This window comes from Sorghum bicolor, chromosome 4, assembly GCF_000003195.3.
Source record: "Sorghum bicolor cultivar BTx623 chromosome 4, Sorghum_bicolor_NCBIv3, whole genome shotgun sequence".
Lineage (NCBI taxonomy): Eukaryota > Viridiplantae > Streptophyta > Magnoliopsida > Poales > Poaceae > Sorghum > Sorghum bicolor.
In genome coordinates this window covers 54,909,920-54,975,888 of record NC_012873.2, presented here as the reverse complement: position 1 = coordinate 54,975,888, position 65,969 = coordinate 54,909,920, and the positions used below count along the sequence as shown (strand labels likewise).

At 41.6% G+C, this 65,969-nt stretch overlaps 5 protein-coding genes across 8 annotated transcripts; 3 read left to right on the top strand and 2 right to left on the bottom strand.

Annotated features, from left to right (window-relative positions):
• Nucleotides 18,928-22,338, top strand: LOC8055434 (ribosome biogenesis protein BRX1 homolog 1). The gene is made up of 8 exons (XM_002454050.2): nucleotides 18,928-19,268; nucleotides 19,364-19,505; nucleotides 19,881-19,959; nucleotides 20,074-20,198; nucleotides 20,673-20,774; nucleotides 20,904-20,972; nucleotides 21,062-21,160; nucleotides 21,917-22,338. The coding sequence occupies exons 1-8, from the start codon at nucleotides 19,048-19,050 to the stop codon at nucleotides 22,049-22,051; spliced, it is 972 nt and encodes a 323-aa protein (XP_002454095.1). The 5' UTR covers nucleotides 18,928-19,047; the 3' UTR covers nucleotides 22,052-22,338.
• On the top strand, nucleotides 22,719-24,628 carry LOC8055433 (60S ribosomal protein L6-3). The gene is made up of 4 exons (XM_002454049.2): nucleotides 22,719-23,119; nucleotides 23,212-23,318; nucleotides 24,036-24,217; nucleotides 24,303-24,628. Exons 1-4 carry the CDS (start codon nucleotides 22,905-22,907, stop codon nucleotides 24,456-24,458), a joined length of 660 nt encoding a protein of 219 aa, XP_002454094.1. The 5' UTR covers nucleotides 22,719-22,904; the 3' UTR covers nucleotides 24,459-24,628.
• On the top strand, nucleotides 41,087-51,459 carry LOC8070584. The gene is made up of 18 exons (XM_021458244.1): nucleotides 41,087-41,526; nucleotides 41,619-41,718; nucleotides 42,270-42,326; nucleotides 42,419-42,465; nucleotides 42,574-42,607; nucleotides 42,749-42,839; nucleotides 43,190-43,281; nucleotides 43,497-43,571; nucleotides 44,004-44,098; nucleotides 45,289-45,418; nucleotides 46,492-46,581; nucleotides 48,097-48,156; nucleotides 49,756-49,847; nucleotides 50,004-50,069; nucleotides 50,171-50,234; nucleotides 50,353-50,441; nucleotides 50,583-50,703; nucleotides 50,914-51,459. The coding sequence occupies exons 1-18, from the start codon at nucleotides 41,465-41,467 to the stop codon at nucleotides 50,971-50,973; spliced, it is 1,425 nt and encodes a 474-aa protein (XP_021313919.1). The 5' UTR covers nucleotides 41,087-41,464; the 3' UTR covers nucleotides 50,974-51,459.
• Nucleotides 52,454-55,099, bottom strand: LOC8070583 (protein POLYCHOME). Of its 2 annotated transcripts, XM_021458693.1 has the most exons (5): nucleotides 54,925-55,099; nucleotides 54,772-54,829; nucleotides 54,458-54,526; nucleotides 54,012-54,269; nucleotides 52,454-53,273 (listed from the first exon to the last, which is right to left on the bottom strand). In XM_021458693.1, exons 4-5 carry the CDS (start codon nucleotides 54,258-54,260, stop codon nucleotides 52,845-52,847), a joined length of 678 nt encoding a protein of 225 aa, XP_021314368.1. In that variant the 5' UTR covers nucleotides 54,261-54,269; nucleotides 54,458-54,526; nucleotides 54,772-54,829; nucleotides 54,925-55,099; the 3' UTR covers nucleotides 52,454-52,844. The 2 variants fall into 2 exon arrangements, with proteins under 2 accessions (XP_021314368.1, XP_002452369.2); XM_002452324.2 differs by lacking the exons at nucleotides 54,458-54,526; nucleotides 54,772-54,829 and having other exon boundaries at nucleotides 54,925-55,089.
• On the bottom strand, nucleotides 61,540-64,762 carry LOC8055432 (protein GIGAS CELL1). Of its 3 annotated transcripts, none has more exons than XM_021458729.1 (6): nucleotides 64,613-64,762; nucleotides 64,453-64,509; nucleotides 64,135-64,200; nucleotides 63,955-64,042; nucleotides 63,588-63,857; nucleotides 61,540-62,452 (listed from the first exon to the last, which is right to left on the bottom strand). In XM_021458729.1, the coding sequence occupies exons 5-6, from the start codon at nucleotides 63,846-63,848 to the stop codon at nucleotides 62,063-62,065; spliced, it is 651 nt and encodes a 216-aa protein (XP_021314404.1). In that variant the 5' UTR covers nucleotides 63,849-63,857; nucleotides 63,955-64,042; nucleotides 64,135-64,200; nucleotides 64,453-64,509; nucleotides 64,613-64,762; the 3' UTR covers nucleotides 61,540-62,062. The 3 variants fall into 3 exon arrangements, with proteins under 3 accessions (XP_021314404.1, XP_021314405.1, XP_002452368.1); XM_021458730.1 differs by having other exon boundaries at nucleotides 63,959-64,042; XM_002452323.2 differs by lacking the exons at nucleotides 64,453-64,509; nucleotides 64,613-64,762 and adding an exon at nucleotides 64,321-64,422.

Genomic DNA, 65,969 nt, shown 5'->3' with positions numbered 1-65,969 from the left:
GGAGTTCTAATCGCCACACCGAAGTGGAACAGGGCTACCGAGCCACCATCTCGCGCTGCTCGTCTTCCCTGAGATCTCTCGAGTCTCAAAAATCCCCTAGGTGAGATCACGAGGACACCCAAAATTCGATTTTCAATAAATAGGATTAAATTGGATTTATTAAGTAATTTTTTGTGAGCATTTAATTTAGCACCTAAATAATTTTTGTTGAAATTTAAAATTCATCATAAGTTTAGGAACCATGTTTTTGCATTCATGTTGGGGCATATTTGATTTTTATACAGTGTGATTGTTTTGATTTTAGTTGCCCTTAAAATTTTATTTGGAAAAGGCTTTGGAAAAGAAATAAAAGAAAAAGAAAGGAGAAAGAGAACTTACCTGTTTCAACCGAAACCCAGCCGAGCAGCACGACTCCACCGCACAGCGAAACCCAGCTCCCCTGGTTTCTCTACGCGCAGCCTAGCGACTCCCTCAGCTCCCTGGCCCAGCAACTGGCCCAAGCGCGTGCACCTTCTTCCCCTCTCTATTTCTTTTGCTGACAATAGGGCCCCGCATGGCAGTGTCTACTTCCTTCTTCCCCCTTGAACCCGACCAGGACACGAACAGGGCGAGTTCTCAATCCTAGAAATCTCGGGATTTCCCGTTAACCGCGCCCAATTGAGCCCCTTAAAAGCCCTAAGCCTTTCTCTGCTCCCTCCTTTTCCATCTATCGCACCGAGGAAGCTCCTCTAGCCTTTGTTTGGTGAGGTTTAGATCTCGCCGAGCTAGTGCCCAAGCCGCCACCGTGTTTGTCATCAACCGAAGCTTCTCAGCGGCATGTGATTCGTTGCCGAGGTCCGCGTGGAGGTTCCGAAGTCACAGAGCCTCTCCCTTCATTCTCTCGTGTGATCTAAGCCACGCTAACCGCTGCCGAACCCTACAGGAATGCATCCGGCCACCATACCAAGCACTGCGCTGTTTTCGTGCTTTCCTCGTCCTCGTTTTTGTGCTAGGTGAGTTCGCTTCAAGCTCATCTTCGTATCCATGTCCTCGGTTTGTTAAATGGTGCACCAAAACATGGATTAGACGAACTCCGGCGAGGTTTTCATGCCTTCCGGCAATGGCGCCGCTGCAGGCTCCTGTGCAACGTCGGCCGGCATCCTTCCTTCTCCCTCATCTAGATCGAATCAAAGCCGCTAGACTCTAATCCAACGACCGAAATGAGCTGATACCCATTCACTTGAAATTTTGCTAAAGAAACCCTAGGAAACTCATGATTTGAACCGTAGTCCAAGGCGCTGTCGCAGTTTATGTTTTCTAGGTTTTGAAAGCACATTTTCTCTTGGTTTAGTTCAAAATACGTTTTCACTAATTACAGAAATGCCACTGAATTTAATTTGCTTATAAAATGCTTATTTTAACTCCGATTTGACACATTCAAATTGCGTTAGATTCGTTTTCTCGAGATCTACATGTTAGTATCACTGTAGTTTCAGTTTATAACTATTTAATTTTATGGTACTATTTAATTAATTTTTCTTCTATAAGAAATCTTAGAAAAATCATAACTTCTCCGTTCTAGCTCCTATTTTTGTGATCTTTATGTCTGTGTGATCGTAGCACTGCGTAGAATGTTTTAATAAACTTTTATAGTTGTTTTACCACTATTGGTGTATTGTTCTAATTATAGTTTGTTTGCTTTGTGTATGATTGTCTATTGGAATGTGTGTTGTTGATTGATGATCGAGTATAGATGGTGAGCAATACGTTGGTGATCAAGGCCAATCTTTCGACGATCAGCAAGAACATCAGGAAAGCTTTGATCAAGGCAAGTATAATTTGAGACTATCCTTGTTACCTATACACTTATAATTATATATATATATATATCATATGCATGTGTCCACCTTGACAACCTTAGCAAAATCATAGATGCTTGTTATCTCAAATTCCTTGATACCTATTTGGATATGCATTTGGGTAGTTCTTGCTAGTGCTTAGTTATTGATCCATGATCTTGTAACATGAATATTTGAATATGCAATAAATAATAAAATAAGCTTTCTAGCAACATGAACATAAAGGGTGGAAAGAACTCTGGCTTTTGCTAGATTGATCTTGACCCTGCATAAGGACTTATCCCTTGGCAAAAGCTGGGAGAACTCGTACAACCATGAGGGTTATATGGCTCTGGTTTTAGCTCAGTATGAGGACCTTTTCTAGCTTGTTAGTGGTTACCTTAAATGGCGTAAAAATGGCTAGACACGTTGGGTATAGTGCGGCCTCTGTCCGTGTGTATAGGCTGTGTGTTATGTGCCATGGAAGAGGGGCTCTAAATCTGGCTGCTGAGTGAATCGAATGGCTCTAACTTGTTAGACGAACCTTTGAAAGGCTTCATAGTGAACCCTGTCGGCTTTCCTTGGAAGTGAGCTAAGAGGTCGACGGGCCTCGGGCGAAAGGGTAAATCACGACTCATGGGTAAAGATGTACAACCTATGCAGAGTGTTAAATCTGGTATACTAGCCGTGCCCATGGATACGGGCGGCCTAGAAAACTGACGGAATAGATGGACACTGATGAACATGAATAACGATGATAAATGATGGTTTATTATGTTGTTTATATGTGTTATTCTTAATTCTTGTATACATTGATCATGTGGTTATGGGATTTAATATGCTACCTTGATATTTTCTATCTAAATATGAACCTTGCTATCTACATATAAAAGCTAAATATAGTCAAACCAGTGTCAGCTAATTGAGCCTCATGAACCCCTGGTTATACTTGTTGAGTACGATATGTGCTCACTCTTGCTATTTCACAACACCTCAAGATATATTAATGAAGATGACCGGAATGAGGACTACTGTTATGTTATGAGTACTTGACTTAGAGTAAGCCAGTTGACAGTGTCCCTGTGTGGTGCTTTCGTCGAGAGTGTCTTTATTTGTTTAAGACTATGTAATGATTATTATTCTGCTATGTAATAAATATTGTGATGGTACTATTTGAGATTTGTCAACTTATGTGTGCGATTGTTTCTAGGGCACATATAAGCCTTTTATGCACTCTATTTCGTTATTGAAATTAGGGTGTGACAAATTGGTATCAGAGCTTTGTTGACTGTCAGACGCAAGCCTAGTTAGAAATTGGGCATTTTAGGATTTCGAAATTGCCATAAAATTATTATTCTATACACCTTGATATTTTCCTCTATACTATATCCTTTCCATTGCTATTCATCTTCACCTTGTTGCTTATTTTAAAGTCTTGTTCGCACCCTCACTCCTTGCTTTGATACTCTCTTAGAATCTTCTCTAACCACCTTCTTGCAACATTGAAATAAGAGTTTTAAGATCTTTACCCTTAATAGAAAGAGAATGATAGTACTGCAAGTTGAGTCAATGATTGAAGTGTGAACCTTTTATGCTTGGTGTTGACTCTTCTTAGCGTCACTACCTAGGATTGCCAGTCCTTGGCACAACACTAGAAATGCTTGTGTGACACCAGAAGTGGCAAACAGTTTTACCACAAGCGGACGGTGGTCAATGTAGCACTTCACCAGGAGTATTCCAGGTATCGTATTTTCCACGGAGAACGAGAAGTGGACTAACTAGACCAATTGAGTCGTCGGATGATGATCAAAGGGCTTAGGATTGGGTGGAGAGGTATTTCTAGTATTTGGCTTCTGGCTAAGCTATCCTAAATATACTTGAGAGTTAACTCCCTTCCTACTGTGGCTGATTGGTGAAAAGGATGTGGCGAAATACTTCCCTAGGCAGCTACCATGCAAGCCAACTATTATTTGCAACTTGCCTAACAACACACTGAAGAGAACTCCTAATGTCCAGCAGAGGCCTATCACGCTTCGCTGCTGGTGTTCTTCAGGTGCGACAAGAAGTCCACAAGGGCACATTTAGTCTAGACACCACGTCTACACTAATTCTACTACTCTAGACCCAGCTAAGGTTATGAGCACTTCACACAAGACAAAGCATTGTGCTAGATAGGCTGGTTGTATATTAAAATAAACTAAGACAGAAAGTAGTACTCAGATGAAAGGCAACTAGAAAGAAGACTTACTAGAAGACAAGCATCCGCTGAGGTGCTCCTGGAAGAAGACTCCCAACAAGCCAGGACTCCTCCTCGGGGAACTCCTCACTCTCTTCCCTCTATTCTCACACTTAGCTAAGAGTAGCTCTTCCTAAGATACATCATGATTAACTAGGCTCTCTAAGGGGGTATTTATAGGGGGAGATGGAGTAGGGGCTACTCCAGCGCCACGTCAGCGATCCGCGTGCTCCCTCTTCTCCACTGTTGGATCAAACCAACCTTGGAACCGCTATATGATCAACGGTTGGGGATTTCCATCACATGTTCATCATGGGGATGTGTTGGCATTTCTTAGCGTCACTACTAAAAATAGACCATAGATCCATCCTTAGCAATGGCACTAGAAATGTTGGGTGTTGGCATACCATAACTATCGCTACATCAGAGAGATAACTCAAGGCAACTCGAGGGCGCCGGCCTTAGCAATGCAGTCTGGTAACAATAATTAGGAATGCCGGATTGACCTTCCTAACCATCCTTACTTGCGATATGCAAAGTTGTGGCACTACGCTTGAAAGTGCACAAGGATTACAATCTTAGTACTTAGGTACGCCAATCGATAGTTCATGAATGAAGAAGTAATATAACTGTAAGCGGACAGAACTATCATTGTAGCATTTCAACCCATGAGTATTCAAGGGTGTCGATTTTATAATTCCCGTAGGAAGGCAAAGGGATCAAACATGGTGTAAACATGATTACTTATTGAATGCTTGGTAGACATAGATTAAACAGTAATAAACATGATATTCAAGATAGTGGACACACATTGGATCAACCTCAAGGATAAAATAGAAGAGAAATAATAAATAAAGAATAAAGAAATAAATCTACTTGAGCAGGCATGGGTCACATATAACTATGCATAGAACTGTAAGCGAATCATCTAATTAGCAATAAATAGAGTTAGAACTAAGCCTGAGATGAGGGGAGATCCCCGCAGCTGGATACCCAGCCGATAGAGACTTTACAGAACTCCTATCGGAATACCTGATCGTGGGGGAATGCAAAGGATGATAGAGTTGTCACTACCCTGCCACCTACCCCTCTACCCGAAAGATACTCGCACATCCACTGATTCCTGCATACCTGAACACCATGTTTACGTAATTAGAAACAACTCCTAAACCCCGCGGGCCCCACCCCTTCGGAGTGACAGACTAGGCTAAGAGCAACCATCACAGCACAGTGAACCATCATCCCATTCCTAATTATAATCCTAATCATACTAATCTGATGAACAATGATGAACAATGATGAACATATCAAGAACATAGCACAAGAACTAAGAACTAGTTCATATACTATGAACATGATAAGAACACAACCATACTCTAGTTCATATGCATAATCATATAAAGATAAATAGAACTCACTCATGGAAGAAGATTGAATATTATTTATACCAAGAAGATCCTTTCTTCCAAGGAGACAAGCTCTCCTTGCTAGCTCTTGCCTTGCTCTACTACTAATCTAGACTAAAGATACAAGTGAGAGGTGTGAGGTAAATTGACTCCAAATGATGTGTGTGTTGAAAAGGGGGGAGTGCCTCTCTTTTTATAGTGGAACTAGGTCGGTTCGTCGCATCTAAATTTGGTAGTGGGTGAAACCGTCCTATGCATGGCGGCATGCAACCGCCTGAGAAAGATGGGCCCGGTTTGCCGCCTCCAGGGGTTCAGCCGCAACCTGGGTGGGTCTCCCTGGCCACTGTCTTCGCGTGGTTGGTTTGGCTCTAGGCCTGGATCTCTCCCGTTGTTACGATCAGGCCCAGTTCTGTGTTGTTCGGGCCTTTCTCTATTTTCTTGGTTTGCGCATTTCTGAATACGTCTTTTGGTACTTTGCGCTTTCTTCGTGGTATGGCACATTTTCACTTGTTGCACTATAATTCCTACAAAATATAATCACTATGGTACAAGTGGAACTTGTTAGTAACAAAATGCATGTGTGTATATAATATGATTGCTTCTTCTCCTTTTGGATCAAGTTGGCAGTTTATGATTGGTCTATAATGACTGTCAACAAGTCCCCCAAGCTTAATCTTTGCTCGTCTCGAGCAAATAATTAAGTATGGTTGTTGATCAGGAGTTGCTACTATGCCGATATAATTCAAGAGTTTCATACCTATAACAAAGCATTCATTCGTTATTTAAATAAGTTGGCATGCTATCCACTCTTTACCTTGACTTCTCATGGGGCTTATAGCTTTTCCAAGTTCTTGGGTGGTTGCAAGATTGAGGAACTCTTTGTAGGAACTCATATGGCCTTGGTAGGTATTTCATAATCATTGAGGAACTCTTTGTTTTGAATTTTTGTAAAGAAAACTCCAGATGTCAAGTTTCTCTTAGAACAAAGTCATAGCAAAATCTATTTATACCATATCATGTCTCGCAACAACTTAGAAAAGGATCATGCATTTGCAACCCATAAGATTTCAAGTTCTCAGAATGAGACATTTTTAGTCAACAAACTTAAATCTTGATGAACACTAAATTATAACATAGATACTAGAGAATTATAGAGAGAGCAACTATTCATCATTTCAACAGAAGAGAAACCAACATATCATAGTGCACATGAGAGTGGAATTTTTTTTGAAAGATGATGAAAAATTGCTGAAATTTAAATACTGAAATTAAGAACTAAAATTAAGTGCAAGAATGTAAGATACAGGTTACCTCTTGTGGGGGTCCTCCCCCAAGCTAGCTCACTGCTGCGGCCTAGGGAAATGTCCCATGGATCACAGGTAGGCCATCTGTGCCTTGTGCCGGCGACGACTTGCATCCTCAAGGTCGATGAAGCTCTGCTGGGTCTGCTGATGCCATTGGGTAGCAGTCTGGATGTGGGCATTCAGCGTACCTTAGATCTGCCTATTCTGGAGCTCCAGTCCTCCCATGCGAGTGTTCAGGACGTCCAGTGTGACCTGAGGGCGAACAAGGGGTGGCATTCCCTCGGAATCTAAGGAGTGTCCTGGCTCGTGATGCCTGGATCCCCCTGCCCCATATGCCTCTGGCTCGCTTGAGCCTGTGCCTACGTGTGCCTGCCAACTCGACCCTCTTGCCTGCCAGCTCGAACCTCCAGCCTCGTAGGGGTGAGGAACGTATCCCATACCATAACCATACCTAGGGGTAAATCCGGGTGCAGCTAGTTTGGTACCTGCTCGCAACACTTAGATCATATGAGACATCTAGGCGAGTACATATCAAGGCATACATAATGGAACCAATTTCAAAAGCCTATGGAACCTTACTCATGTGTTTGCGCTCTTCATCTGATGAAGGACACTGCTTATCGCTAAAACGCAGACCATGTGACATAGGCAAGAACCCTCTTTTAGATTGTTCCATGTTGAACTGTTTCAACACCTTGTCTATGTACGTCTCTTGGCTTAGTCCTATTCACCTTTTGGACCTATCTCTATAGATATTAATGCCCAAAATATATGTTGCTTCTCCTAAATCCTTCATAGAAAAAGTACTATTCAGTGAAGTCTTTACTGACTGCAACATTGGAATGTTATTCCCAATCAATAATATATCATCCACATATAAGATTAGAAATACAACAGCGCTCCCACTTTCCTTCTTGTAAACTCAAGGTTCTTCTTTATCACACCCAATTTTAAGGAAGAAATTGAATGCATAAACTTATGTATGCCCAGAGATCAGTCACACACATAAATCACAAATTAAATACTGTCATCGCAGTGTTTGCATCAAACGTAGTTATTACAACACAAAGTCCGGTACAACAGCGGAAAATAAATATGATAATCTAAGATAACTCTCTCTTGGCCCTCACACAGGGAAGGTCGACTGGTGAAGCACAAGCCTAATAGTCCTCCGGGTAGTCCTCATAGCTACCACTCTCTGTTACCCATCCAGGATTTTTATCCAAAGAAAAGAAATATAACAAGCGTGAGTACATCTTGTACTCCACAAGCATAGCATGAGGATTTACGAGGCTCAACCAGGCTAGACTAGGTTTACTGCATCAGCATTTTAGTAGGTCAGCATTTTATCATTAATTATTATTAGGTTATGCTTAAGCTCCCAAATATCCCGTATGATCAGTTATTAGAATCATAATAAGTTATTAAGTCACATTAAAGCATAATTATACATCATCATGTACCATAAAACCATCAGTAGCCAGTTATTCTGTAAGTTTTTCGAGCCACTCGTAACCGTGAGCACGACTGTTATAATAGTTATACACTCTACAGAGGTTGTGCACTTTCACCGTGAGCTAAAGTCAGAGCCATGTGAGTCTCCCGGTTGCACTGTAAGTCCCAGCTTTTGCCCACAGACTAGTCCTTACGGAGGGTCTAGGACAACATGACCAACAGTCATTTGTACCATAGACCTATGTTCCATTTATCATAATCATGTTTAATTAATTAACCATGGTTCCATTCCTGATTTCAGATCATATATAATTGGAGTTAGAGCACTAGCACTTCTACCCATATGCATTAAAAACCCTCGGGAACAAGGTAATTGTCATCAACAACTAGGATGTCCTTATAGTTTGCAATATTATACACATGCAGGGTGAAATGCTTAAAATGAGTAGGACAACAAGGTAGGCCCATGCTATACTTGCCTTGGTTCACGTACTCCTGCTAGTCCTGCTGGTCCCCAAAGAGCTCCGGACTCCAAAAATACTCCTCACCGTCTGGGCTCGATCAACACATCACATTCATCACGCATACCAAGACAGACATGTAAGAGAACAATTCCTAAAGTTAGAACAGTACACCAGCAGTAAATAAATTTAAATAAAAGTTTTCCAAAATCATCTACGTGCTGCTACGATCACGCCAACGCAAAAGTCACAAAAAACGGACTTACGACGCGAAAGTTACGCTTTAAACGAGATTTCAACAGCAATGTACGGACTTGTAATTATCTAGGAAATCTAACACTGGTAAACCTAAACAAGAGTGGTACCAACGCGAAGCCTATGAAATTACGAAACTAACGCAACTTAAGCGGATCGATTCGGAATTCAAACGACGATTTTATAGCTAAAACAATGCAGTGGCAATTCTGTAAATAGAGCAAAGTTTTAACGAATTTAAATAATAAAGAAAATTCTGAAATTCAGTCCCGACCAAGGACTGCGTGCGTGAATACAAAGGAGTTGGGGGTCTCTTTAACAAAACGACCCCAAAGGGGTATCGGCCACTCATGGCCGTTGGATCGAGATTGGATGGTACGGATTAGAATCAAGAGAAGAGAGAGGGAGGGGGGTGGCGTGGCTGGCCGGTGGGGAAGAAGGACACGGCGGCACCACCATGGCTGGCCGGCCGAAGCTCGCTGGAGTCGAGCGTTAAGCCACTGCGGGGCACTGTTTTCAAAACCGACAACACCGGGAGAAAGAGGAGATCAAGGCGAGCGCAATCCAGCCATTGCGCGGTCGGGGAAACGGCCGGCTTGGCAGAACGCGGCGGCGCCATGGCCGGCTTCGCCGAAGCGGGCGGAGCTAGGTCTCCGGGCCACGATTAACCAAACTGATCTAGGATTACTCTTGTCAAAGTTTGTATATAGCCCACTCAATGCTGCAAACTGGTCCAGGATTTTCTTTAGTTTCACGACCGCTTCAATGTCAGCTCTAAAAAACCACCAACGTGTCATCAATGTACTGCAATACCGCGCACGACAACTCATCATCAGTCGGGTGCCTTATCTGAGCAGCCGCTCTGATCATGCGATGAATTGTTTCTGCAACTAGAATGAATAGACAGTGGGCCAGAGGTCAAGGAAAGGATCCGAGAGCGAAATTCATTTGGAAAACTTTTGCTCCACCGAGGGTTCAGCTGTTTATGTGGCTACTAACACAGAGGAGGATCAAGTGTCGGTCGGTGCTGGTCAAGAAGCACATTGTGGATTCAGCAACTTGCGAAATCTGCAATGCCAGTGAGGAGTCTCCAGAGCATATCATCCACGACTGCGCCATCGGCAGGGAGGTATGGCAATGCTTAGGCCTTCAGTCCATAATCTCCATGGACATGAGACAGCTTCACACTGTCTCCAACTGTCCGGCGGCCCCCATTCATGAGTTCCCTTTCTCATTGCACTAATCTGTTGGCAAATCTGGAAAGCCAGAAACGCAAGGATCTTCAGCAATGAAGCACATTCAGTTGATTGTGTCCTCTGTGATTACAAGTCTGCAGCTGAACTCTGGCAATTCAGACTACCAAGGGAAAAAAGAGCAACAATTACCCAGTGGTGTTCCATTCTTGAAATGGCTAGGCATTCAACAGGCTGAACAGTTTAATCCTATGCTTTGTAAAACCTCTTGCAACAACTTTTTAGTTGCAATTCATGTAATATGCTGACACATTATGCGAGCCGTTTGGGCTAAAATAAAATTTTAATCAGGTGGGGAACGCCTCCCTCCGTTGACCCTAAAAAAATAGATCACCTGAATAGCAAGAATGGCTGCAAATATCTATACTGAAAATTTTGTAAATGAAGTTTTAGAAATGATTCATTTCTGATTCTTCTAAATAAAAGCTACTAAGTATTTTGTGATAATTCAGGTGGACAATGAAGTGGGTCTTGGGCACTTGCGCGAGTGGCTGGTCTCCTATCACAGTGGAGCACGGGTCTAGAGATGCTGGCGTGACGTTCGTGGGTGCGCCCAGGCAACCCCCGCCTGTACTCCAATGTCCAGAGCAACCATCGAGGTAGACAATGCCCAATAGCTGCTCGACGAAATGCCTTGAAGGCAAGCAGGTCACTGCAACCATGAGAGTCTTAGCTCAAATCATAATAATGACAAAGATAACTTTCTCCAGTTAGCTGTAAAGGGACACATAAAAATGATTTCTCACATCCTATGATGTTAACTGAAGATAACCTTGTATTCAGTTATCTGACAACATGAATACCATAGGAGTGCACACCATTTTGGCAATGGTCTTTGGGACTTGATAACATTTGAGAGGAGTTTAAGACTATTTATATCTTTCTAATCTTAACTGTGCTTTGAGGATGACTTATCATAGTTACAGAACTTTGAGAATGTGGTAAATTCAGGATTTTTACCTTAACTTAGTGCCTTGAGCATGACTTATTGCAGTTATAAAATTAATAATTGAAACAGTGCAAGACTGCTGGGCCAACTCTGCATTCTTGATGGACAGTGCTAGAAACATATCATCAAAGTTTAAAAGCCTAAGAGCAAGGTTGAAACAGTGGAGTAAGAAAATTTGCAATCTCCAACTTTTGATATCCAATTGTAATGCAGTCATCAGCACCTTAGATTCAGTGGAGGACCGGAGAGGCCTGTACCATCTTCAAATAAACCTGAGAATTGCAGTCAAAGCTCAGTTAAAGACATGGCTCAAATGTAAGAACATATACTGGCGCAATAGATATACAGTTAATAGAATGAAGTTTGGGGATGAATGCACCAAGTTTTTTCATGGCATGGCAACTATATCTTACAGAAGAAATTCAATAGCGCAGCTAAAAAATGATCAGGGAGCATGGATACAAGACCATGAAGGCAAAGCTAGTCTTCTATGGGTCTCTTTTAGGCAAAGAATGGGTACGACAACATCACCTACAATGACTTTTGACCTCCCACAAATGATTCAGCCAGTTGTGGACCTTGACAGCTTAGTTACACATTTCACGATTGATGAAATTGACCAAATTGTGGAAAGTATGCCTCTAGACAAAGCTCCAGGGCCAGATGGATTCAATGGGTTATTTTTAAAAAAATGTTGGCAATTGATCAAAGAGGATTTCTATAGATTGTGTTGGTCTCTCTATCAAAATAACATCAGCCTAGAGAGCATCAATACATCATACATCACCTTGGTACCCAAGAAAGATAGCCTAGAGACTGTGAATGATTTCAGGCCTATTTCTTTGATGAATATCTCTCTTAAGCTCATAACCAAGATATTAGCCAACAGATTCCAGTCAGTTATTCTGAGATTGGTTCACCAGAACCAGTATGGGTTCATCAGATCAAGAACCATACAGGATTGTCTTGCATGGAGTTATGAATATATTCACCAGTGCCACCAGTCAAAAAGAGAGATAATAATATTGAAGTTAGATTTTGAGAAGGCATTTGATACAATTGAACACTCCACTATCATTCATATGATGACTCACCTAGGATTGCCTAATAAATGGATTCAGTGGGTGGACAATATACTATCATCTGGCTCTTCAGCTGTGCTACTAAATGGCTTCCCTGGTAAATTCCTTAAATGTAAGAGAGGGGTTCGACAGGGTGACCCATTGTCACCATTGTTATTTGTGTTGGCTGCCGAACTTCTTCAGATCATTGTCAACCATGCCTACAACCTGAATCTGATATGTAAGCCCTTACCACAACCAGAAGAAGACTTTCCTATAGTGCAATATGCTAATGACACTTTGCTGCTGCTACAAGCTGATGCTAGGAAACTATTTTTACTCAAAGCCATACTCCATAGCTTTGCTGAATCGATAGGGTTAAAGGTGAACTATAGAAAATCCCAAATGTACCCTATCAATGTCACTCCAGAGAAGATGGTCCTCCTTGAAAACACTTTTGGGTGTGATATTGGATCAATGCCCTTCACATATCTTGGTTTGCCCATGGGGACTACCAAGCCAAAAATTGAGGACCTAGCTCCTCTGATGGATAGGGTGGAAAGAAGATTATCAGCCTGCTCTACTTGGTTGTCACATAGTGGGAGACTTGAAATGGTGAATTCAGCCATTACGCCTATCACCACCTATGCAATGAGCACCATCAAAATACCACAAGGGGTGATTGAGAATATTGATAGGGCAAGGAAACAGTGTCTTTGGAGAGGGAATTCTGAAAAGAAGAAAGGTGGGAACTTAGTTGCATGGGAAACTGTAATGTTGCTAAAGGAAAAAGGAGGACTAGGCATTATAAAATCTTAGGCTGCAGAATGATGCATTGCTTATGAAACATCTAAGCAAGTTCTATAATAAGGCTGACCTTTCATGGGTAAGAATGGTATGGACAAGGTATTATACAAATCGAGTTCCTCATGCAGCCAGGGAGGTTGGATCTTTTTGGTGGAAGGATATATTGAGGTTGAACCTGTTGTTCAGAGGCATTGCTAAATGCACAATTGGCAATGGTCAATCGGTTTGTTTTTGGGGAGATATTTGGATGAATGATCAGATCATAGCAACAAAATACCCAAGACTTGCATCCTTTGCAAAATCAGAGGAAATCTCAGTCTATGTGGTCATGCAAGTAGAGGACTTAGACTCACTCTTCGTGCTACCTTTCTCCAATAAAGCCTATGCTGAAGTTGTGAGCTTGCAAGAGGAATTGCAGATTATGGAATATGATGAGGAGGGCGTCGACAATTGGTCACCCATCTGGGGTGACAGATACAACTCCAAAAGATTCTATTCATATGCCTTCAAGGAACTAGGTGCTCACCCTATTTTCAAAATAATATGGAAATGCAAATGCAGCCCACGAGTTAATTTCTTTGCATGGTTGATTTTGGTTGATCGTCTTAACACCAAAGATATGCTCCAGAGGAGGCATCTAAACATTCAGGGGACCCCCGACATGTGTCATGTGTGCAGCAGGGAGTCTGGAGACCATAGAGCACCTATTTTTTGAATGTTCTTTTGCACAAGACTGCTGGTCCAAGCTTGAAATCAATTGGGACCTCTCTCTGAATCCCCTGGATAGATTCATTGAAGCAAGATCTACCCACCAGTTACCATTCTTCACTGAAGCCTCGCTCATAGCAGCATGGGAGCTCTGGAAAGTCCGAAATGATAAAGTGTTTGCAAGACGTGATCCAACATTAGCACTTTGGTGGTCGAACTTCAAGAGTCAATGTTTACTACAATTTGTAAGATTCAAAGATGAACTTAGGTCATCCTTTTGTGTTTGGCTAGATGCCTTTAGTTAAGCTTTGTAAGTATGTACCTGTACCTGTACCTGTACTCCATCTTTTATAAATGATGAAATAAAAAAAGGCACTGTGGGGATTTCCCCCACGGTTTTTGTGTCAAAAAAAATAATCATGTGAAGTTGGACCTCAAGCAAGAGATGAGTCCAGCAAATTACTTCCATCTGTCAAGCAAAATAAGACCAAAAAAACTCACTGATCAAGATCCTATTGACAATTATTACTCTAAGAATCCGCTATCAAGACCAAAAAAATCTTGAATATAAGCTCCCCAAATTTCTACAATAAATTGACCAAGGATTAGCATGTTACAGCTTTCAGTTGATAAGCAAATGAAGTCAACACAATGAAAACAAAAGTTAGCCAGGACATAAAATAAGCTTGGTATAGATGATTGAGGACGTGCTTATATCTCTGTTAGTCTATTTTCTTTGTGTTAGAACATAATAGAAGAGACGAATCGAATCAGGAAATGCTATAGTTGGAAACAGTTTTGTCAAGGTGCAGGTGTCGATAGAATTGGTTTTTGCTGCTGTGCAGGGTCCAAGCTATCGCTTCGCAAATTGATTGTAGCCATCCACAAAGATTGACAAATAATGTCTTATAAATGGTTGACTCAAGCTTCAGCTTGCATCATTGAGGACAAGCACTACATGACCAAGAGAAGGAAAACACAAGGTGAGGACGAGCCCTTACCAAATTGAAGAAGACACCATGAGGGGCTGCTGCGTGTGGGGAGATGTTCTGCTCGTCGGCTTGGATTGAACCTCACTATCATCCTTCAAGGTACGATTGGACGAAGGGGACTGGGAGACTGAGGTTGGGGAGACTGATGAATGACGGCTCGAGTGGAGCCTAGCGACGTTGGACGTTCGCGCTGTTGTGGATGTAGCCGACGTGCCTGCGCTCGCCGCCCGCTCCGGGGTAGCCGGAGCCACCACGGCCGCACCCCGGACGCACCGATGTCGCAGGAGCCACTCGAGCCCCCGCCTGTGCCGGGATGTCCGAGACCAGAGTGTCTGGGGTCGCTGCGCCCACGTCCCTCTTACGCCGGGGTCACCGGGAACAACAAGCCCGCGACGCCCGCACCCTGACCGCGCTGGGGTTGCTAGCCCATGCCGCGCCGGGACGAGGAGCGATGTGCGGGGGCGGCGGAGGACGGCCAGGGCGAGCGCGGCCCTTGGGACGGTTCACGACTTTACGGGTCGACGCTCGAACAGACCTGCAATCGAACGGACCACATCGCATGAACGCTCGATCCAAGGGATTGAGGTTAAGCGGGTGACGTGGCATTATCGGGTGTCCGCTTTTGGTGCAGGATTCGTTTATAGAGATAGGATCATTTCCGTGTGTTACAATGTCCATGCTTTCTTTTAAGGCACTATAAGATATTTGAACTTTCTTATCTGCACGAGTTAAAATTTGCTTCCGTAAATGACACTGTTGTCTATTTATGCTAACGATGTCAAGTGGCAATAGATATATAAACTTTGTTCGCTTGTCTTATAAGTCGTTTTTTTTTGTTATTCAGCGATGTTTTTCTCTCATAATAAATCAGTGAACAATATTTTTAGCAATGACTTTTTAGATCAGCGAAGGCTTAGATGAAGTGAATTTATTTTCTCCATAACTCAGGCATTTTGCGATCATTCATGTGTGCTTCTCGTACACTGAAATTTAGAAGGTACCACAATCTTAAACCTCATGTTTAGAGGGAGCCACATGCTACATGTGAGCGAGGGGAAGTTGCTTTTGGTTCACGGGAGTACTTATTTTCTTTGTTACTGCTTGCTATTGCAATGTAAGACGTTGTTTAGTTACACTCAAAATCCAAAAACCTTTTAAAATTTCTCATCACATCAAATTTTGCGACACATACATGAAGTATTAAATATAGATAAAAATAACTAATTATATAGTTTATCTATAATTTGCAAGATAAATCTTTTAAGTCTAGTTAATCCATATTGAATAATCATTATCAAATACAAACGAAAATACTACAGTACCTAAATCTAAAAGGTTTTTGGATTAAAAAAGGCCTAAGTTGACATCAGAGGACGCAACCAAACCATGGGGGTGGCCTATATTATCTGGGTTGGTAGCTTGTTTTCCCCACAATGAGATTGATAAAGTTGATAAAGGTGGTCTGGATAAAATGACACTTATTGAGGTATAATTGCACTGAGCTTCTGTATGGAGTTCACGTGCTTCCTAGTTTGGTCTAAATAATAATTTGTGCTTGGATTGCTCTATGTAGGTCGGCCCCAGGTTCTGTTTGAATCCAATCAAAATATTTGGTAGTAGTTTTGGTGGTCCTACATGGTATGAGAACCCATACTACATTTCCCCCAATCGGGTATGTTAATTCATTGTTCTGATGTCGAGTACTTCTCATAAGTTTGAATATATTTGTAGGTGCTACTACTACTATAAAGGCAACCTAGGTTAATAACTTTTCATCAAGGGCTAGCTGATACTGTGTGGCCAGTTTGCTTTGCACCCAGGCAAACCTGCCTGGACCAGAGGACGCAACCCAGGCAAACTTTTCATCAACGATAATTGTATAGTTGAACGATAATTATGAAATACAAACGAAAGCGCTACAGTACCCAAATTCAAAAAGTTTTTGGATCTAAAAAAAGGCCTAAGTTGACACCAGAGGACGCAACCAAACCATGGTGGTGGCCTATATTATATGTTGTTTTCGTTAGAGTCCATGGCAAAAAAGATAGATTCTCAACTTGCGTACAATGACCCTCCATAGCTCATGGAGACACAAACATTTGTAAGCTCTAGGAGAGTACTCCTTTCGTCCTAAAATAACTATTATTTTTATTTTTTAAAAAATAACTATGACTAAATATATATTAAAAATATTATTATCTATGATATATAATTAGTATTATTGTAAAAATCCTTAAATATAATTTTTTAATAAATTTATTTAAAGATATAAATATTGTACGTATTTTTTATAAAACTTGTAGCACGAAAACCAATAACAACGGTTAATTTGAGACGAAGGAAGTGGAAAGGTCATTGCTAGCGGGCAGCAAGCCACATACGTACACTTTTTTACAACTACTAATATGTTATAAACAGAACCTAACATCTAAGCGCTGCTAAATGCAATTTTACTTTTGTACATCTATTTATTGATGTGAGCGCTGCTAACTACAATTCTAAGTTTTGAATGTACTTCTACCAATTGGTGTGACTTTATAAACAAACGGTTTGACTTCTAACAGTTTCGTCTCCTAAATTTTCACATCAAATAAGAAAAAAAATCTTTGAAATCACACTAGTATAGAACGCAATGAAATTGAAGTGCTATTTGTTGAAAAAACATGATGGTTTTTACTAATTCTGTTCTAAATAAAAAAACGCTTGTATGTGCATTCTTGGTTAAGGTGTCTTAAGTTTGATCAAACATATATAGATAAAAATATTAATTTCATTGCACATAAATTCGAACTTGACTCACTATTTAGAATCGATCCAATACATGGTGAAAGTATCCAAAAAGACTAACAAAACATCTTGTATTTGAAAAGGAGGGATTTTTATATAAAATAAATTTGGTCAAACTCAATCGTAACCCAGAATTGGATCTTACTTCATCACTAATCTAGAATTGGATCCTTTTGCAAGAGGGAGTCCTAAATTGTCCCCTTTAAGACCAATGAGTTTTAGAGGGTGTTTGGTTAGGATGCTAAAATTTAACAAGTTTTGTAGTATTTTTGTTTTATTTGACATTTCGTGTCTAATAAGGCCAGTCTCAATGGACAATGTCACTGCACGGTTTCACGTATCAACACGTTATCAAGATTGAAATGAAACCATGTATGAAATAACCCCAACAATGGAAGCATTTCACTTTGTTGTTTCCAAGGCTAAGCAAAGCATTTAATTGCTACAAAATGATTGGATTACATGCAAGATGGTGAAACGATCTGGCCCTCAGTGGAGATTTCATCTTGTTTCACCGCGTGGGAAACAACGTCCGCGGAGTTTCACCATGGTGAAACTACTTCCTTCTCTCTCCTCTTCGTTTCATACAAAAAGTGCAGTTTTGCTGACATGGCGCTCTAATAAATGTGTATGACATCGTGGTGAAATTCTTACTAAGACTGGCCTAATAGACTAAATAGATTCAAAAGATTTGTCTCGCAAATTATCCTCTAGCTAAATAATCTATATTTATTACTTGTGTCCACATGTAGAAGTCCTATAAATGCAAGAGACACGTATGAACGGAACAAGAATAAGCGATGGATGATTGAAAAAATCACCCCAGGGCCTCACAAATTGTTCTACTTCTACGGGCTAGTGAATCATCCATTATTTACCTTTTAATTTCATCTATAAGTTTTTATTAGTAGCATTTGTACAATTTATTTTATAATATTAAATTTTATAAAGATAACCATAATTGCATATAATATAAATTAATTTTTAGATTTTGCTTTGGCGGGTGGGGAGGCCCGCACAGGCAAGTCCTGCAAAGTAGGGCAGTGTCAATACCCGCGCCAGCCTCTTCCCCTTCAAAAATTGCGGTGCAGGTTTTGACCCCGCACTGCGTGCGGCTCTCACCGCATCGCTTTGTTTTCCTTACTCATTAGTTTAAGGCAAGGTCCAACGCTTGCACCCCGCCCCCTATATATGCCATCCACACATCTGCGCGCATCCTCTGCTCGCCGGTATGGGATTATTGGATCGTTCTCTTCCTCGAAACGCTTTGCTTCTCTCGTGTGCGCTGCCTCTCCGGGGCTCTGGTAGTCTGGTTCCAAACAGCTTATGAATAATGGGCCGGCCTACTTACAGGACCGTTTCGGCCTGCTAGACAAATCTGGCCCATCAGGCCTACTTGACGCATGCCTCTGTCTGTCTCAATTCAAGTCTAAACAACCAGGCCCGAGTGGCTTAAACCCTAGCTCACCGTCGTGCTCGCGTCCCCGCGCCTGCTGCTCCCTTCAGGCCTTAACCGTTCGCCGCCGCCGCCGCGCTTTCGAGCCCACGCGGAAGCCATGGCGAAGAAGCGGAAGCGCACCGACGCCCCGGCAGAGGCGGCCGGCGCAGAGAAGCCCGACGACTCCGCGTCGGCGCGCCCGGAGCGCACGCTCTTCGGCTTCAAGGACCCGGCCTCCGACGCCGAGCCCGCCGCCTCCGCGGGCGACGGGGCCGCGGTGGCGCCGTTCCGCAACAGGGAGAAGGTGCTCATCACCTGCTCCCGCCGCATCACGTACAGGTGAGTGCTCCCTGTTATTTTTTCCCCCTTGCAGTGCCTTGATGAGTCGTTTCATGTGGTGGGTGATTTCATTCACTCGTGTGTGCTCCGCGTAGGTATCGGCATCTGATGCAGGACGTGCTGTCGCTGCTCCCGCACGCGAAGAAGGACAGCAAGGTCGAGTCGAAGCAGAGCAAGGGCAGCGCGCTGAACGAGCTGCTCGAGCTCAGGAGCTGCTCCAGCTGCCTCTTCTTCGAGGTATAGCTCTTCTACTATGCTTCCACCCCGCACGGTGGGAATTTTGTTACCATTGACATGTTGCTTACTTGGTGCCTGAACAAGCTGTGTAAATTCGCACTATCTTACACTGTGTAAGTCAGTGGCGCAATGCAAATCTCTAGCTTTGGCTTTGGTCCATGTTTTCATTCTATGAATGTTCTCTGGGCTAGTAAGCAACCCCCATTTTGCACTGGTGCCAAATTCTCTACTGGGCAAGGGCCGTTATTTTTTACTGCATCTGCGACATACGCCATCCCACAATTATAATTGTTCAATATATGTATGCATTACACTTTTCAGTTCTGTTAGCTTAATGAATTATGTGGCTGAAGTTTTTTCCTTCATGTATTACAGTGCAGAAAACAGAAGGATCTTTACCTTTGGATGGTCAAGTCTCCTGGAGGACCATCAGTGAAATTTCTAGTTAATGCTGGTATGCTATGACCCAAATAATACTTACACTTTTGCTGTCTTATGCACTCAACTCAATAATCTGTATGCTTTTGTCATGAGTTAACGATTAATCATGATGTAATGTTTACTGTAGTTCACACCATGGAGGAGTTGAAGCTTACTGGTAACCATCTGAAAGGGTCAAGGCCACTTCTTACATTTTCTACAAATTTTGATGAGCAACCTCATTGGAAGCTTGTGAAGGAAATGATAACTCAGGTATGTAACACTGATCTGTCCAATTATCCAGATTTGCCCGTGCTGCTTTGGTATGAAAACAGCTTGGTTTCTAATGATTAAAATCTAAGAGGATTTTGCAAACATACAACAGGGTCAAACTCCACTTTGTAATTGCGACACCCTGTAGTAAAAGAGCAGACTGGTTTAATGCAGGGGTAAATGTGCAAGTTTTCTAAAATCCAATTGTATCACCTTTTTGCTGGATTTTAATCCACAAGCACTGAAGATTACCATATGTTGGCTCTAGTTGTTTTTTTAAAAACGATGGCAACATAAGAACATCTTGCGCGCTCTATCTAATCTTGCATTTCCATTGCTCACTGTAAACCAAAAAGATGGTGTATGAAGTTAATACTGCTAATTATACTATCAAACCAACTTTTTCTTACAAAGTATGAAAGTAGAAGATTCTTGTAAAACATGATTGTGAAATCATTACCTATACTTGTGCAGATATTTGCTACTCCTAAAGATCACCGTAAAGCAAAACCTTTCCATGATCATGTATTTGCCTTCTCAATTGTGGATGGCCATGTTTGGTTTCGAAACTATCAGGTGATCTATCTATCTCCATTTGTCAGATTGATTTTTTATTTGGGTTAGGTTCATTTTTTTGTGCATGCGCAATGCAAAGTTCATGTCTTAGCACCATTTTGAATTTTATAAACCAACCTACTTTGGCAGATTTCGGTTCCCCACAATGAGATTGATAAAGTTGATAAAGGTGGTCTGGATAAAATGACACTTATTGAGGTATAATTGCACTGAGCTTCTGTATGGATACTTCACGTGCTTCCTAGTTTGGTCTAAATAATAATTTGTGCTTGGATTGCTCTATGTAGGTTGGCCCCAGGTTCTGTTTGAATCCAATCAAAATATTTGGTGGTAGTTTTGGTGGTCCTACATGGTATGAGAACCCATACTACATTTCCCCCAATCAGGTATGTTAATTCAATGTTCTGATGTCGAGTACTTCTCATAAGTTTGAATATATTTGTAGGTGCTACTACTACTATAAAGGCAACCTAGGTTAATAACTTTTCATCAAGGGCTACTCGCTGATACTGTGTGGCCAGTTTGGTTTGCACCCAGGCAAACCTGCCTGGACCAGGCAGCTCTCCCACCCCAGGCATTGGATTTCCAGCGCCTGGGGCTGAGGTTTCCTGGCAGGCCACCAACCAAACAGCCTTAATTCTTTCAGTTTTAGTGTTAGAAAAATTGTGAGCCAGGTGATAAAGCACAATTTCTCCCACAGAAGACAGAACACTTATATGGAAGTCATAGTGCAGTTTTGAATGAGGAATTGTTGGAACTATCCAAGAACGAGATTTTATCTAAATTTGGCACTAACGTTGTGTTTAAGGCATTGAGAATTATGCTTGCATGTCCATATCAGTATACAGTAGAACACAGTGCACACCGCTAACTATTTTGGATGAATTGCACTTGTGGTATACAACACTGTGCTGTCCTGTTTCCTTAAGTTGGAGCTAAGAATGAAAAACATTTATTACTTATGTTTGGTGCACTTGCTTCAAGTTCACAGTAGTGTGTAGTTCGTTGTAGTCTAAATAATTGCTCATCTGCTAGTGGTGTTTATTTGAGGACTTGGCATTGTCTACATCTGATATTGTCAACAAATCGTTTTGTGCCATGTTCAATGTTTCTTCTGACACGTCTTTTTTGGTTTCTATCAGATCCGTGCACTAGAGAAGAGGCAGAAGGCAGGCAAATATGCCAAGAAGGTGAAGGCCAAGGTGAGGAGGAAGATGCACGAGATGGAGAACACGCTGGAGCCTGATGAATTTGCTGAGCTCTGGAAAGGGGAGTAACTGCGCTTTGATCGAGACCCTGTCAAAGTCCTGAACCTGAAGCACCAGGAACTCCTTTCAGCAAGCGCAGATTTTGTTTACCAGTGTGGCAGTGTCCATGTCGTGGAAGTTTTGTATGACAAGGCATACATTTATTTACATAACATCGAATTTTTGTGATGAGATAACTTCTGCCCATATGACATTCTTCCGTGTTTGCTTCTACTGAATGTGGTGCCAAGTGTTGTATCAGTTCCGAATTGTTCTCCGAGAATCATGAGGAAGCGCAATCATAGTTCAAAGCTCAAGATATCAATGCGATTTGACAGTCATAGCCGTGTTCTATATATTATCAGTAATGGTCAAGGCAGCAGCAGGCCCCATTTAGTGTGACTATTTTTTTACATAGTGCTCGAGAACCACTTCCTAGAATTTTTACCAAAAAGAAAACTACATTTACCTCTGCCTTCCAAACTTCAAACCCAAACACGCTGAAGGCACTGTGAAGAGCCTGTTTGAAACTTTGCCTTACGAACTTCAAATCCAAACACGGTGAAGGTACTGTCAAGGTTCTGTTTGGAGCGCAAAATATTTTCAGAAATTATACTTGCAGAATATTTCACAGTAACAAAATTATTTCCTTGCCTTCTAAAATGGCTGTGAACTCGTCTAAAACGTCACCCGCACGAGAGGCGTATGGGCCTCAACATTTAGGCCCACTACTACACGCAGAGGAGCCCAAGTACCTAGGGTTTCCACCTCTACGCCGCCGCACACACGTATAAATGCCGTGAGCAAACCCTCGCCTCCATTCTTCGCCCGCCGCCGCCCCCAGTCCCCGAGCCGAAGCAGCGCCTCGCACCGCTCCGATCCAATGGCGCCGACGTCGAAGCTGTCGATGGGCATCAAGCGCGCGTCGAGGTCGCACGCGTACCACCGCCGTGGGCTGTGGGCCATCAAGGCCAAGCATGGCGGCGCCTTCCCCAAGGCAGAGAAGCCCGCCGCCGCCGCGGAACCCAAGTTCTACCCGGCCGACGACGTCAAGCCCCGCGTCCCCAGCACCCGCAAGCCTAAGCCCACCAAGCTCAGGTGCCGAAGCCATTCCTTCAAGCCGCAGCCCGCGTGGTGTTCGTGTGTATTTTGCGTGGAGATTTGATTCCAATCGCCCTTCGTTTGTTCAGGTCGAGCATCACGCCCGGTACGGTGCTGATCCTCCTCGCGGGGCGCTTCATGGGGAAGAGAGTGGTGTTCCTCAAGCAGCTCAAGTCCGGCCTGCTCCTCGTCTCTGGTGAGCCACGCTTGCTCCACTTCTCCCTTTGGTGTGGTCCTGCGGTCGGTCGCGCCGCTGCTCCTAATCAAAGACAACTAAGCCTTGGTGTCGATCTATATCTATCCGTAGTTAAAAAATGTGTAGTTTATTCTTAATCAGTGAAAAATTAGTTGTAAATGTTTCTGCTGGTTAGCTCAATCTCGGAATTATATTATCAGTCTGTTGTTGCATGGTGTATATATTAGCAATTGGAATAATATTTGTCTTGCAGCTGGACATTAACTTAGGTGAATTTTTAAGTAATCTGAATATACATTACTTGCATAGTTGAACCGAGTTTTTAAGGACTCCGCATCCAGTTTGGACTATGTAACCTGTATTTGTGTTCTTTGATGGCACTATCACATGGTTAAAAAATAGACTGTTGTACTTGTGCATATATAAGTTTCCTTTCTTTGTCAGGGTTCACTATCTGCATTCTCATGTCTTTAACCGGCTGGAAACAATTGAATCATATAGTTTAAGTAATGTAAACGAAGATTTCTTGGAATGTTTGGATTTATAAAAGTTATTTTTAGTTAAGTTATTAAATGATTATGTTTACCATTACAACCCTACCGTGCAGCTTGTATGCCTCAGTTCATGCATGCAAAAGAGTTGTATTTTTTTCCTATCCTGTTCTACTTGTTATTGATTTCCTGTCATTAGTTTCTCAACGTTTTTGTTATCTTTCAGGGCCTTTCAAGATCAATGGAGTGCCGATCCGCCGTGTGAACCAGACCTATGTCATTGCTACATCCACCAAGGTTGACATCTCTGGTGTTGATGTCGCAAAGTTTGATGACAAGTACTTTGCCAGGGAGAAGAAGCAGAAGGCGAAGAAGACCGAGGGCGAGCTTTTTGAGACAGAGAAGGAGGTAGGTGTTTGAGTAACATGATACGTTCTTTTTCGTTCATGCTCCACATAGTACTTACTGTGCTAAATATCATTTGAATCTGCAGACATCCAAGTCTCTGCCTGACTTCAAGAAGGATGACCAGAAGGCTGTGGATGCTGCTCTGATCAAGGCTATTGAGGCTGTCCCAGAGCTGAAAACCTATCTTGGCGCCCGGTTCTCTCTCAGGGATGGTGACAAGCCCCATGAGATGGTCTTCTAAGCTTTTAGTTTTGGAGTTCGGAGGAAGTCGTTTTGCCTGTGTGCTCTCTTGTACTTCAGAGTTTTGTACCCCGGGTAGCGAATATTTCATTCTGATTGAAGTCTGCCTGTCAAATATTATGAGAAGATCTAAGAAAGTTTTATCCTTGTTGGTGGTTCGGCATTGCACTATCGGCTTTTGTTTCTTTGGGTATGTCAGTGTTTTCTTGAGTTCTCATTTTGTTTGAATTGCTGAATATCTGGTGATTTTGCTATCATTCGAGTCTCTTAACGTTCAGTCTATTAAAAAAATATTCACCAAGTAATGCTGCCGGTCGGAAAATATTCTACAAGTAGTGCCGAAATATGCTCATAACTCCACCTGCTCAATTGTATGTTTCGCCGAGCTATACAGATGCAGCAGCAAGCTGCGGCTGGAATTGTCTCAGCAAGCGCAGCCGAAGCCCGAAGTTTCAATAGTTTCACACTGGCTTTGTCGTTTGCATCATCATGACCGAAAGGATTGCCCCGGGTATTTCTGGAAAAAATTAAGCACCGGAAAGGGCAACACAGATTAAATATTATAACCTATAATAATTTTGGAGAATATATCCATGTCATACATGGCTAGATTGTTTAGATGGAGTTGGTATTCTACGAACACCAAATAAAAAAAAAAGAACTCACATGTTTTAAGTGAATGGTACTATCCGTGTGTGAACTGTATCAGTGTTTTATCCTTCATCTCTTGCTTTCTTGTAAAAAGATTCAGTTGTCTTGCTAGAAGGTTTCTTGATCTCTTGCTTTCTTGTAAAAAGATTCAGTTGTCTTGCTAGAAGGTTTCATGATTATTATCCATTTATCCTTCAAAATAAAATAAAAAAAATAATGCCGAAGTCAGGGTCAGGCAATAGTAGCATTGCACGTTCAGTTCAGACGTAGAAAAATAGTAAGTTGCTAAGACTTTATACTATTTACTCAATATCTTAATAAGTTTAAATGTAAAAACTTAAAACTATAAACATGTAGATGAGAGCTATAATTTTATTATAAAATGTGTTTTCATTTGACAACATACAAAAAAGACATTAATTTTCTAATACGACGAGTGGAAGTACGATATTATTATGGTGATGAATATAATTTTTTGAGCACATTAGCGTCGTCAAATGAAAAAACTTAAAACTAGAAAGTTGTGGACCTCATCGATATCTACAATTTTTGTATAAAAATTATATTTATCCAACATCGTACCAAAGAGTTATAATTTTTCAAAAGTTCGATCTTGTCACGTCACTCCCGGTGGCGCGAAAGACAATACTGTCACGCCAGCGAGAGTCGCGCGACAAGCTTTTTCACATCGGAAACACTATCAAATATGTTATATCTTGCCGCGCCAACGCATACGACGCGACTATAAAGCTACATGATGCAAAATATATTTTCTGAGTGGGCTAATATTAAAATATTTATTAAAAAATATTAAAATATAAGAATTCTCCTTGGATCTACCTCCGATCAGTTTTAGCTCCTCCAATCAAGCCGATGGCACCCTTGGCGTCCATGCTCGCCCGTGTTGCCCGTGAAGCATCAGCCAGATCCCGCTTAGCTCTCCCAGCGGCTGCCTGCTCGGGTGAAGCCTGCGGAGATCTGATCCTAGGCAACCGCCTCCTCGCAGCAGTTCGTCCCCACATCAACCTAACTGGCGATGCTTCCAAGCGGCAGTTGTTTGGATGCGCACAGCACATTCGCCGCTCTTTCTGCACCAATTCGTCCTCCGCAAGTATACATCTTCTGAAACTTGTGGCTAAGTGCTTTCTATATTTATCTTTTCACTCTTCAGCAAGTTTTTTATATCTCGTGCATATTCTAAAGAGACATTCTTATCTTATATTTTTTGCTAGCGAAAAATTTAAAATAGTTATATTTACCTAACCATTTAGACTAATTGTTGGAGAGTAACTTTTACCAATCTCTATTTCTAATGTTTAGTAATGATTTTGAGAGTCTTTTGGAGTTGATGTAGTTTTAACAATGTTCAAAAAGGCGCTCGCCTAGGCTCGCCTCGGCGCGCTTCAACGCTAGGTGGAGAGGCACCGCCTCGCCTAGGGGGGTAGGCGAAGGATAGGCGATGTCCCCACCAGATCCAGAGCCGCTGAGTGATGCGGGTGGCAGTGGAGGCATCAAGCACGGTCGGGAGCGGGGGAAGGGGGTGGGCCACGGGCGCGGCCAGTAGGATGTTAGTGGTGGGCGTCGTGGCGCGGTCGGGAGGAGCTCGGGCGTTGGGCATTGCAACGCGGTCAGGAGGAGCGTGGGTGGCGGGTGTTGCGTGGCGGCTAGGAGAGGTAGCAGCACCACTCGTCGCGGCAATCGAGAAGAGGCAGAGGCGCGGATCATCACGTGGCCAGGAGGAGAGGCAGAGGCGCCTGGCAATGAGCACAGTCAGAGAGGAGAGAGGCTCTGGGCGACAAGCGCAAGCAGAGGCCGGCAGCGACGGACATGCGGCTGGAATTGGGAGGCGGATGGATAAAGTTGCTGATTGGAGTGGGGAAAGGAGGGCTGGACTTTTTGATGGGCCTTTCTTTCCCATCTAAGTCCACTATCCTACTTTATTTTTTCTTTTAAATGTAATATATGCATTTGTCTATAGCGCCTAGGAAAACGTCTTGAAACGCCTAGGCTAGCCTAGGCTCGCCTAAGCTCTAGGCCGTGGGTCATCGCCTAGAAACCGCCTAGCGCCTTCACGGAAAATACGCCTTTTTTCTGAAAAAAAAATTGGTGTACATCTTATGAAATTTGTGGCTAAGGGCCTCATCAAGTAATCATGATTGGGATTTTGATGTAGTTGTAAAAGGGCCTATTTGATTGGATCTGATTAATTAGGTCACGAAAAAATGTTTTTTTTTCTAAAAAAACGTGGTGCATTACTCGGTTTAATCGCCTCGATCTGGGCTATCCTTTTCTTATTACAATAAGAAAAACTAAGGATGTAATTCTAGGGAGCATATGTTACCTTACATTCGTCAGCAGTTCACTTACTTTTATATGTTAAAAGTATCTTAGGGAGAACATATATTACATTATATTCATCATCGGTGCACTTATATATTTATATCTTACAAACTGCGTTTATTGGGTAAAAAATAGGGGAGCATCTTTAAGAGTACCTCATTTTTTTCTCCCCATTATTTAGTTTTACAACTCCTAAAAAAATATTGAAAGAAAAAAAGAAGATCATCTCCAAGAGTTTCCAATAATCTACTCCTAAAATAGAAGACAAATTTACATCATAAATCTTATACTATTTCTAAATTATGGTAACCACTTTTATATATTCTTTCTTTCTCGTAAATTTGCATCAGGAATATTTTTCTACTCTCTATTGTTTCCCACACTCTTCCATCTTTAGAATGATGTGGGAAAGAGCGATGCGCGCGACAAAGACTACGCATGATGTCAGCCTATTTGCCAATTGTTAATAGATGAAGAAGGGACATGGGGTACTCTTGGAGATGAGTTTTTCTCTTTTTGCAAAAAAAATATATGGATGGGGAAGGGAGTCAGATGAAGCACTATGGGCCTTGTATCATCGATTCATCGGTGGTGCAAGCATCACAAGGTGCAGCGTGACCATGATGACATGGTTCGCCGGTTTGATGAATTCAAATGCTGTGTCCACAGAGTGCATCAAGTCAACAATTCGGGCCAAGACCTCCGTCTGAGTCTAAATAAACATTCTGACATTCCTCTCTCAGAGCTGTTCGGTTCCAGGCATATGATATCTGACGAGGATCATGAGCGAATCAATGCCCTGGGTGGGTTTACCATTGAGTTTGGGCCACCTGATGACTGAACTTCTCGACGACCAGCACCAATCCAGAGTCTACTAGGAAACTATATAGGGGAACTATATTCACCTATGAACTCCCAGTCAGCATGTATGTTTATGTAAAATAAAATAATAGACCTGTAGTATAATGTTTTATGTTATCTATGGGCCTGCAAGTGAGCATGGTTATCTGGAGTTGACATGTTATGTACCTGCAAATAATTGGCAATTGTCTGAAGCAGGTAATTCTACCTATAGCAATCATGTAAGAAAGCTGAATAAAAATATCATGCCACATACGCTTTATATTTTCATAACACATCGGCGCTTGTCATAAGCACAATGTACGGATTTCTGATGACACGAAATAGCACGCAGATGGGCTTCCATCATCAGCTGATGTAATATTAAGTCAAGAGATGCCGACCTGTGGCAGCCTCTGCGCGCTCAGCATTCCTGGGTATAACTTCGTCTAATATGTAAGCATGGAAACTTCCTAAATGGACAAGACCAGAAACACTCACCTGACTGGAGAGTTAAACCTTTTACTCAGTAATTAAGATCAGTTTGCAGGACATTTACATCATCTATAAAAAGGATCAGGCGTACACAAAACCAAATGGCAGATCGGCTCGCCAGACAAGCTCTTACATGTATTAGGGCCAATCAAATTTCCTTCAATGGTGACGGTTCTTTTCCACCTCATGAGCAAGAGTGTCCTTTATTGACGACACTTCACAATGTAACCATTAACTCTGTAATGGTTCTAACAACAAGTTGCTGTTAAATAATTTATTTGGTTCCTTGTCCAAAAAAAAACTCTTCTATTTTTCTCGGGTAAAAGTCTATATAACCCCTCAAACTATCTAGGGTGGACTACTTCACTCCACGAACTATGACTTTCAAAACCGGTCAAATAACCCCCTCGAGTGGTTACCGGTCAAATAACCCCCTCGAGTGGTTTTGGAGGGTGGTTTTGTCTTTTTTTCTTTTTTATTTATTTTTGCTGAATCTTTTAAAAATCATAATAAATCATTAAAAAATCATAAAATGGAAATTTTAATTTTTTGGACTCCTGATGAGTTGATCTACACAGCGAATATATAATATGATATACTTTAGTACACTTTTTTTTGCTATAGCTTTAAATCTATGCTTTTCTGTAATTAATTTGAATAATTCATATATGCAGTTCCTGTGGTCCAATTGTGGTAAAAGTTTTATGGTGGGCTCATTATTGTATGCTTGAACTATGGTAAAAATTTCATACTCATTGGATCACGTATAACTTAGTTATAAATAAAGCATAGATTTAACAAGAATAAAGCTAAATAAATTGATAACTAAGTTATACGTGATCCACTGGGTATGAAACTTTTACCATAGTTCAAGCATACAATAATGAGTCCACCATAAAAATTTCACCACACTTGGATCATAGGAACTGCATATATCAATTATTCGATTTAATTACAGAAAAATATAGATTTAAAGCTACAACAAAAACTTTATACTAAAGTATACCATATTATATATTCACTATGTAGATCTATTCATCAAAAGACCAACAAAATTGAAATTTTCATTTTATGATTTTTCTATGATTTATTATGATTTTTTAAAGTTTTAGCGGAAATAAATAAAAAAGAAAAAGACAAAACCACCATCCAAAACCACTCTAGGGGGTTATTTGACCGGTTTTGAAAGTTCAGGGGGTAGAATATCTAATTTTATAATTCGGGGGGTGAAGTAGTCAACCCTTGATAGTTTGGGAGGTTATGTAGACTTTTTCTATTTTCCTCGGTATATATAGTTTTGAAAAGGTAAAGTTGACTGGTTGGCTGTGTTCAGTTTGTAACTTCGTCTAATGTTTCATGCTCATGGTAAGATTATTTTGACGCTGATGGAATGAATCACGGTGAGGTTATGATGCTTTATTAGTGTTCAGTTGGAGCAAAGCGTGGGAGTACCATGCTTGATGCTTCATATCTTTTGATTTGATTGAATCTGCAGGCATCCAAGTCTCTGGCTTCTTCCAGAAGGATGGCCAGAAGGCTGTGGATGCCGCCCTGATCAAGGCTATTGAGGATGTCCCAGACCTGAAAACCTACCTATGCCCGGTTCTATCTCAGGGATGGTGACAAGCCCCATAAGATGGTCTTCTAAGCTTTTAGAGCAGGTACGTGCTGATGTGGAGGAGAGAAAAGATGATAGGGATGATAACTTGACTCTCATGCAAGCACCAATCTGAGCACGAATATATAGGTAGTGGTGGGTCCAAATAGTAAGTGTTACGAGGAGAAAATAGAAAAGAGAAATTGTTTTAGAGATAAGTACGAGATAATTAATGTATAACTTACTCTTATCACTTGACTTATAGTCATGCTCGTTTGGAATTTGGATGAGACCCTGAAGCCTTTTTCTTTTTTGTCTGGCTTCGATGCTGCCTGTGTTCCGTTTGGATAGAGTTTGTTTAGTTTGCAAAAAAATTTATTTTTGGCTACTGTAGCATTTCGTTTTTATTTGACAAATATTGTCCAATCATGGAGTAACTAGGCTCAAAAGATTCATCTCACAAATTACAGGTAAACTGTGCAGTTAGTTTTTATTTTCGTCTATATTTAATGCTCCATGCATGCGACCAAAGATTCGATGTGACGGAGAATCTTGAAAATTTTTGCAAACTAAACAAGGCGTAAGTTGCTTGGCCTAATAAGAGTGATTAGCCATTAAATGGAATACATCTTAATCAGTCTTTTTTATTTAAAAAATAATCTGTCACTATTAGTCTATCTATTATAAAATATGTGAGACTTAATTTGTTATTATAAACATGCAATATTAGCTTGCAAAGTGTAATTAAGTTACTAAGTGTAATTAACTTTTTATTAAACTATTCTTAGTTAATCAAGAAAAATAATATTAGTCTAAATCATCTAGTTTGTTAATCAAACTATATGAGTATATGTTAATCTCACATCATGGATATTTTAACGCGCACCTACATTATGTACCCTCTCATTAATATTCTCAGGCACAGACCTCAAACCAAACAACATTTTTTAGGCCCTGTTTAGATTGGAGATGAAAAAATTTTATGTGTCACATCAGATGTGTCGGAAGGATGTCGGGAGGGATTTTTAGAAACTAATAAAAAAACAAATTACATAGCTCGTCTGAAACTATAAGACAAATCTATTAAGCATAAGTAATCTGTCATTAGCACATGTGGTTTACTGTAGCACTTAAGGCTAATTATGGACTAACTAAGCTTAAAAGATTTATCTCGCAATTTTCAAACAAACTGTGTAATTAGTTTATTTTTTTATCTACATTTAATGTTCCATGCATGTGTCCAAAGATTCGATGGGATGGATAAAATTTTTTGGATGGGAACTAAACAGGACCTTAGACTTTGCTTGGCCAAACAAAAATCTTTTTTCCAAACAGGCCCTTAGTTTTGGAGTTCGGAGGAAGCCATTTTGCCTATACGCTCCTATACTTCTGAGTTTTGTACCCCGAGTAGCGAATGTTTCATTCTGATTGAAATCTGTCTGTCAAATATTATGTGAAGATATAAGAAAGTTTAATTCGTGTGTTGGTGGTTCAGCGTTGCGTTATCTGATGGATCTTTGGTAGGTCAATGTTGGCTTGAGTACATATCCACTTTTGTAGCTCTTTGCTCTTTTTTTTTTAGAATTACACAGTACAACGCACGCACACTCACCCTTATAAACACACGTACGTAAACTCTACCCCTTTGAGCACCTCCGTTGTATCTCTTTGCTCCTGGCATATGTGGAAACGCTGGAATGCGGTAATACTTATGAAAGAATCCCATACACACCGACAAGTTTTTATGCTAATGACAATGGTGCAAAGCAATGGAGATTGTGTTTGCCTAAGAAGGACAAGAAGGTACGTAGCAGATGCTTGGTGCCAACTTATTGCCTTGTTTAGTTTGAGAAAATTTTTGGATTTTGCTACTGTAGCATTTTGTTTGTTTGTGACAAATATTATCCAATTATAGACTAACTAAGATCAAAAGATTCGTCTCGCGATTTACAGGTAAACTGCGTAATTAGTTTTTGTTTTCGTCTATATTTAATGCTTCATGCATGTGACGCAAGATTCGATGTGACGGGGAATCTTGAAAAATTTTGGGAACTAAACAAGGCCTTTGTTGCCCCTTGTCTGTTTATGGATAAGAATTCAAAATATACAGATGCTCTTAGCATAACTAGAATTTTAGACTTCTCCTAGTGATGTAGGTTTTTTCTGATAGTTTAGCATTCAAAAATTAGTATAAACTTTCCCTACTAAATGTGTATAGTGAGATTCTCATATGCTATGACTAATAGTAGTGTTTTATTACTACTTAAAAACACTAGAAAAATTCCACCATTTTAGTAGTAAGGCGTACGTGACTCGATCACTTAGAAATGGATGTCAAATGGAATGACTGCTATTCCACTCGATCATCTTATCGTATTCAGTTCAGCGGCACAGGTTCAGGCATAACCAAATTTGGTAGGCACACGTGAAAATAAATGCAAAGTCTTTGTGTAGATTCTCATTCAAGACAAAATCCTAACAACAGATAACTTGCAAAAGAAGACGACGGTCACATTAGGAACGTTGTGTTCTCTACGACAGGCCCTTGGAGATTAGACCACACCTATCACTTCTACGCCCATACACCAAAGCGGTGTGGAACCAAATCTTGGACTAGGAGCACTTTGATATCTCTCTCACACAGGCACATCATGACCCCTTGCACATTCACGACTGGTGGAAAGAGGCCGCAAAGAAACTACCCAACGAATAGCGAAGGCATTTTAACGGAATGATGCTCTATACTTTCTCAAACATATAGAAAAAACAGAGCAGACGAATTTTCAATAATGGGTTAGTGTTACATGCCGCTTCATGAGTGAGGGGAGACATTATGTTAAGAAAGAGGGCCATAGATAGACTGGCTTAGCAACTCCTCAGTAGGTTTTGTTTAGTCATTTTCCTGGCCGAGTCAAAGAGTGATGTTTTGTACATAAAAGCCTCTATTTCTTACCTATGTAATCATTAATTGTGAATAATGATATTGTATAGATGCGCATTGAGCCTAGATCAATGAAATAAAAATAACCAAGTGGGGAGCCTCTGCCCTGGTCCCCAGTTGACATTAAAAAAAGAATAGTGAGGTCACTTCATGTGTACAGTTGAGTCAAAAATCCTCATTCCCAAGACAACCTTTGCTTGATTTAAATGGGAAGGGAGTTGCCAAGTTTCCACATAATCTCATATAATTATATCTGGCATTTGAATTAATCGTGAAGGCACAAACAGAATTACAATCATATCAATAGAAGGGCCCGTTTGGATCTACTAGCACCTAACAGTCAGCTAGCTAATAGGTTCAGCTAACAATTAATTGCTATTAGCTGAGTTGGTCTAGTTAGTTTGTGAGATACTCCCTCCATACTAAAAAAAGCTGACGTTTAGACAGGAATTGTGCTAACCAAGGAGTGATTAATTAAGGTAATCTTCCAACCTTGCCCTTATTAAATATCCATGTGTGTATCCTATAATCAGAAAACATCATAGCTTGGTTGGTCTGTCTTGAGTAGTCCGAGGCAGGCGGGCGGGGTTCGATTCCTTTTGCTCCCCAAATTTTTTCCTTCTCAGCGCTGAGGAAGAGACACGCATGCCCGAGAGAGCGTGGGGACCACCGCATGCTAGTCAAACAGGCGGCTAGATGCGCTTTCAGCGACGTGCTTGCACGCGAGAGCCCGAGAGAGCATGGGGACCACCGCATGCCAGTCGAACGGGCGGCCAGTTGCGCTGGAACGTGCATGCGGGTAGTTGAACGGGTGCGAGCGCCGGGGGCAGTCCCGTCCAAGCGAGCGGCTGCCGACGGAGGACGTCTACTTTAGCGAAATTGGTTCACAAGTCCAGAACGTCGGCTTTTACGATATGGAGGGAGTAGTTGTTACTTGTTAGCTAGATGTCTAGCTAACAATTAGCTACTTTATTAGCCATTAATCGATAACACCTAACTATCACGTCCATGGATCCGAACAGTCCTGAAATGAGTTTTTTTTAACACTAGCGAAGGCATGATATTCAAAGGAAGGGAGCGAGAAACCTTTGCATCCATCCAGAAAATATATGGATTGCCATAATACCTACAAGAGTAACCTTGCAGAGAGATGGTAAAAATCCCTCCATCACCTTCAGACACAGAGGCCGACGCCGGTACCAAACACATGACCAAAAGCACACATTAATGGAGCCCATCTTTTGCGGTAGATGATTACCTCAAATTTTTGGTGCACCCAAAAGAAAAGGGAGCAAGCTTCCATTCTTGATTCAACGTACTATATCATTCCTTTATTATGTTAGAAAAGGAAATTTGTCACAAAGTAGTGACCAAAAGAATGATTTCTGCAAAAAGCTTCCACGGGGGGCGGGGGGGGGGGGGGCACAAGCCCCCCCCGAAATCAGTCCATTCCTAAATGAAGGACTGATTAGAAATCACATACTCATCTACGGTGGACCCTCTTTCGCTCTTTGTATGGGCAAATACTGATGGAACACGACAATATCATTGGATGAAAGTCATGTTATCTTTGTTAACATGTTCAAGATAGTAGTATGCTACAATTGACCCGTGTTGTCTTCGTTGTCAATATCTCCTCCATAGTTTTTTGGCTCTTTCTCCTTAGTACATATGGAACACCGTCCACATAGTCTCATTCTCTTCGTAATGCGTAACACCAGCAAGCGCCAAAATGTTGTTCCTTGATCCTCTTCCTATACTCTCTAAAGTTTGGTCTCCTTGGTTGCTAGCTGTGTGCTTTTGTCACGTCCGCAAGCGAGGTTTGGTAGCCTGGGAGGTGGCCGAACGAACCTCTCTCCTCTCATGCAAGTTTGCTCGGTTGCACCTTTTCCTGCCTACTTCCTCCTTTCGGTAGGATTTCGCTGTGCTTGTTAGGTTGTGAGACTTGATTCTGCTCTTGGCGTCCCACCATCTTCCCCTTACGATGGGATTCAGTCATTGCATCACAATCATCATTTACCACTTATGATGGGATTGAGTTATGTGTGCCTTTTGGTCATGTGTTTGGTGGTTGTGTCGGTTATGTGTGCCTTTTGGTTTAGCCTGGGAACATGACGATGTCAACATCCCCTATCCCTTTGGATTGGCTCAGGTTGCTTTAGAGAAGGGTTTGAGCTCACTTGTCAATACAACAATTATCCAGCTTTCAGCACCAACAGACTCTTTCTGAGAAATAATAGTAGTATATAGATCACTCATATAAACATCCCCAGTAATTTTATTCAAACTCCCCCACGGTTTTTCAACATAAAAAAGCCTTTAGGTGTGGATATCTATAACGTATCCTAGAGGCCCCTGTCAAGGGGTTATTGTTGATTAGATCAATACTATGTATGATGTGGGTTGTGGTATTGAACTCCACTAGTTAAATTATACTGCGAACAAACAATCGGTTCCTACATGAGTATTTACTTAGACAAGGAGATTATCTACAAGCCAAATACATGTGGTTCTTGGGTTGGTTCCTCTATCCTCATGTTGCCATATAGCATGGAGCTCTTTGCGCTGCAACTCATCTTTCATGACAACCTCATAGGCTCATACCACAAGCAGATACATCATTCCCCAATGTCAAGGTTTTCTCATCACTAAATTCTCATATGTTCGATGCGAACTCTACTCAAGTCAGGTAAATTCAAGCAATCTTCAAGATTTGTTGCTTAGTATTGCGATCAAGGATCAACCCAGTTGTGAAAGAGCCGTAATGAATAAGGAAATTTATGCTTGCAATGACGAGAGCACTTGTTCAAATTTGCCGTCCGTGCAAGGTTACTCTTGGTGGTCCCACACAATAGTGGCCTCTCGGATTTATTTTTTGTGTAAATGATTTGCAATGAATGAAATTCAAATTGCTTGGAAAGTGTTCCACATACAACATGGTAGTGGATAAAATGTTCTTTATTACTCTATTAGTTCTCAAATAAATCAATTCCTAAAATTCATACAAGTTATTATTATGTTAACTAACTTTATAAAAAATATAACAACATGTAAGACATAAAAAATAAGTATATTATAAAAATATATTTTATGATATACTCTCTCCATATACAATTTAGAGAGCTATGCATGCGCGCGCTTAAAAGCCCAAGTTTGATTTTGGTAATTAATGACACCAAGGTGCTAATGCCTTTGGTAAGTGTTTTGAGTTAGGCATAGCAACACTTGTGATGAAGGAGAAACGTGACATGGAGTAGTGGACACGTGATCACAAAGAGATGAAGCATGAAGTGGAGATCATGGTGATGGATAAGGAGTAAAGTGATCGAGGCAAAGGTATAAACATAGGGTTTTGCTTTTGCCGGTCTAAGATGAGTAGAGAAGTGATTGACCAGATTTAGAATAGATAGCCTACTATCAAGAGGAGAAATCACAGTCGTCTCTTCAATCAAGTGCTACTAGGTCAATTCTTGAGCATATGCATTAGGATCTAGTAAAGTGCTATCATATCTCCTTTGAAGAAAATGTTTGTGAAATGCTAATACACATGCACAATGATGGTGTACACTTGGTGATGTTGGCACATTTGCAAAGAAGGTGGAGTTTGAGAGATAAAGAGGGGTTTGGGCGGCGTGATTTGGCGCTTTTGGAAAAATAAAATGCATATTTTCCATTGCGTCGGAGGAAAGTTTTGGAAAAGTCACGTGAGTCAGACGCTGGGTCAGACAGCATCGAACGTTGGACCCGTGTCTGACACGTGCACCGCAGAGTGGCGCAGGTTCAATCGTGCATCAAAGTGTCTGATGCTCTGGTGTCGATGCGTCCAATACTCGCACTATAGGGGTGCGAGTTTAGCATTGAACGCGTCAGACGCTGGGCTGCATCTAATGCCTCTTCGTCTGACGCATCCAGTGCAACCTTGAGGGTTTCAAAACCTTACTGAGTAGCGTTTGGTGCGTAGCATCTGCGTGTTCGATGCGGTGTGACCTTGGAGCATTAAGTTTCCAGTGACCGTTGGCGATTAACGATTCTTGTTCAAAGAGGGACACATAGTAGCGATCTAACGCACGCAGAAGGTGAGCGTCGGATGCTGGATCACGTCCGATGGTCAGGCGTCGGAGTGTCCGACGCCCCCGAGTTAGGCCCTAACAGCTAGTCCTCGATTGAAACATTATAAATAGAAGGTGGTCAGTTTTGGGAGCTCTCTTTTGTACATATGAATACTTGAGGCATACTTTGAGCTAGAGAACATCCCCTCCACTTATCCCCTTGCTTGATTATCCTAGTGAGATTGAGTAAGATTTAAGTGCATTGCTTAGAGTGTTGCATCTAGTGGCACTTGATTCTTGAGTTTGCTGTGGATTTCTTAATACTCTTGGGTGTTTCCCGACACCCTAGATGACTTGGAGCAACGGAGGTGTTGAGCTCGTAACTGGAGTTTGTTTTGAGCCTCACTGATTGATTTTTGAGGAGTTGTTGAGCCTTCCATGAGGGAGATCGTAATTGAGTACTCTAGTGGATTGTTCGTGGCTTGGAGGATCCCCATCTTGTGAGTGGATGTGTGGCACCCGTTGAGGGTTTGGCTTTGGATTGCCAATTAGCTTATGATCCATCAAGTGGGTGCATCGCCACAATGAAGACTAGCTTGTCGGGAAGCAGGTGAACCTCGGTAAAAAATCTTGTGTCATCTCTTGCCAAAGATTTTATATTGTGTATGTTATTGTGATTGATTCGTGGATATAACTCTACTCTTCATTGTCGGTACAAGAATCATCACTCACTCCTTACTTTACTTGCTCACATTGTTAGTAGTTTAGCTTGTGTAGGTTTGTTTCTTTGTTTAGAAGTAGAGCTTAGTGTTGTCTTCTCTTTGTTGGTGCGGTTTAGTGTTTAGCCTTATACTAGACTTATATAAGTGGCTTGCATAGCTTAGTTGTGCTAGTGCTAGAATTGCTACTCCATTTGTTTTACTAACACACCTACTTAATAAAGTTTGTAGAATTTTAAATAGACTATTCACCCCCTTCTCTAGCTATTTGAACATTACAACGCTTTAGCTCCCGTGCCATAGCCAAAAATTGTGCCTGTGAGGACTCAAGTCTAAGATCGATCTCAGCTGGCTCGGGAGATTGCAATAACCAATCAAACTGAATTCCAATGGTGTCTAACCTTATTTAACAAGGTTAAATAAGGAAAACTCCATCTTGATTAACCATTCTTGTGTACACAATTATGTTCTAAACGACCTCTAAATTATACATAGAGGAAGTATTTTGATAGTAGAAAACTATTTATTTCAGGCATAAAGGGATAAGACAAAAGAAATTGGAAGTCAATATATATGTTTGATAGGGCACAGTGAAGTGCGCGTCTACATGATGTTTAGTTGCTAGCCATAGTCTACCACAACTAACTTTAGGTAAATGTGGCAAGCCATAAAAAGTATGGCTAGCAAATTGGTTGCCATATTTTGCTATATCTAAAGGAATCTTACCACACTTTTTAACTCTATGACATGTCGAGCCCAAAAAAATCATGCCTAAGAGCATCTCCAACAGTTTGGCAAATTTTATTTCCTATATCTTGGAGTTTACCAACTCCCAAATTAATATGGGAAAGGAAAAAAGGGTCCATCTCCAATAGTTTTCTATAATTGACTTGAAAAAAACAAAATTTTGGACCCACTCATTTTTCTCCGCGTTTATTTCTTTGCGCGTCGTCCCTAGGTCGGCGATTTCGCGCTATGTCGCGGTTTGGCACCGTCGCCTGGTCGTGGACCACGTCATCGCCGTTTCCTACTCGCCGCAGGATGCTCGTCAGGAAAGCAAGGACCGGATCAGCTGGCCGCGGACGCTACTAAGGCTGTCTCCAACAGAGCAGCCAAAGCATGACCCAAACGCATTTTAGGTAGTGCACAGTGTTTTGGATACCAAAAATAGTCTCCAACAACATATGCAAATGGAACACCCATTTTGGGTACCAGCTGAGCCAAAACGCAAATATGCATCCTCTCTTCCCCGCGATGCAATACTGTTGCGCCGGCAATGGTGGGTCCAGAGGATGACGGCAGTCCGGAGGTTGGCCGCGTGCTCGCCTGCTTAGCGGCGGGGCGGAGGTTGACTGCGCGCTCGTGGTGCCGGCGCTCCCCCACGCGCTCGCCTGCGCTGGCCGCTCGAAGCTCCACCATGCGGCCGCGCGCTTGCGGTGCCGACGCTCCCCCACGCGCTCCCCTGCGCGGCGGCGGACCGAAGCTCCTTCATGCAGTCGCGGCCAAGCTCCCCCACACGCTCGCCTGCGCCCACTGGCGGAGCCAAGGCCCGGCCACTCTGGGCCGGTGGCCGGGCTCAGCTGGGTGCCTGGTGAACAGGTACGGTTTAGTCCAGCTCGGCGCACATGAAGTAGATTGCTTCTTCTTTTCGTTTTTTAATACATATTGCTTTGCTGTTTGGTCTACAAGTTTATTACAAACTTTATACCACTCTGTGTCACAATAAAAAAAACTTTATACCACACTGCAGAGCGTGAGTCTTGTCAAACGGATCCTTAATATTACGTTACTCCTACATCTTGCCCAGGCTCCCTACACATCCTGGCTCCGCCACTGCCTGCGCCCACCGCCCCAAGCTCGCCCACGCGCTCGCCCGCGCGGCGGCAGGCCGGAGCTCCTCCATGCGGTCGCGGCGAAGCTTCTCCGTGCACTTGCTCATGCACTCAGGCCAAATCTGGCCCATGCCTTCTTCCTCAGTGAGCTCACAGTCGCTCCCTCTTCTCCGGCAAGCTCATCGACGAGGAGGGGGATGGGCAGCGCATGCAGAGAGCGCGGGGAGGGAGATGAGCGGACTGGGGAGGGAGACGAGCAGATGGGGCTCCCTTTGCCTTCCGGTTGTTGGAAAACATCGTTTTTGGGTCTGTAACTCATTTACTGTGCAGCACCTAAACCTTGGAATGGGTCACCATTTTGCCTTCTCACTGTTGGAGTCAGTCTAAGGCCGGACGTACGCTGCTCAGGCCTCCGGACGTTGCTCCAGCCGCCGGCCATCGAGAAGCCAGGCCGTGCAGGTATCCAAGTTTCGTGCTTGCCGATCAATACTCAAAGAAAAGCATACTACGTGAACCAAACCTGCTTCGGCTCCTCCAATCAAACAGGAGTCATGTGCGGCTCCGGCAGCAGAGCAGAGCAAGCTGCGCATCAGACCTGCGTCCAACTGCCTGGCAGCGACAGCGAGCGGCTCCTCCACGCTGCATGAGGGACGGAAGCACGGAGGCGAGGCGAAGCTGGCAAGGCACGAGACGAGACGGCGCACAGGAACAAGCCTTCGCGCGCGTGGGAACAAGCCGGCGGCGCCCAGCCAAACTAGATGCGAGCCCGGGAAACCCGCGCATATATGCGCACAAACCAGAGAATTATGCTAACTTCCCAAAGATGCCAAAGCCGGATGCTAAACTATTGGAAGAGTTTTTTTTCTAGTTTGTCAAAAAATTAAGGATGTCAAAGCTAGATGGCAAACTGCTGGAGATGCTATAAGCTTAGTTATCAATCAAACACTTGTTAACTTGGTCAAACTTTGTGGCAAATTGTGACTAATAACCAAACAACCCCTACAATAATAAGTTTGGTCCTTCAAATTATTGTACACAGAAATCGTGACTTCCTAAAAATCGTGTTTTGCCGCCAGCAGCATTTTCAGCCAAATTCTCATTTTGGCGGGAACATACTCCGGGTCTGGTCTGTTCGGCAGCCCTCCGGCTCGGTTCAGCGAGATTCGGGCGCGCCGCCAAACGCCGATTCGGCAGCCTGCTCCGCGCGAGAAGCGCTCCTCCGGCTCCAGCCGTTTCGCGCTACGCCCCCAAGGCCCGCTCCCGATTCGCCTCCTTCTCCGCTAGGATCCGTCGGCGGCGGCGGCGGTCTCCGCGGGCCCTCCTCTCCCTCAACCGCGGCCTGGAGGGCTTCTCGAGCCGCAGAGACCTCCCACTGCTCGCCCTACACCACACCACGGCGGCCTCCCGCGCCGTCGAGCGGGAGCGCTACCAAACATGGAGCTTAGCTGGAGCGGGAGCGCGTGGGAGCTTGTTGGGGGTCCTACCAAACAGGCCCTCCAACACTAACCGAGCGGCGCCTTGCCGCCTTCCTTAGCCGTCGCCCATGGAAAAGTTCCTCGTGGCGGCGCCGCCTCATTCTGGCGAGGAGCCCGCGCCGCCTCCGAGGTGCTCCGCCCCCCCCCCCCCCCCCCCCCCCCCCAAGAGCCACGCTCGATTGGCCGCCTTTCACTGCTCTCTGAACCTCTTCTGGTCCGCAGGAGACACCGGTGGAGGCGCATCACTGTGGAGCTGGACGGCCGCATCGATGCCAGGTTCCGGCACCGGGAGTCGCGCCTCCTTCTCAATTCTTTCGCCGAGGTGCCATACTCTTGAAACAGATAGCTGCTAATCGTTTTGATTTGGGTTCTATTGTTGTTTGTTGAGTTCGCTATTGGGATTTCTTAGTAGTAGGAGTTAAACAGGATGTGGAACTCTCCAGGGCAAGTTTTGGACATTTTTTTTAAAATTATAGGAACCTAGTCCTAACTCCTAGTGTAACTATCCCCTTTTTAGTTTATCCTAGTCTAACTAACCCTTTTTAGTCAATCCCAGCACATGTATATGTTTTTGTTCGAAAAAAATGTAAAGTAATTTTAGTGGAATAGTAGAGCATAAAGGAACTGTGATCCGGGAGAAATATTCTTAAGATGTTGCAAAACTCTGGTTCCTTATGATTTATGAGCTTCACAGCTTTTGCTGAATCTTCTAAGGTCTGTTGGTGTTAAAGGTTATGTGCTGGGGACTAGGAGTATATATCATCTCTGTGGGAAAAGGAAAACGAGGGGCCATTTTTGTCCTTCAGTTCTTACATTCCAATATTTTTTTTCCAATCTCGATTTAATATTCTCATTTACTTTAATCTTGACAAGATTGGGGCATTCGATCACAAGTATTACATGCATGGCGAGGAACGGTGTCGGACATATGTAATGCTGATCCTTTGATTTATGTTTTGCTTGTAATGCCCAGCTGCTGTACTTCATCCAACTGACGGATTTATTGTGATTGCTCCCATCAGGTGGATCGAATGATTAGTGCTTCAACTGTAGATTTTCATCCATCAAGGTCAGCCTTTCTCTTTATAGCTCTTTGGAGCGTTACATTACATGATTTAGAGTTATGTAATGGTCACCTTCCTACGGTTTCATTTTAACAGTTACTGTATTTGAACAGGGAGGGTGTTTCGGCAATAGAATTTGATAGAAAGGTAAAATGCATATTCTGTGCGAATGTAAATTTTTGGGTTTAGCATGACTTCAAATTCCAACTCGTCGCCTTCCAAATTTTCAGAACAAAGTTGTGATACGAGTAATATCAGAGCATCCTCATTCTGGTTTTAATCATGCAGGGAATATACCTTGCATCAGTGACGCTCTCAGGGTGTCTGACAGTGCATGACTTTGAGACCTTGTACTGCTCTAAATACAGCCCATCATGCAGTAAGTTAAAACTACAACCCACGTGACCTCCTTTCTAACTTGTATTGTCTTCTGGTTAACATTATCTTTCTCTAATCATAGCTTCCTATCTTCATTCGATTTGGAAATTAGAAATCAGGTTAAGCATCTGACTTTTCCTAGACAAAGAGCTACCTCTGCACCTTCTGATGATACATTCTTGTCCGTGCAAATCTAGTTCCAATTTGTATATTCTCAAAGCACACCAAAATATTTGAAATAATGACAGACTCAGAGTGGGAAAATTAGCACTCTAAATCTTCATTTGCAAAGCTGTTATAATTTTCTTAGCTTATAGGCTTAGGTGACCAACTTATTTTTTTTCTTTGTAGGTATGCCAGATGAATCATCAAATTATGTGATCCATATATCTAACCGAATTCCCCTAAATTCTGTGCGATGGAATCCAGGAAACCAAGACGAGGTACAGTGAATATTTATTCTTAATGCAGTATGGGATTTTCCAGTTTCAGAAACTTCAGTTCCCAAAATATTTTGCTACTTGATACTATCAATGTTTACCAAACCTAACTACCATGCAGCTTGGCACTACAATCTGTTTTGTAATAAAAAAGATTGAGGTATTTATGAGTACATTTGGTTCCTATGTATTTTATTGTTGAAAAATACTTGCTGCAGATTGCTTGCACATCAAGTCAAAGTGACAAAGTTTTCCTCTTTGATATTGGCTATGTCTCATCAGCACCAACTGAAGTAAGCCCCCTTTGTGTTGTTCCTCATAAATGCTTCACATTTTTACTCAAGGAAAACATGTCTGCTGTTGGTTTACATTAGCAAATCATGTGTTATCCTTTCCGTTTTCTATCTATTCCTGGATTATCACACATTGCTGTCTCTTACTTTGTTCAATTTATTTTTCTCGCTGTTTCTTTTGTCAGTTATGTAGCTGCATAATATACACGAATTTATGACAAAAATAGTGTTGTGGGTCTGAATCAGAGATAAGATAGACCTGCTTCCATCAGTATGAACAAAAATTTTAAAATTCCGCAATGCAAAAGAAAAGGTTTCTAAATGATATCTTTGTACTTCTTTAAATATTGTAAATTAGAAGGGATTATAGCTTTATGTATGAACCATTTTCTAAACATACATATCCTCTGACCTGAATTATTACCATTTTAGGTTTTGCATAAAGGAAAATCCAAATTCCCTGCGCTCTACTCTGAATCATGCAAGAGTCTGACTGATATAACTTTTACTTCAGATGATAAGTCACGGTAGGTTACAAATTTCAGGGCTATTCACCTCTTCATTCCATCACAGTTGCCTCTGTGAAATAAGATCAATAACAATATATTGCTACTTAGTACTGTGGAGCTTGCCCTAGACAATCAAGAGCATATCATGTTCTCTGGGTTTCTTTGTCCATAGTCCCTTAATCAAGACATATGGACAGCTGTGAAGCTAAAGAAACCAAGGACTACTAAACATGATGTGTTAACAGCTATGTGGGTTGGGTTGGGTGAGTTATCGAAGAAGAGATAGATGTGGATTCTGCTGATGGTTGCCGTTCCTTCATGAACCTAAATGTCTTATTTTTGTGGTGGCTGCTGCCTCATAAATAAATAAAGGTTAGCTGTTTTATTTAGGGGAGAAGATTGGGATTTTGCCCTCAAGGCAGGTGGGCTTCGCCCAAATGCCATCAAAGTTGTGGGCTTTGCCTGAATGTCCTTATGAAACGAGTCTATGCTGAAATACCATTCCACGATTTAAGCCCAGTTTTAATCTTTTTCACCCAAAATTTGGACCTGGAGTGACCATTTTGCCCCTGTGGTCTTTTACCTTTCCCTTCATCTCTCTCTTGTGTTCTCTCTCTCTCTCTCTCTCTCTCTCTCTCTCTCTCCCACGGGCTCTCTCTCACTGCTTCCTGGGCGTCACGGCAAACACCAGCTCCACATTCTGGGTCAGGGACTGGGTCATCATCTCGGATCTCTCCGGTATGGTGCTGGAGGTCTTTGCTGATATCTTGTGCATCCTGGAGGCTGGGGATAGACTAGTGTTTGGCCACGGTGGGCCAGGGGCAGCAGTGCAGAAGGAGAGGGAGAGGGAGAGAGAATGGGAAGATACTAGCGTGAGAGAGGGGTATGGCTGATTCAACATGCAGGGGCAAAACGGGAAGATTAGGCCTTTGTTTTGGCCCAAAAAATTAAATGAGAATTGAAATGGTGACATGGCATTTTAGCGTGTAGGCAACGCTTCATAATGGTGATCTAGTGAAGCCCACAAACTTGATGGCATTTGGGCGAAGCCCACCTGCCATAAGGGCAGATTTTCAATTTTTTCATAGTGCACTTGAAATATCATTAACAATATCTTAGTGGTATTTGAGGCGTACATACCAATATGCAAACAAATCTTTGCCTTGTTGGAAATATGAGGATTTTCACTTACCAGTTCTCCTTCATAGGATGTTTGCGTGTGGCCTTGATGGGGCAGTGTACATGTGGGACAGGCGGTCAAGTAAGACACACTGTCTTGAGCTTATGGCATCTCCAGAATCTCAGTTCAACACTGTCAAGCTAACAGTGGATAATCGGGTATGCATAAGAATTTAAAATATTCAATAACATATGTTGCTTGCTTCTTTAGATTACTTTGTTTTATATTATGGTGAAATTAATAACGGAATATGCTGTTTGAGAACGACATCCCATGAACTTAATCATCTTGTTATGATAAACCTAATGGTACGAAATTCTATTTCACAAAAAGGAGGCTACAGCTGGATGAGAGGCCCTTTGATGATTGGTGGGATAATGCAAGCCAGAAAGTTACTTGTCAGATCAGAAAAGGGTTTAACTCTCTTATCATTCTACTAGAGGTTTGGTCAATTTGGAACCAATGTAATCATTGTCTTCGATGAGTTTTCCCCTAGTCTGGCAGGTGTGATATCACTTGTGTTGAGGCTTGGTTCCGACGTAGGTTGTAGATATGTGAGATGGAAGGCAAGGGTTTAAGCCCTGACGGTGAAGTGGCGCCGTGCTATGTGATGGCGCAGAGAGGGAGGCGAGGGAGGCACGGGGTAGCCGGAGAGATTGATTGAGTGTCTAGATTTTATAGCCTCATATCCTAAGAAACTCAATTTCAAAGAAACTCCACTCTAATATGATCTGACTAACAGAACTGGACATCGGAGTGCCAACCGCGTCACTGGGCGTGCCCAAGGCTTTGGCGTCGCGCCTCAGCCACGGCTCCTCTTCCCCCTGTGCTGGTACATGTTGCCAATCATAACAACTTGTTGCTGAGGAATTGCAGCTATGGGGTTTGGCCGGGGCTCGAGGTATCTCACATATCCTTGCCCTTGTGCTTGATGAGGGTTAATTTTAGGTCGAGGTCAGGTTTTTTTCCAAGCTAGCACTGGCATGTATGTTTCCATAAGCCTAGGAGTTAGTGCCTGTGTGATAAGTGTTAGAAGGGTTTCTCCAACCCCCCTTTTTCTTCTTAAAACAAAAAGAAAGCTTTGCTAGCTGTTTTATATTTTCGATGCGCTGTACATTTTCTATTATCTTTGACGCCTCATCTGATTTACACCCTTTCTTAACTTAAGCAGTCAATTAAGTTTTAATTAGCAAGCCATCCCATAAATGGGCATTTACCATTTGTTTTGCAGACTGTGTTTGGTGCAACTAAAAATGGCACAATCCATGTTTGGGATCTCCGTGGAGGGAGGGCATCAGCTGCTTTTCAAAGCCACAATGAGGTGGGTTTTGGTGTTCAGCAGATAAACTTTATGTATTTGGCACACGTGGTTCTGCAGCCTTTTACTCCATGATCAGCTTATAACACGCAAGCTAATTGCCTATATCTCCCAGAAGTTGCTTTAGCCCATCTGTCATGTAAGAAAAATTCATAGAGTGGTTTACCCGCCAAAAGGAAATGAATATACCAATTCTCAGGGAAATTAAAACATCCAGTGTGATGAAGCCTAATTATGATTGGTTCAGAACCATGTGATGTCATATGAAACCTTTTTAAAATTTAAAAACATCAAGGATCCTATATCATTTTAAGAATTAACTCATGTTGTTCTGTGGCGATCTCCCCCACAGTTTTTGCCTTCAAAAAAAGAATTAATTCACGTTAAGTGTTGTAGTCTAAGTAAATTTAAGGTGGCAAGCATTGGAACCCTACTTCCCCCCTCCCCCACGCCAAAAGAAACTAGCAAGAAATTTTGTGTCCTTTTGGTCTTGGCTACGTGTTATGTGGTTTGTTATGGGTTGTAATTCCGTAATGCTTGTGGCCTAAACTGTTAGGTGTTGGTCAGTGACCCCTTCAATCACATGCTTCTCTGAATTAGAGACTCAGAGTTGTAGGTTGATCCGATGGACAGGTTTCACATACTTCCTTCTGTTTCTCTTCTGTCTTTCTTGGTATGAATGCTGTATTTCTGTTATGTCATTATGGAAAAGGGGGAGATCCTCGATTCATTTTTTCTTTTGACTGTCACCGTGGGGGAAAAGCTCCCCACCTGAATTTTATTTCATTGATCTAGGTCCGATGGACCCATCTGTTTACAAGGATTTCATCACCAGTGTTACATCATCGTTTGTTGATAAATATTATTGATTACATAGGGGAAGCAACATTTGGCACCAAGCATCGGCTACTGATTCATTTTTTTTAATTAATAGCGAATAAGTAACTTACAAAACAAAGTACAATAACACCAAGAAAAACAAAGAAAACAATACCCACAGATGCAGCCAACGCCTACCAGAGATCTGGCACAAGGTTATCCAACTGAAAGTCCAGTGGGTTGGGGCCCTCATGACAATTCCTCCATTCAGGGACATGGTACCAAAGGCATTGCCATTGCCTGCCTTGTCAGGGAACCAAGCAGATCCTTGGGCTGGAAAATCTCCCGCAACCCACAAACCCCTGCCTTGTCTGTAACTGTTTTGCCCGGTGTGTGTTGATTTTTCTTTAGCCTCTCCTTTGTATTATTTCTTCTCTTCTAATTGAAATGACACACAACTCTCCTGAGTCAATAAAAAAAAAGGTCACCGTTGATGCTGTAGGTAAATTTACCTACATCATGGCCTTTGTTTAATACCAAACTATTCTTTGAAACTGTGCAGACTTGTCAATACAGTTTGTTTATTAGTTTGAATAGAACCATCTATGCTGTAGGTAAATTCTTTGGAACCTTTTTCATGCAGCAATATCTAGTTGTATTAATAACATGAGGGTTTGTATTCTTGGTCAATATTTCCAGGTTCAACAATTGCTATCCGTGAAGCTATCAACGTTGTTGGGCAAAATTGCATCACTAAAGGTACACAAAAGAAAAAGAAAGACTTGTTATTAACTCATTATGGATTTATCTGCTAAAAAAGCATTGATTTGTGTACACATTGAATGTAATTTAGAATTGCTTTTTTAACACTACCACTGAAAGTGTCCAAGATGTTGAATACAAGAGTATTGACATTTAGAGGCTACTCCAAAAGAGTACTGGGGTCCTATCCTGTGACCCTGTCCTGGGTTCAGAAAACCATTTTTATTCTTAAAATAGGCTGGCTGAGATTTGGCATCCCTAACAACCAGCCACAGGTCATCTAAAGTCAGGCAGGTCTCAAAATTCTGGTTGCCATGGTTACTGAGATTTCCAACTGATCTGTTTGAGTTCCTAGCATGCAAGTTCATAAAGCTGTTGGGTAAAATGGTCCCTCCATTGCTTGACACATAGTACATGTTACAGTCCTGAATTTTTGAACGCATGATATTTTTTGTCTGCTGAGAATACAACTTTATGTTCACTCCAATCTTGGTTTTTGAACCTCCTGAATCTGTTTTAATTACATTTTTTGTTTTTTTTTTCTTGTGGACCACTCCTGAATCTCATTACCATGGTAATGAGTGCAAAACATTCAACGTCTGCGATAAGTATGTGTATCACCTACTACTACAAGTCATACTGCAAGCAACACCCTGGATTACCATACTCCAACTTCAGAAAACTGCCACAGAGAAGCAGAATAGCAAATGTGCTGATCCCCTTATCAAATGTGCTGATCCTCTGGTTTCTGCAACTCTGCCCAGTAGTAGACAATCTCGGTAGGAGATTTGATGATTTTGTTTTCATAGTATGCATTGTTTCACTTTTTTCCCTACCCAGCAAATACCACCTGGGCCAACCATTTGGAACTGCCCCCCCCCCCGCCCCGCGCGCGCGTAGAAACAGTTATAAAATCCAAATATCATACTACACAAAAGATTCAGGTGCACAGTTAACTCCCAGAACAAAACTAATACTCCATACATATTTGGGTATGGCACATCCAAAAAATGTTGAATTGATTCTTCCTGGAGTCCCCCTGCCTTTTTTTTCTCTTTAGATTGTCCCTGGTTAGCATAACATCCTGAAACACCAACCGCATTCTGTTATATTCCAACATTTTCAACGAAAACGTCAAACTATATGTTATGAACATGATGGGTATTTTGGATAGATAACTAGGCCTTATGCTTTGCCAAGAGCTTTGGGATAACTAGGCCTTATGCTTTGCCAAGAGCTTGAGAGATTGAGGGAGACTAGAATTGTTTCTTCATAATTCATTGCTTCCTTTCCATTGTGCCCCATGGGCTGAATATAAAAGGTACTAACACCTCTTGTGCCTAGACAATATGGTACTATTCCTATAGACAAATAACTAAGAGAGACACTAAATAACACTAATGGGCTTAAGGCCCAACTAGGACACTTGCGCCCTACGGCGCCCCTCTTTATGCCCATGACACTATATTTGTTTTTAGCTGATTACATGATATACACCTTCATTTTTACATTACTCATAAATTGTAAAACATGGAACAATTTTTTATTCTGAAGCATATCTTTTGCAAACCATATTTTGGCATTTATATTTTTCAGGAACAATCAAACATTGTTTCAAGTCCAATTCTATCTATAGACTTCAACCCTAGTTGTTCATATCAGTTGGCCTTCCATCTTGATGATGGCTGGTATGTTATCTCCGTTTCCCTTTAAGGATCATTGTTCTTGTTAGAAATTTCTGTCTATGATTATTTTAAGTCACCATATTTAGCCCATGATAACTCTTCCACTCATTTAAGTGCATTAGATCTCAATGAATTTCTTCTACGCACATCTCATGTTAGGTCTGGAGTCCTGAATATTAACAACCTCAATGTGACACACCTTCACTGCCCTCCTCCTGCTTGGTTGTAAGTATCCTGCTATGTATTTTGTTTGAAGCCTAGGTTCCTACAAATATTCTTAATTAAAGTATACCTGTTCTGAGGCACTCTTCCTTTTCTCTTACTAGGGAGAGTACGGACTTGGTGCTGCGAAACCAGTTAAGAAAGCCAACCTGGCTGCCGACATCTTCTGTAAGAATATTACAGAGTACACTAAACTTTAGTACCTGCAAAAAGTTTTAATGAATGCTGAATGATGCACTCCTGTTTACTGTTGAGAAGTTCCCTTGATGTTAAGGAATTTGTCCAGATTTATGCAGTTGGATCTTCGTCATATGATGGTATTTATCTACTGGACTTTCATCCAGATACGAGCTCCGCATGCCATGTGGACTACAAGTAAGCTGCTCTAACCTTTGTTTTTGTTTGTTTTCTGGAGATATACCTAAAAAGGTTCCAGACTTCTGGTTATTTACCTATTGTTTTTTATTTTGCCCATTTATCATATCATATTTATTCTCTTTTCCCCCCACATTTCAGAGAGGAAGCAAGAGTCTCCGAGGAAAATCAACCTGCAGAAAACAAGTTTGTTCCTTTATCCCAAAGGGTGCTTTGTTGTGCAGCCCATCCACTCAATCACACCATAATTGCCGGTACACAGGTTGGTTTAGTTCTGTGGTCTCATACATTATTCCTGCAAGTGAGAATGAAAATATGTGTATGCTGAATAATATCCTTATTAACTTCTTGTATGGAACTATGGAATTGGAGAATTTTATTTATTTTATTAAGCATTAGATATCATTCTGTATGAATCCCATCAATTTGAGTGAGATTCAAAAACATTGACCAACTATTTTTACTTCTCCAGTTCTCATCGTTGCTCATGTTATCACAAAAGTACAAGACTATCAGGAATCCAGAGTCATGAAAACCTGCCATTTCCTCCATGCAACATCTCCAATTCTGCATTTGCAGAATCACAATGGTGTTTGTTCATTGCCAGCGTGCAATAAAGAATTATGTGCAGCATGGCGACCTTGCTGGTGCCACTGAGTCTTCAGATCTAGTTGGCCGGTCAACAGGTTCAAAGTGCTGCCAATAACCGGCTTCCAAGAACTGATGAATACACCGCCATTCACACAAATGCTCCGTGTATGCTGGTATCGCCGCAGCCTGTGCTAAATTCTGTACATTATCTCCGCTTCTCCAAGTTGTTTGGCCAATTTTTACATCTCTCGATGTGCCCTGAGAGGCGGGGAGATCTATCTTTAACTGCAAGGTTCAGGTGCAGAGTGTAATATCATAGGCTAGGGGATCTTGTACATTCTCTAGGAATGACACTGTTCCTAATGTTCTTCAGTTCATAACCACCAGGGATGACTTCCAAGTTCCAATCCTACAGTTTCTTTCATTACTACTCCATGTATAACTAATAAGAAAAGTCTTTTTGGGAAAGAAATGCGTCATTGCTTATATACGTAGAATCATTACAATCAGATCGCAGACGGTGCACAGTGCTGCAAGAAGCTAGGGGGAGCTCTGTTTAGTTACCCACTCAAAAAATTTTCATCCATCCCATCGAATCTTTAGACACATGCATGGAACATTAAATGTAAATTAAAAAAATAAACTAATTACACAGTTTAGTTGAGAATCGCGAGACGAACCTTTTAAGCCTAGTTACTCCATGATTAGCCTTAAGTGCTACAGTAACCCACATATGCTAATGATAGATTAATTTTGCTTAATAAATTTGTCTTGCAGTTTTCTGACGAGCTATGTAATTTGTTTTTTTATTAGTTTCTAAAAACCCCTCCCGACATCCTTCCGACACATCCGATGTGACACCCAAAAAATTTCTATCCCCAATCTAAACAATCTAAACAGGCCCTAAGCCATCCGAGGACCGACGTCACTCGCCAGCGCTGTGTCCACTGTGGCTGTTGTGATCACTGTTCTAGTTTCTACCACCGGCATGTGATGGCCCTGATGGGACACCGGCTATGTATTCTGGAGTATCAGGTGATGGGGTTACGTTATAGGAACCGCACAAGACAATAGTCAAAATGTATCAGGTGCAAAAGTGGTATTTACGCTCCTTTTTTGCAGAGTAAAATATTTATGAGCCATCTTTTGCAGTTCATCACATCTCCGAAATGTGGTCTTGAAATGTAACGGACTAGGACAGACATCGTGCATAAGTACTGAAAATGGAAGGCAAGCACACTAGTCAAAATAAATTGGCTGTAAAACCTGAACGAGTCTGGAATTCTGGATCCAGTAAAACGAGACGAAAAAAAAACACTACACATTGTAACTCAATAATCATGAAATTACCTATGTCATTTTTGGAAATAAAAATCTCATAATCTAGAATATGATGAGCACAACCACAGCCAAGTAAATCTGGAACAATAAGCAAGGCCAATTGAAGTATTATATTAACTGAAGAACTCAAGCTGTTACAACTCGCTCCTGTTCTATCTATCTATTCCACAAGTATCCAATACGCCTTACTACTACGCAGTGAAGTCTTATACTCTTATACTTCACAAACAAGAAGACGTGAACAACAGTGGTTCATTTCTGGTGAAGCCAACTGAAGTTGTAGTGCAGTAAGCGTACCATGACAAGTTGTATCAACAGATAACCATGCCCTCAAGCAGTGATCTAGAAATCTCTCCTACCACAGGGTCCTCAAGCAGAGAACCAGGAACCCCCGTCCCTAGACAAACCTTTGACTGGCGGCTAAGAAAGCAGCAGATATGAGAACCATTGATGCCCAGAGAAGGCTTCAGCTCATCGCATGGACATCAGTATGCGCCTTTGGACAACTAACTTGGAAGGCTGAGCAGCCTTTGGAGTTTCCTTCATATGACGCCTCACCATCTTTTCAATCTGCTCTATTGAACTTGACATTTTCTTCTCCAGATCAGCAGGAGATGGATCGTTTGGCTTGGATGGAGCCATCTGCAAGCAGTCCGATGGAGAGGAAGATGCCTCTTGCTTGTCCTCAGCCACAGAAGTCACATTGTTCGCAACAGCTGAAGTTGAGCCAGGAGAGGCAACAACACCCAGTGTTTCTTGAGTTTGTGTGCTTTGAGAATCAGGATCACTATGCTCTGCATGTACTGTAGTTGTTGGATCCACAGGCTGTGGAGAATCTTCATTCCATTGGATATGTTGGCGAGCCGCATCCTCCTCTAGGCGATTTCTTTTCTCAAGAGCCTGTAAATTGCAATTAGTACAGCAGCATATCTCAGGGGATACATAATGCATCTAGATTTATCTGTATACTGAAGAACAATATGCGCACTCTACAGATAAAGCAGAACTGAAGTTGCAAATATCCTGAATAGCATCATGAATGTTGAATTTATTATGTCATGTTCAATGAATGGGCATCTCAGAAGCGAGGAAGAGAGGCAACATGGGTTTGGTAGGCTGCTGCAAATAAGATCCTATATCCAAGGTCCAAGCATTCGATAGAAAGTTGCCAAGGCCTTGTTTAGTTTCGAAAAAATTTGGGATTTCGCTACTGTAGCACTTTCCTTTGTTTGTGGCAAACATTGTCCAATCATGAACTAACTAGGATCAAAAGATTCGTCTCGTGATTTATAAACAAACTGTGTAATTAGTTTTTATTTTCGTCTATATTTAATGCTTCATGCATGTGCCGCAAGATTCGATGTGACGGGGAATCTTGAAATTTTTTGAATTTCGGGGTGAACTAAACAAGGCCCAAGTCTTCAAGTATACTTAACTAATATAGTAATGTACCAGATATGTTGACATATGTAAGATAAAAGTATACTCTTAAGTGAGCTGGTTTGAGTGTCGAGGGAGCATTGGACCTTTATCTGGTTTTAAGCACATTTATATTGCTGGCTATATAAACTGAGAATTGCAAGATTCAAGCAGACAGAACACAAAAGGGTGGTGATTGGCCTAAGACACGAGGTCCACCTTTACGATTGATGTGATGTCACGGAGTGGGCTCCTTGGGTACCAGTCAGGTAGAGGGCTTCTCCTCTTTGGTTTAGCCCTCGCTGCACCCACGGGTGGCACATTCTCCTTGTTGCTGAAATGTGTTCGGACCCGTCGAGCCAGCGGCTTGACGGCGCCTCCCGGTGATGCCACCCTCCTCCTGATAAAAATGCCACCAGTAGAGTTTCTGGCAAGCACCGGCCTGCTGGCAGTCCTCAGTTGAGGCATCTTGTAGTCCTGCGAGAAGTTTGTATAGCGCATATCGGTGAGACAGTGATTCAAGAACCAACCAGACAATGAATCAGCAGATCAGTAAATGGACCAAGCAACCTGGATGCACGAAATAAATTTTCGGATGAAACTGCCAAATTGGCAAGAAGAATTCAGAGAGCACGTGAGCAACTTATTCACCAAAATCTACGCACCTATTGCTCGGCTTCCGCCTCTCCGCGATTTCTCCCAATATCAGCGCGATCTCTACGACTCTAGGACACCTGCAAGAAAGACGAAAGGCAAACGAGAGCTGTTCAGACAAGAGCTTCAAGAAAACCATGCAAATCCTAGTCGCTCTACTCATATTCCGACCTCAATTCCCCATCCTTCGCAGGTATTCGAACCCAAAATAACCCGTGAAACACGTCAGAACAAAAGCGACCGAGGCTGAACCAAGAAAATCACCCCCGGCAACGCAAGAACCCCCCCCCCCCCCCCCCCCCCCTGTTTCCTCTACGATTCTCACCTCGAACAGGTTCCCTCAGCTCCTGATCCCGCCTCCGAATCCTTACCCTTCCACAGATCTGCGATAACAGAACCAACAAAGAAGAACCGCATCACCAAACCGGTCGAAAAGATGCAAGAACACAGCCGACGGAGAACAGCGAAGAGTCCTCACGATTTGCTCCGCTCCTCCCCGAGCCGCGGCGATCCGGTCCCCGCGACGGCTACTTGATACGGTACAGCCCTGATTGGGGTGGGATTTCTGGGTAGATTCCCTAGGGTTTGAGCCTGGATGGAGATGGCTACTGGCTACGGGCGGGCTACGGGCCTCTCCTCCGCCTCTGTCTACTGAGCGGAGCGGGATGTCCGTTCAAACCTATTTGAAATGGCGAGGCAGAGATAGCCGGTGTACCGTGCACGGTATCCTTGGTGGACCCCGGGTCACATCTGGACGTTCGTGTGGTGGAGCGCGACCGATGGACGGACAGGAATGGATCCGGTGTATGGACCAAGCGCGTGCGGTTGAAATGGTGGGTGGCCGCAGAGGTCGACACGGCCGGTGTACGGCGCGTTTGGCGGATCGTGATCCCGCTTGTCTGTGTGAATTTCGAATTTCTGGACCGTTGGCCTTGGGGAGACCGGGAGAGGCCGAGAGCCGGTTTGGAGTTTGGACTGCTCCGTGGGTGAACCACAAAAACCTATCTTCACTTGGGCCTTGTTTAGTTGGGCCTTGTTTAGTTCTTTTTTTTTGCAAAATAGACAAACATTTTCGTTTGTATTTGACAAATATTGTCCAATCATGGATTAAATAAATTCAAAAGATTCATTATTTTCATTTATATGTAAACTCTGTAATTAGTTCTTTTATTTTTATTTATATGTAATGCTCCATGCATGCGTCTAAAGATTTGATGTGACGGGAAATCTGAAAAATTTTGCAAATTTTTTGGAACTAAACAAGACCTTGGAGTACGGAATTTTTTTATGTCACATCGAATGTTTCGTAGAATGTTGGAGGAGTATCGGATACTAATAAAAAAACTAATTATATAACTCGCTTGGAAACTGCGTGACGAATTAATTAAGCCTAATTAATCCATCATTAGCATATATAGGTTACTGTAGCACGAAAGGCTAATCATAGAGTAACTAGACTTAAAAGATTCATCTCATGATTTTCCAACTAAAGTGTGTAATTAGTTTATTTTTTATCTATATTTAATACTTTATGCATGTGTCCAAAGATTTGATGTGATGGGTAAAAATTTTTTTGGTGTGGGAAAGCACTTTCGTTTTTATTTAACAAACATTGTCCAATCATAGAGTAACTAGACTCAAAAGATTCATCTCACAAATTACAGGTAAACTGTGCAATTAGTTTTTATTTTCGTCTATATTTAAAGCTCCATGCATGCGACCAAGGATTCGATGTGACGGAGAATCTTGAAAATTTTTGCGAATTAAACAAGGCCTAAACAAGGCATTGGCTCCATCCTTTATGTGGTCCACGCGAAAATGCCTCTCCATCTGGGCCGGATTGTGGGCGGCGAGCAAGGCGGAGGCGGAAGCGTTGGCAGGCTTAAGCGTCACCGTTGGGGCAGAGTTGAGGCGGAGTAGCTCCATCAGGGCGGGACAGCTCCAGTACGGATCTAAGGCGAAGTGGTGCGGGCGTGGTCATCAAGCGCCACAACGGTGCTACATTCGCTACACTACCACTCACCACTCGGCCCTGCCTGCTGCGAGGGAAGGGATAAAGGGAATGGTTACCCGATAGATGTGGTATGAACGATAAGACAATATATTACAGTATTATTCTTTGAAAACAATGGTATTCTATAGTGAAAAGGACTATCTTATCTCTCTAATAAACTCAAATTTACTAGTAGAAGTCAAATAATTAGGTCTAATAGATAAGGGCATTGTAGGTATTTCAATATATTTTATCTATTTTAGAAAAATAGGAGTTATTTTGCCAAATATATTTTTTTAGAAATGCTTCAACTCCTTCATAGAAGCTGAGCTAAAGCCATGTCAAATAAGCCCTAGCGCCTTTGGTTGGACTTTTGGGAGCTCTTTTTCTTTTAAAAAGTCAAAAGCCAACCAAAGGAGTGGGGACTAGAAGCTACTTTGCTTTTTGGTAGTAAAGTTTTTAAAGCACCTTTGACCATGATTTTGACTTTTGGCTTTCTACTTCTTAAAATAGTGAAAAGAGAGAGTTGTTTTATTGTTGTTTCAAGGGAGACAGAGATAGAGATAGGAGGTAGGTTTAAGGTTTTTATACTTGTTTGAACCAAACAACTTATAGTTTTTTCACAACCCACAGCTCACAATAGCTTTTTTCACAAGCCATACCTGAACCAAACATACTCTTAAGAGCGTCTCGACAAGACTTAAACTAGCTCCTATCTTTAAAAAAACATCATGCTGCAGGCTTTCCACCCGTCAAAAAATTATAGGCTCTCAAATCCTCCCTCAACCCTCATTCTTAAAAGGATTTGATGGGCCCCTAAATCTATAGAAGGCCCACAAATCCCTCCTTTAAACCCTCATTTCTCAAAGAATTTAGAGGACCCCTAAATTTGTTTTTCTTTGGTTGGAAGGCTGCACTGGTACGAATTCCACTCCTGCCTGCCCCGTTGCTCTCTCGTCCACACCACTGTTGTTGATGGCTGCTCTAGCCGGTCCTTGAGCCTTAGCTTTGGCATTAACCGCGACCTTCCTAATGCGCCCTCCGTAGGCACAGTAACTTCCTCGCATGATTACAAATCTATCCTGGTGTTGCCTCAACCCTACACAGTGTTGAACTTTTAATGGAGATCGACGAACATCACGAGTTGCTTAGCATGCTAGGGAGTATTGATTAAATGCATTAGCATTGTAAATGGTGTCCTTATGTAAGGAAGGAGACATATACCCATGGTGATCCTGGTGTACCTAGAGTCATTCTAGAGGCAGTAGCTTCGCATGATAATGGTATATGACATATCTTTTTTGGTATTGTTGGATCCAACAATGACATCAACGTGCTTAACCAATCGGTTTTGTTTGTCGAGCATCTTAGAGAAGCTCCTACAGTGCAACACCATGTCAATATAGAGCAATATAATAATGGTTATTAACTAGCAGACGGTGTATATCTAGAGTGACTTGTTTTCATGAAGTCAATATGTCAGATAAGCATAAAGGTCTTACACAAAAGCAAGAAAGGACCAAGGAAGAATGTTGAATGCACCTTTGGCATTTTGCAATCTTACTTTTGTATTTTGTGTTGACCGACATGTCTATACGAGCATGGAGATCTTGAGAATATCATGCTTGCTTATATAATCCTCCACAACATGACAATTGAATATGAGAAAGGTTGATTTGAATGAGGAAGCCAACACATATACTTTTCAAGCAGCTACAATCTCTCATGGATAAAACCTAGAGATGGAAGACGTACTTCAAAGAAATGCCATCATACATGATCTCTAAGCATATACACAACTTCAATCTAATGTGATTTATCATATTTGACAAGAGTTTGGGAATTCAAATAGTCAAATTATTGTACATATTTTTTATGATAAACTAATGGTTGATCTCTTGGGGCCTTCTTTAGGCATGATTCATCTTCTAGTGTTTATCCTAATCAATTTGTTTGTTGTTTAATAACCTAAAATTATTGTGTTAGTGAATAAATAAATTGGTAGCTCATGCTTGTTTATCTTTGTTTTTCTTGGTTTTGTTTGTGGTAAGAGTTATTAGTTTTTTTAGAAAGATACATGTGGCTCTTCATCCTTTCCCCCATTGCACTGAATAATGATTTTTCAACAACAAAAATTTTAGGTTTAGAAATTCATTGTTTATTATTTTTTTCTTGTACCCGTGTGACCTAATAGGTTTTGGAGTATTTGTGCAACCTACTTCGGCAACTAGGCAAAGGCAAGTGTAGAGCATCGATGCCCATGGATAGCATTATATAGGCAGCTTGCTCTGTCTCGCCTTCTGGAGTCACCGAGGTGGGACTAATCACCTTGTACGGTGCTGCATGCCTACATCTGGCTTTACACGGCGTTGCATGCCTACATCTGACACTTATTGCATTGCATGTGACTGAGCCGACCAAAAGAAAGAGAGCTAGATAGGGCAAACCTTTTTGCTATTCTTTCTAGTCTAGTACTGATGACATCTCAAAATTTTCTCTTCTTTCTTTTTTACTTGTAAAAGAAACCAAACTGATAAGTCCGCTCTCTTGCATTCAAAATTTGGTGTGATGGCACTTGTTAATTGTTATGCATTGCTAGGTCGGTATTCTTTATTAAATTTTCATATATCGACCGTGTTCGATATAATTTCGCTCGAATTGGTTCGTTTTCGAAATTCTCGATATTCCGCAAGTTCACATTTATTTTCATGTCCGACTTTATTATTTTGCTTTCGTTTTTGTATTTAAATGTAAAAGTAGAAAATATATAATTAGGAGTTTTCTAACTGTTTTCATCCTTAGCGAAGGCCTTAATCCTGCATGGTGCTGTGCGCGGAGAATAGCGCATACTAGTTAGCAGAAAGAAAATTTACAAATTACATGTGCATACATGTGCGCGGAGCTAGGCGATTTTCTTAACGACACTAGACGGAAAAAACATTTCGGTAGTTATTTGGAGGTGGAACCGCAGTTATTCGAAGACGGAACGCAGGGGACTTTTCCATGAACACAATCTGGTCTTTGGTCTTAGCGTTTTCTGAGTTGCACCTACTATAGGCCTTGTTTACACCCTTTTTTTTTGGATTTTAACACTGTAGCACTTTCGTTTTTATTTAACAAATATTGTTCAATTGTGAAGTGATGCATGGCCGCAAGATTTATCTTAAAAAATTTATCTTGCGATTTACAGACAAACTGTGTAATTAGTTTTTGTTTTTATCTATATTTAATGCTTCATGCATGGGCCGCAAGATTCGATGTGACGGAAAATCTTGAAAAGTTTTTGGTTTTTGGGGTGAACTAAACAAGGCCTATCTTGTCATGAAGGAACAAGTATAATATATACAAAAAAATGCAACAAGCATGTAATTTCATTAAAGTACTTTTTAAGACATAGGTTTGGCTTGATTTGTAGAAAATACGTGTAACATTTATATCTCTAAATAAATTTATTAAAAAACTAGGTTCAAAATCTTTCCAAAGATATTAATTATGTACCATAAATATTAATATTTTTTAATATATATTTTATCAAAGTTATTTTTCGAAAAGCGTAAACGACAGTTATTTTAGGACGGGAGAAGTACATAGTTGTCTTAGGGCACTCACAATGCAGACTCTATCATAGAGTCTAAAGTTATTTATTACCTCAAACAATGTGGACTTAGAGTCTAAATAAGACTTGGAGTCTTATTTTTTCTACCTCTTTCTTCAATAAATATGCTGCCACATCAGCAAAAAGTCATAAATAATGTGTAATTAATTGTCTTGGACTCTGTGATAGAGTCTTGCATTGTGAGTGCCCTTAGTGTCTTTATACTAAATGTTATTAATAGCCAAAGTTCTAAATGACATTTGACCTTAACCTTGTCGACAATGACAAGAATTATGGATCAGGAGGGGCGTACTAATATTTTTCTTCATTTTGCAGTTTTGTCTGTAATACTCATTCAGTAAACTAGTACTGAGGCCTGTCTTGTTTAGTTCTAAAAAGTTTTTGGATTTTGACATTATAGCACTTTCATTTTTATTTGACAAATATTATCCAATCATGGAGTAACTAGGTTTAAAAGATTCATCTCGCGATTTACAGGCAAACTGTGCAATTGGTTTTTGTTTTTATCTATATTTAATGCTCCTAGTTATCTCGAGAATTTGATTTTGGAACTCCTTACTCGTTTCCTAATTTTGCTTGGTTCACCCTTGTCTTACAGCAGCGGTCAAATATTTGTTAGGAGCTACATACATTGACACTAAAATGTGTTGTACCATTTGTTAGGAGCTACATCCGTTGACACTGAAATGTGCTGTCACTAGTATGTTAGGAGCTACCTGTTCTGTTTCCTTTTTGGTACATGCTCTTGTAGCATATGATGGTCTATGTGCAATGATAATTAGGATTGGATTACAATAACTAGGAGAAAGAAACAGGTGCACCGTGCACATTCGGGGTTTCCTAGGGCTACACTATTAGCCATTTTAATGTATATACTCACTCCTTTTTTTCTGTCAAATTTGTCTTGTCTTAAGTCAAATATTTGTATTTTTGACCAATGATTTCATAATTTTTACATAGATTCATGTCATAAATTTATTATTTCCAAAATAAAGAATAGTTTTTGATTCACTATGAGAAATACTATCATAACATATACATTGTAAAACTATATTTTTTTTTAAACAATGGTTGGCCCAAGATTGCAATATTTGATTTAGGACAGAACAAATCTGACATAAAGAAATGGAGGGAGTATTGTTGACTATGTAGACTTTTATGGGCTGATGGTTTTGTGTTGAAATTCAGTTTTGCTTTGTGAATTCAGTTTTATTCTTTTCTTCGTTTTCCTTTTCTTTAATTTGTTTTGCTTGCTGGAGAGGCCAGAAGTTATATTGATGAAGTTCATCTAAAAATTGTAAACTTTAACAGATGAACTTCATGGCAGTGAGCAAAGATCCACATCCATTCAATGAATTAATTTTTGAAATTGGAGCCTACCTGCAGTAAGAAGCAACGCTAGCATATGGCAATGTTTCATCTTGCAGTAATGAGACAATAAAATACCAAAATAGTAGTAAAACAAGCAATCAGAGTCACAAATATTCATAACTGACATCAGTAAGGTGATTCATTACTGATTGCCAAAATTTTGCTATGTTACTCGGCAACAGCAGTATAGAGGAACTACTCAGCAACAGCAGTATTCAATCTGTCAGTCATTGCGACAAGTTTAACACTTCTCACATCCGTTCTACACCATAACTATACAGAGGAACTACTAATTTCTCAAACTAAAAAGACCATGCATCACTTATTCATGGTGCTTAAAATTGTAGAGAGGCTATACACAGTTCAAGCTATAAACGTATAGAAATCGTAGTCACCATAATACTATGTACCCTCAAGCAGAGAGCTATAGTAAGCCGCATACCCCTGGGGTCCTCAAGCAGAGAACCAGGAACCCTCACCCTCCTTCAGGCAAAACTGAAATAATGATTGGTTAGGACTAGCCGCTAAGAAAGCAGCAGACAAGAGGAAACCATGACAGAGCACAGCTTCCTCAGCTCATCGCATGGACATCAGGATGCGACTCTGGAAACCATGACAGAGCACAGCTTCCTCAGCTCATCGCATGGACATCAGGATGCGACTCTGGATGGTCCTCTTGGAAGGCTGAGCGGCCTTCGGAGTTTTCTTCAGGTTTCGCCTGACCATCTTTTCGATCTGCTCTATCGAGTTGGACAGCTTCTTCTCCATGAGATCTGCGAGAGCTGGATCATTTGGTTTGGATGGAGTGGCCTGCAAGGAGCAGTCAAATGGAGAGGAAGATGTCTTCAGCTTGCCATCCCCCAAAGAAGTTGCATGGCGTGCAACAGCTTGACCTCCCTCAATTGTTGGCACACCCTGCTCTGCAGATGCTGGAGTTATTGGATCCACAGATTGGGAAGAATCTTCTGTCCACAGGATCGTCTGCTCAGTTGCAGCATTCTGCAGACGACTTCTCCTTTCAATTGCCTGCATGTTGCGGTTTGTACATCAGTAGATTTCCAGGGGAACACTATGCACATCTAACATCTAGTATAAAACTTCTGCCAATAAATTAAAAGTAATAGACAAGTAAGCACATTATGAGTCAATGGTCAGTTCAGAAAGTAACGAACACAAATTTTCTGAACATAAAGCTAAATTTGTCACAAAATCTAAATCACTGCCAATATTGAATGCAATATTGCTTCTTTAAGGGAACTAACACTCATACACCAGAGGATACTTTCAAAGCATTCTAGTTGAATATCAGCTATCAGTAGGCCACGTTTAAATGAATGGACATTTCAGAACAGCCAAGAAGATAGGTCGTTGCAAATAAAATCCTCAACAGCTGAATTTAAGTTGATGGACGATAGCAAATTGTTTATTAATTTCTAAACATGATATTCAGAGAAATTTCTACACCATCAACAGCCTGAAGCGTGTGACTTCTTTTAGTTGCCTTGCATACTTTCTACAACCAGTTAAATATAATTGGGTTAATTTCTAAACAAGTACAATAATTCAGTCATGACACCAATCTGTTAAATATTCAAAAAGATGACAGCAAGGGGAAAGAGATAACATTAAGTAAAAGGATGAACAATAAATTTAGATTTAACTGGCCTATTGACTACTGAATCTTTCTGTAAAATCAAGCACATTTAAATTGTCAGGCACCTAAGCTGAAAAGTAAGACAGAATAAAAGAGTGTTGGTGCTGCCTTGTAAGAGTATTATTGCTATGTTATTTGGAATTATTAGAATCTTTTGCTATGACTTGTTGCACTAATGATATAATCCACTTGTATATATTTCTCATTCCATGTCATCAAGACAGCTAATAGAATTGGAAGATCCTATTGTATTATAGAATAATAATGTACAAGGCTTAACATTCTGGACACCAACTACCAAATCTACTCCATAACCTATCTTGTTGATCACTAACCAGGCATTCTGAATACAATGACTGACAACTCAAACATTGCGACACTGTAGCATATTATGGAGTACAGTTCATATACCAAATACAACAAAATGGAATTAGACACTAGCAGGAATGCTAATGATGTGCACGGAATTCGGAGAAGAACGCATAAAACAGCAAGGAAATAGTCCACCTTGACGATTGATGTGATGTCACGGAGTGGAGTCCTCGGGTACCAGTCAGGCAACGGGCTCTTCCTCTTTGGTGCACCCCTCACAGCTCCCACTGGTGGCACATTCTCCTTGTTGCTTGACTGTGACAGGGCGCGTCGAGCCAGCGGCTTGACAGCACCTTTCACCAGCACAGCTCCTGGCGATTCTACTCTCCTGATAAAGAACCCACCACCAGAGATGTCGGCGAGAGCCGGCCTGCGGGCAGTCCTCGATTCATGCATCTTGTTGTTCTGGAAGAAGTGTATATAACCACATCAGTGATGCAAGAGACCAAAGAATGCATGATCAGGTAAAAAAAATGAACACTGGAATCACATTATTTCTTACATACGGTTGTCCTGGTCTCTGCTCTTTCCTATTCTTGGTGCCCTGAGTCCTGTTTCTCTTCTCCTGGATCGACACAAGAAATTTTCTCCTATATCCATGCAAGAAATTTTCGGATGAAGTTAGAAAGCAGAGTTCAGAGGGTACATGAAGGAATGACTAATGCGCCAAAAATCTCCTCACCTTTCTGTTTGTTCCCAGCCTAGCTTCTGCTCTTTCACTATGACTATAAGATCTAAAGATGCCTACCTGCAAGAAAGACGCAACGCAGAGAAGACCAATGTATAAGCATCAATAGCACGAAGAAATTGCCTCAAGAAACACGGTCATAAATCAATTAATCCACGACGGTTCTACTCATAACCCCACCTCAATCCCCTACCTCCAAGGGATTTACACATAAAGAAGCCGCGAGACACGTCTGAAGAAAGCAATTTGGGGGCGAACCAACAAAATCAGGCCAAGAACCAACCAAATCCCCAACGGTTTCGCGATTCTCACCTCAGAAAGATTCCCACAGCTCGGAACCCGCACGGCAATCCTTACCCTTCTTCAGATCTGCAAGAACAAGACCAGAGGAAAACCCCAATCACCAAACCGCTCAGAAAATTGCAATCAAACGACCACATCCAAATCCTCCAAACCCCAAAAAAATACTCACGATTTGCTCGGCTCCTGCCCGGTCCGCTTCGATCCAATCCCCGCGCCGACTACTCCCTACGATACAGCCCCGATTCGGGTGGAATTTCTGGGTAGATTTCCTAGGGTTCGTGCCTGGTGCTACTGCTCTGTTCTTGTTGGGTTTTGGCCGTTGCCCGTTGGTGGAGGGCGGCGCAGGCGGGGCTTTTAACGGGTTCGAAATTCGAAATTGGCGAGGGCCGAAGGGCACGATGTGCGGCGCGCCGAGAGCAGCATCCGGACGTTCATTTGTTTAAACAAGAGTGATGGACGGGCAGGATGGTTCCGGTGTATGAACATGGTGCATGTAGGGTGCTGATTTCGAACTTTTTTACCGTTGGCATCGCGCTGGAAGCTTAATTTTGATTATTATTATTATTATTATTATTATTATTATTATTATTATTACTACATTAATTATCTCCTCAGCATGATCAGCGGCAGATACCATTGTCAACATCCGAAATTTAAGGGGAGCTATTTTATGTTTTAATTCAGTAGAATTTTTCTTGTGGATCATTTTAATTCAAAAATCACGACCAGGCATATGTATTACGTTTTCATATTTCAAATTTCAAATATTTGTTAGCATTACGTTTTCAAAAGGGGTTTAGCATTACGTTTTCATATTTCAAATTTCTGTACCCTTGTACAAATTAGCGTGCGATCACAAATTGGTGACACCTGATCTAAATTTGGAACGAGCTTTTTTTTTAATAATAATTATTATTATAAAAATCAGGTTTACTATTTGAAAGTTCATAAATAATTTATTCTACATCAGAAAAGTATAAAACTGGTAACAGTTTTTTCCTAAAAAATGTTTTTGTTCTGTTTATGATTGCACGTTGTATAGGATCGTTAGAAACTACAAACATTTTTCACCCCAATAGACGTCGGGTCATCACAAGTATCATTTTTTTGGAATGACATCACGATAAGAGGGATTTGGGCCAAAAAGTTTTCAAAATTTTCCGTCACATCGAATCTTTCAACACATGTATGAAGCACTAAATATATACGAAAATAAAAAGTAATTGCACAGTTTACCTGTAAATCGCGAGATGAATCTTTTGATCCTAGTTAGTCCATGATTAGACAATATTTGCCACAAATAAACGAAAATGCTACAGTAGCGAAATCCAAAATCTTTTCGCATCTAAACAAGGCCTTGTTCTCAGTTTGGTTGGCAAATCGAATGCTGGTCTTGAATCAAGAACGAAGAACATGAGGTCCGAAGAGAAGGAGTGAGCACCCCTTGGAGCATCAAGGTAAAGTTCCAAACTCTGCAAGAATTCTTTGAAGGCTTGCTTGGCGCGCTCTCTCTCTCTCTCTCTCCC

What these genes read in the sequence shown, in the direction of transcription:
- LOC8055434 (XM_002454050.2), top strand. Translation starts at nt 19,048, where the DNA reads ATGGCGAAGAAGCGGAAGCGCACCGACGCCCCGGCAGAGGCGGCCGGC. An exon ending in CCAGCTGCCTCTTCTTCGAG is followed by an intron (nt 19,506 to 19,880) that starts GTATAGCTCTTC and finishes CATGTATTACAG; the next exon opens with TGCAGAAAACAGAAGGATCT. An exon ending in ATAAAATGACACTTATTGAG is followed by an intron (nt 20,973 to 21,061) that starts GTATAATTGCAC and finishes TGCTCTATGTAG; the next exon opens with GTTGGCCCCAGGTTCTGTTT.
- LOC8055433 (XM_002454049.2), top strand. Translation starts at nt 22,905, where the DNA reads ATGGCGCCGACGTCGAAGCTGTCGATGGGCATCAAGCGCGCGTCGAGG. An exon ending in CGGCCTGCTCCTCGTCTCTG is followed by an intron (nt 23,319 to 24,035) that starts GTGAGCCACGCT and finishes GTTATCTTTCAG; the next exon opens with GGCCTTTCAAGATCAATGGA. An exon ending in TTTTTGAGACAGAGAAGGAG is followed by an intron (nt 24,218 to 24,302) that starts GTAGGTGTTTGA and finishes TTGAATCTGCAG; the next exon opens with ACATCCAAGTCTCTGCCTGA.
- LOC8070584 (XM_021458244.1), top strand. Translation starts at nt 41,465, where the DNA reads ATGGAAAAGTTCCTCGTGGCGGCGCCGCCTCATTCTGGCGAGGAGCCC. An exon ending in GTAGATTTTCATCCATCAAG is followed by an intron (nt 42,466 to 42,573) that starts GTCAGCCTTTCT and finishes GTATTTGAACAG; the next exon opens with GGAGGGTGTTTCGGCAATAG. An exon ending in GCAAAATTGCATCACTAAAG is followed by an intron (nt 48,157 to 49,755) that starts GTACACAAAAGA and finishes TATATTTTTCAG; the next exon opens with GAACAATCAAACATTGTTTC.
- LOC8070583 (XM_021458693.1), bottom strand. Translation starts at nt 54,260, where the DNA reads ATGCCTCAACTGAGGACTGCCAGCAGGCCGGTGCTTGCCAGAAACTCT. An exon ending in ACATCACATCAATCGTAAAG is followed by an intron (nt 53,274 to 54,011) that starts GTGGACCTCGTG and finishes TGCAATTTACAG; the next exon opens with GCTCTTGAGAAAAGAAATCG.
- LOC8055432 (XM_021458729.1), bottom strand. Translation starts at nt 63,848, where the DNA reads ATGCATGAATCGAGGACTGCCCGCAGGCCGGCTCTCGCCGACATCTCT. An exon ending in ACATCACATCAATCGTCAAG is followed by an intron (nt 62,453 to 63,587) that starts GTGGACTATTTC and finishes CGCAACATGCAG; the next exon opens with GCAATTGAAAGGAGAAGTCG.